This window comes from Rutidosis leptorrhynchoides, chromosome 3 (genome assembly GCF_046630445.1).
Source record: "Rutidosis leptorrhynchoides isolate AG116_Rl617_1_P2 chromosome 3, CSIRO_AGI_Rlap_v1, whole genome shotgun sequence".
Lineage (NCBI taxonomy): Eukaryota > Viridiplantae > Streptophyta > Magnoliopsida > Asterales > Asteraceae > Rutidosis > Rutidosis leptorrhynchoides.
In genome coordinates, this window is record NC_092335.1 from 451713112 (window position 1) to 451785200 (window position 72089).

A 72089-nucleotide genomic window follows, 5' to 3' on the forward strand; every position below is an offset into this window, starting at 1 on the left:
GCGTAAGCGCATGGTTACTTGATATCCCTCACAAATATGTGGTAGGGATGCCTCAATATGACTTTGAGATCGGACTCCGCGAGTCTGAGATGCCTTGTATACAACTACAAGCTCCGATCAGCTAGTTGTTTGAGGATGCCATTTTGACGTGGTCTTATTTATAGTTCGCCATGACATGTTTTCACATTTCATACCGAACTGGGGGGAGTGATGGTATACTATCAGTATCCCTTCAGTTTTGTTTTTGCTACATCGCTACTTTGCGCATTGCGGATGGTAGTGGAAGTTAGCATGCTCACATCGCTGCATTACGTTAAGCGCAAGGATGCATCGCGAGTGGTTGTGGTTAACATGCATGCGTCACATTTGGTCGTATCACGCATGATTGCAATGCGCGGGGCTGTGTCGCGCATAGTTATGATGTGTAGGCCGTACTGTGCAGGATTCCACCCTACAGATCCCCACTCACTTCATGACTGCATGGCATGCGAAATTATTACATCGCGTCATCACATTACTATGTCGATTCGTTATGCATTTGACTTCGTAGTCGATGCGGGTTATGTGATGAGTTATTTGCGGTGGCATATTTGTAACTTCGATATGACATTAATATGTCACACCGAACTTGGGGGACTTGATGATGTGCGGAGCCCATCGGGCCGAGTAATTGGGCTTGGTCCATGGGCCGCGGTCAAGTCTTCCTCCTAAACCCTAATTCCCTCTTATAAATAGAGGGGTCACTAATCAATTAGGACACCCAATCGGGACACATTCTCACTAGGGTTTTTACCTACCACTCTTGGTAGGGTTTTTCCCTTCGCTGCCAATCGGAGCTCCGTCCATCGGCCGGCGGTCAGCCCTTAGCCACCCTCCCGAGATCATCATCTCGGCTAGGGTTATCACGGTATCCGGACCGGAGGATAACGCCGCTGAACTAATAAAACCCTCATCTATTGCACTCAAGCGTGTTTCTATCCTAGGCGGAAATATGCTTGATCAGCAACATATATAAAAGACGGCAACGTATATAAAAGTATTCACAACTCCCAACAAACAAATAGTGTAAAAGGAAGAGATAAACATACCTTTAGTTTTAATTAGAATACGAAACATAGCCAACTTTGTATAAATTCAGATACACATAAAAAGGTGTGTGATATAAAAAGGTATGTGATATAAGGTATGTGATTTAAGCTGCTCGTGCGTTTGTTTGACCCTTTAAAAAGGTATGTGATGTAAGCTACATAAAAAATTTGAGAACTATATGCATTAAAACAAATCACTTTTACAAATGAATATCACAATTGCATACAATCACTTTCGGATTCATCACACACAACGTGTACAATAACTCAATTAGAACAACCTCTACATGGCTATATCAATATATTTAAAGCATACTGACCATTAAAGAATATAAACCCTGACCTCTTTAACGACAACAAATTCTGAGTGGGTCCAGCACCGCTTAGACCAATGACAGTGGCAGCAGCGTCGGCGACGATGATGATGATGGTCGGAGCTTGAGCAAGGGTGTCGTGAGGCCTGGTTCTTCACTACACACATAAGCTAACAATTCAGTAATAATTGCTTTACAATATCTATATGAGATTCTCATAGACACAAAAACACTGTGATTCATGTGCGGGTTTGGGTCATTCTATCCGTGTTTAAAGCCCCGCCCGGTCAGACTAATTAGAACCCAGAAACACTTTTTATTTCCTTGTTAATTGTATACAACCATCTGTTGTATATGATCATAAAACTATTTGTATATAATACAAATAATAATCGAAACTTATTAACCTCATATTTTTGCTTCACCAATTGACCCGTTAAAAATAAAACATACCTCTTTCAAAATGAGCTCGTTATCAAGTATACATTTCTAATCAAATTCAACACACTATCTAATTATCTAACTATGAGTGATCATAAACTTGATACGTTAATTCATATTTGCCTTGTCAGGAGTAGTTCAATAATATGTGGAGTACTATCTCCACAAACCAATCTTCAATTTCAACCCACTTATTTTAAGAAGTCACCTACATAATAACATAAAGCTATTACCAAATACATTCCCAAGATAATGAAAAGCTTAAAGTGTGAATGCCGTTACAAAGAACTTACCGACTACTTACCTATAGATTCTGCTCACCATAGAAACTAATGTCTATCGATTATCACAAACCTTCTTTATAGGCTCGTCTAAATCGGGTGCTTGTTAAGTTCCATTTCTTTAATCTGATTAACCCCTCAATCGGCATTCACATCTTCTTTTATTGCATCATTAGACCTATGTAAAAAAAAAAACTATACTATAGTAGCAAATATATAAAGAAACACTTCATTTTCTCCATAACTTTTGCTGTAAAAAACCCTAATAAGAAATACAAACAAACCTTCGCTATTATATGCTCTACTAAATCTGTTAGAAATAGGAGGTTATGTGTATATTATTTATGGAAGAGAGGATTGATAATTTAGAAGTTTGATTGATCTTGAAAACTCTTCTTTTATTGCTTATTGAATTGCTTTGTTACTTGATTACAAATGAGGGGTGAAGCCCTCTATTTATACTACTCAATGGAGTAGTCTAGATCACTCCATCATCTACTACTATCTAGATATTTCCTAGTATTTCTAGACCTAGATATTTTACAAGATTATTCTACACACATTCTACACACTTTCACTACTACATATTACAAGAAGTTTCTACATAATGGGCTATAATCTTGATCCAAAATAGTTGTATACTTGCAAGCCCAAATCCAAAACAAATAGCCCACAATCAAGTTTAGTTTCCAACAGCCCCCCTTAAACTTGATTTCGTTACTCCGAGCATATTCCGTAATCTCTGAAACGTCTCGTGTTTTAGAGGCTTTGTGAAAATATCAGCAACTTGGTCAAGTGACTTCGCGTACTTTATCTGCACCTCTTTATTTGTAACACACTCCCTGATGTAATGGTATTTCGTATCGATGTGCTTGCTTCGATCATGGAAGACTGGATTCTTTGCTAGAGCAATCGCAGACTTGTTATCCACATATATTTCTGTAGCTTCCTTTTGAAAAAACTTAAGCTCATTTAGTAACTTCCTGAGCCATATTGCATGACAGGTGCACGATGTTGCTGCTACAAACTCGGCTTCACATGTTGACAGAGTCACAATGGGTTGCTTCTTCGAGCTCCATGTGAACGCCGTATCTCCCATATAGAACACGAAACCACTCGTACTCTTACGATCATCTATGTCTCCAGCCCAATCACTATCACTGTATCCAACTAGCTTGAAGTGCTCAGAAGGCGAATAAAACAGGCCATAGTCAATCGTACCTTTCATGTAGCGAAGTATCCTCTTGGCCGCCTTCAAGTGATTTATTGTAGGTGCTTCCATGTATCGACTTACTAGTCCAACTCCGTAGAGAATATCTGGCCTCGTGCAGGTTAGGTACCTCAGACTTCCAACCAAACTCTTGTATTGTGTTGGATCCACCAAGTATCCTTCATCATCTTTTGACAATTTGAGATTGCAATCCACCGGTGTGTTCATTGACTTGCAGTCATTCATCTTAAACTTCTTGAGCACCTCATTCGCATAACCTTCTTGGGATATGAATATTCCTTCTTTCTTTTGTTTTACCTCGATCCCAAGATAGTAAGCCATAAGTCCAATGTCGGTCATCTCGAACTCCCGAACCATTGCTTTCTTGAACTCCTCAAACATTTTGGGATTACTACCGGTGAATATCAAGTCATCCACATATAGGCACACAATCATAACATCTCCTTCCTTGCTTACTTTGATATAGAGAGCATGCTCATGTGGGCATTTTGTAAAGCCATTATGTTGGAAATACTTGTCTATCCTGCTATTCCATGCTCGAGGCGCTTGCTTCAACCCATATAAGGCCCTTTTCAATTTCAGCACCTTATTCTCTTGGCCTTTCACGATGTATCCCAAAGGTTGTTCTATATAGACTTCTTCTTCTAAGTGGCCATTAAGGAACGCGGATTTGACATCCATTTGATAAATCTTCCAATTATGCTGAGCCGCAAGTGAGATTATTAATCTTATAGTTTCTAGACGAGCGACGGGAGCAAATACCTCGTCATAGTCTATGCCGGCTCGTTGACTATATCCCTTCGCCACTAACCTTGCCTTGTATCTTTCAACTTCACCTTTGGAATTCTTCTTGGCCTTGTACACCCACTTTACACCAATAGCCTTATGTCCCTTTGGTAGTGTGGCAAGATCCCACGTATTATTCTTCTCGATTGCTTGAATCTCCTCGTCCATGGCACGTTTCCACTTTTGGCTTTTTGCTGCGTCTTCGTAACTTATTGGCTCACAATCGGCAAGAAGGCAGAACAGTGATAGATCCTCCATAGGCTGGGTTACCTCGTACAACTCCTTAATGCTCTTTGTGTGATGTTGTAGCCTACTTGATTCTCCTCCTGATGTTGGTGTCACTTCATTAGGTGTAGTGGTTGGAGTACGTGGAGAGTGCGGAGATGGTGTAATAGAAGGTTCTTGAACTTTTAGATATTCTTCGTTCCTTGTAGTACTCTCGAATGGATAAGGGAGAAAGTCGTAGTTCTCCTCTTCGGGAACATTCCAATCCCATGTTGCTTCTTCATCGAACACCACATCTCGACTTGAGATTACTTTACCGGTCTTGGGATTGTATAACTTGTAACCCTTCGAACTTGAGTCATAGCCCACGAATATGAGTTTTTCGCTTTTATCATCGAGCTTCGTCCTCTTCTGATTTGGCACATGAGCATATGCCACACTTCCGAACACTCGAAGGTGTAAGATGCCGGGCTTCCTTCCACTCCAAGCTTCAATGGGCGTTTTGTTCTTGACGCTTCTAGTGGGCGAGCGATTTGCTAGATAGATCGCACAGTCCACTGCCTCAGCCCAAAACTCCTTAGGCATCCTTTTGCTCTTTAACATACTCCGGGCCATATCAAGAATGGTCCTATTTTTTCTTTCCGTAACACCATTTTGTTGAGGTGAATACGGAAGAGTTAGAGGACGTCGTAAGCCATTGTTGTCGCAAAATTCCTTGAATTCCTTGGATGTGAACTCTCCTCCACGATCGGATCTCAACGCCTTTATGGTGAGACCACTTTGATTCTCCACAAATGCTTTAAACTTCTTGAACATTCCAAAAGCTTCCGACTTCTCTTTTAGAAAATAGACCCATGTTTTTCGACTAAAATCATCAATGAATAGAAGAAAATATCTATTTTTACCAAAAGACGGTGGGCTGATGGGTCCACACACATCCGTGTGAATAAGTTCTAGAGGTTTCTTCGCTCTACTAGAAGCTTCTGTTGGAAAACTGTTTCGAAAGTGCTTTCCTAGAAGGCATCCCTCACATATTTGATCCGGATGATTAATTGGAGGCAAACCCTTCACCATTCCTTTATTTGATAATAATTTTAAGCCTCCAAAATTTAAGTGCCCGTATCTCATGTGCCAAAGCCAAGAATTATCTTTGAAACATGCTTTTAAACATCTTGGAATGTCATGTTGAATATTTAGCATGAACATCCTATTCGTTGACATTGGCACCTTAACAATCAAACCTCCTTTTTGGTCTCTTAAAGAAAGGGTACGATTTATCATGTGAATATCATAGCCTTTCTCCAAGAGTTGTCCAATACTCAGTATATTCGTCTTCATATTGGGCACATAATACACGTTAGAGATAAATTGATGCCTTCCATTTTTCAAGCGGATGAGAATCTTACCTTTGCCTTTAACCGGGACTTTAGAGGAATCTCCGAAGGTGATATTTCCACTAATTACCTCGTCTAACTCCACAAACATGTTTTTGTCACCGCACATATGGTTGCTTGCACCCGTGTCGAGATACCACAAATTTGATTCTCCGTTATCTTCACCTTTGCATGCTAGTAACAAAGTGTTTTCCACGGCTTCAGTATCTTCTTGTGCAAAATTTGCTCTTTCTTGCACGTAATTGTTTGACTTCTCGCATTCCGAAGCATAGTGGCCAAATTTATGACAATTATAGCATTTGGTTTGAGAATTGTCATACCTTGGCTTTCTACTTGTGTAGCCTCTCCCGCGACCTTTTGTCGGGTGAAAATCTTGACTTCTTTCTTCATTTTTGTAAGAACTATAACCTCCACGTTTGATATATCCTTGCCCTCGTCCTCGGCCACGTACTTGACCACGACCTCGTTGACTCGTTTGATGAGTCTTTTCACTGTTCTCTTCCTTGAAAGAGAGTTTTGCTTGTAAAGCTTGCTCCAAAGGCTCCTTATTTTTCTTATTGAACCTCTCTTCATGGGCTTGTAGTGAACCCATGAGTTCATCGATAGTCATTGATTCTAGATCTTTAGATTCTTCAATGGCTACGACTATATAGTCGAATTTTGAATCTAATGATCTAAGAATTTTCTCAATGACCCTCACATCACTTAAAGTTTCGCCATTCCTCTTTAATTGATTGACAACCGCCAAGACTCTTGTAAAATAATCAGAAATTGATTCTGAGTCTTTCTTATTTAAGGATTCGAACTCACCTCGTAGTGTTTGTAGTCGAACCTTTTTCACCTTATCAACTCCCTTATAAGAATTCTCCAAGATCTCCCATGCTTTCTTGGCAGTGGTTGCACTTGCAATTTTCTCAAAAGCTCCATCATCTACACTTTGTTGGATGATGGAAAGAGCCTTTTGATCGTTCGTCTTCATTAATTTTTTCTCCTTGCCGAGAGGACCTTTTTTTGCAGGTTCCTCATAGCCTTCCTCCACAATCTCCCATAAGTCTTGTCCACCTAGGAAGGTCTTCATTTGGATGCTCCATCGATCATAATTATCCTTTGTGAGGCGAGGAAACGTGATGACATTGTTGGCCATCATCTTGTCGAACCAAGCTCTTGATACCAATTTGTTAGAAATAGGAGGTTATGTGTATATTATTTATGGAAGAGAGGATTGATAATTTAGAAGTTTGATTGATCTTGAAAACTCTTCTTTTATTGCTTATTGAATTGCTTTGTTACTTGATTACAAATGAGGGGTGAAGCCCTCTATTTATACTACTCAATGGAGTAGTCTAGATCACTCCATCATCTACTACTATCTAGATATTTCCTAGTATTTCTAGACCTAGATATTTTACAAGATTATTCTACACACATTCTACACACTTTCACTACTACATATTACAAGAAGTTTCTACATAATGGGCTATAATCTTGATCCAAAATAGTTGTATACTTGTAAGCCCAAATCCAAAACAAATAGCCCACAATCAAGTTTAGTTTCCAACAAAATCGAGGTGCTTGTTAAGTATCATTTCTTTATAGTGACTAACCCCTCAATCAGCATTCACATCTTTTATTGCTGCATAAGACCCATGTAAAGTGCAAAAAAGAAAAATAATAAATAAAATACCATAGTAGCAAATATATAACGAAACACTTCATTTTTATCCATACATTTTGCTGTAAAGCTATCACCCTATCATAAATACTACTTTATTGTTAAATTCTACAGTGTTGGTTTAAGGAAAGAATACTGGTATGAGCAAACGGACATAGAAATATCGATAGATGTCAATAGCATTAACCGTTTTTGGATATCCCTAAGTATTTACTTATAGAAAGATAAGTAAATACCAATTTTATATTTACTTTTAAATAACAATAAAAAAAGAAGCCAAAAGTAGATAGCAATTGATCACTAAACCAAGTGTTTTATTTTATCATGCATGCCCTAATATGTATGCTGACCCGATTCCACTGCGACCAACATTGAGATTGTCAATCCGCCTTGCCCATTTTGTCACCTGTTAAGCAAATAAGAATCAATTGAGACGAGTTAATATCATATTACTGCCATGGAAAACAATGAATATGACAGTATGAGACCCTGTTACCTTTAAACACGTTATGATCTCCAAAATAGCTTTCAATTTGATCAAAATTGCAGCCTATATCATGTTTAGAGACCTCAAAGCCGCATTACCACATCAATTTTTTAAATTATACAATTTCATCCAACATTATAAAAAGTAATAATGTATCCAAAATGTTGGTAAAGCTAAACATACCAACCCCACAAGCTTCTTTAACTTATATGATATCAAGATCTTCTGAAGCGATAACCACCGCAAGAATTTCAAATACCCACTGCAAACACATCCATCAGTCACAACTACCTGCAAATAATCATATATAATTTGCATGGAACAAATCGTTAAAAATAAAAAATAGGGCTTACAATTTCATACTCGGCCTGGTGCACCAATTTCATACTCCATTGACACATACTCATTTTCAATCTGTTACATATACATTTCTTAAAACATAATTTATGGTGACCGAATTTTGACCGTTGACTGTCATATTAGACGGTTTTCTTCGAGACGGGACGGGCTAGTCACCAAACCGTCGAGACGGGCGTCGCAACGGCTCGAGACGGGGTGTTTTGCAACAGTGATATATACCACCATTATCGGTGTTCAATTTTTTAAAAAAAAATCATGTCATCCTAAGGATCGAACTCATGACATCTCCCTATCCCATGACACAAAATACATTGAAAGTAAAACGCAATAATCTGACAACCACATTTTGATATAGCAAGGGATGACTTATTTTTCATTTTCATGATTTGAGACTCTCAAATCTCAAATAATTGATTTTTTATTTAACTTACCCACCATTAAAAACTGAATATTTAAGATTTGTAAACGTAATAATCAAATAATCAACTTCTAAACGCAAAGACAAACAGCCCCTTAACCCTTAACGCAATGCCCCATCAAACACCACAATCATAAAAAGCACTTGAACCGAGACCTAAAGTTGAACTACTGAAGAAACCTGTTTCCGTTTTTAAAGCAAGTACTCTAGGGAGATTCTCGAACTAGAGCTGAATTGAATATTCGAATTCTTTTAAAACTTTTATGATTTTTCTCTTTCTGATGATCTATGTTTAAAATGTCTTGCAGATCTCTACTCTAGAACTTCAGGCTTTTAACTATTTACATAATAGTTTAATAAATGAAAACAATAGATTGATAAAGTTAAAAACATTACATTAATTTAAATAGAGATTACATCAATACGATAACATTCTTTAATAAGAAAAACATATTTTAAATAACACCATCTAAATTAAAATACAATGAATTAAACATTGCGACCGCGAAAAATTATCTGAAATATTTCATGTGTTCGATTAAATTGTTGCAAAATGAATGATTTACGGTTCGATCTCGCAACTCTCTTGCCATGTGTTCTTATAATACAACCCTTTCCCTCAAGTAACGTACGCCGCGATATGTTTGTCATGTTTACGAGATACTCTTCTTTAAGCTCGCATATATTGCGTCTGTTGTCTTCAATTATCATATGGTATAGTATAACACAAGTGTACATGATTCTTCGTACTTTATTAATGAAATAAGGTCTTGCATGGTTATTTACTATTCTCCAACGGCATTGAAGAACTCGGAATACACTCTCCACATGTAACCTCTCGTCTCTTGAAGTCGAGCTCCATATTGTTTGCCTACACAACAAAAGAAAAAGTAGAAGGTTTTCACTATTCGGGCTACCCGGGAAGGCGAGTAATCCGACTCCATACTCTGATGTATGCAACCCAGCATGATTACTCCATGTTGCTTCCAACCCATCCCTGGCCACCACTAAATATTCGTCTCATACGGGATTCAAACCTAAGATCTCTTGCAAGGAACTCAGTGCTTCAACCACTGCGCTATCTTGCAAACACTCCTGACAAAAATGGGTATGGAGCATTGATTCGGACAAAGTGCGCTCGGTCTGTAATACACGACATCACCTTGACTATAATGATGCCTTCTTCTACATGCTCGACATATTGGAATAAGGTATGTACCAACAAGGTCAATATCTTCTTATGGCGGCTCTTGACGATCTTCCTCATCGGCTTAATATGTTATTTTGTGGAATGAATATCTCCATTCTTTGCCCTTTATGCAATATTAGAGGTGAATCTTGTGATCTCTTCCTTACGTGTAGCCTAGTAGCTTCTATATGGTCGTGTATTAGAACTTGAGATTGCATGGCCTTATTTTCTACCATTGATGATGTATTCGAAAAGATTAGATCTATGTCTATTTCGAGGGATAAGATCAGCCGCCTCTCTCCTGCATCATTGGTTCAACGCTCTGGTTGATTCGGAGTTTCGTAATGACACAATCTCCTGCTCATCCAACGATATTGTGAAGTGTATTGATAATATATATCTTCATTAATCTTGTTAGGTAAAAATCTAAAAGCTACAATACAAGAAGGCAACATCACCCAAAAACGCACAATGTTAACTAATAAGATGTTGAGTAAACAATTACAAAACTACACTTTTCGGATTATGAAGCCACTTATGTCGATGGATCCGTTTGGTTTTACACTTTTTCTCAATCCACTCGAATGGCTTCTTGTATTTGTTTCTCAATGTAGCCCCTTGTAATTTGTTTCTCAATGATATCTTTTTTTTATTTTTTATTTTTTTGTGTGTTTAGCGTCTAGACTTGGCAGACACGTAATAAAATCTTTTGCTGTTAAAAATAAAATATAAAAAAAATAGTCATTTTGATACATATAAAAAAAAAAAAAAAAGGATAATTTGTGGAGTATTAATCTGCTCAAAAATTAAAAGTTACTTTATGTTAACACTTGCACATTTTTAAGGAAGTTGTCCTTTAAATATAAATTCATCACCAATAACAATTGTAAAAAACTAAATAATACAGATTTAAAGTATTAGAACGTTGCAAATCAAAAAGTTGGCCTTTGCCATAGCCAGCAGATTAATCTATCCGGAGATTGCTTTGACTACACACCACCACATCAATAATAGTCTCTTCCAGTATATCTGTCGTTTTCGTTCGTCCTATATTTTGAGTGTCGCCACCAATCATCCCGGCTGCATAAAGAAAGTATGCACTAATGAGCCCACCAATAACAATCAATCTTTAATCATTCATAAAACCCCATGGGTACACAATGTTCAATTCAAAACACATGATGGGAAATAATGTTGTGCAATGAATTATGAACATTCCATGCCAATGCGTAATTAAACGAAGTATTATTCTTTGTTGTTATTGAAGAATTAGAATAACAGATATCTTCTTTTAGCATGTCATGGTAATATTTTATGCAAAGATAATAACCAGGAATTAAGAGTAGAATGAACACCTGATAATAGTTGTTAAGAAGGGTGATTTAATAAGATTTAGCGAAAATTGCGACTTCGTCTGCTGGCCCATCAGTCATCAGGCACTTCTTTGGCCCCCCTTGAGGTTGATCAAAAGGAAAACATCTAAGAGTTGCCCCTGTTTCTTCTTTGACCTTCAATTCGTCTTCATCACTGTTAAATAAAGAGGTCAAAAGTTACATAGAGCCAGGAACAATGTACTATTAATATGTGACGAACTGAGCTGTAAATGAAGATAATGAACACTATTGTTGCACCATGTCACCTTGTACTGTACAACAAACTGGTCACTATTGTTGTCATTGACAGGTTGTCTATATTTTCTGGTGGAAGATTATAAATTTTGACAGTGGAGTTGCCTAGACTATTTGTAAACATAATTATCACAACAAAACACAAATACTAAAAATTGCAAGTAAAGAACAACATTTATATAAACTTGGTATACTGAAAGAGAGATTCAAAACGTATATCTGGAGTTTGGACCATGTATCGTGGCAATTTTCAGGGTTGTAGAATTCGTGATGTAGGGCTAATGCAACTCAACTAGCCTTGTTTCAGCTTAAAAGTCAGCCAACGATGGTCAACGGGTCAAAGTCAGGATTATTCAATCAAAGTTGGGATCAACATTTTATTCTTGGAAAATTGAATGATTTATGTTTACGTTTATGTTTCTAGACACTTATGTTTATGTTTAGACAATTATATTTATGTTTATGGTTCTATGTATAAATACACAAAAATTTTGAAAACTTTATTATATAAATGTAAAAAAGGTCTAATCTGATTAGTCCCCGAATTGGCCGATGAAAGTGGTCCCCGCCTAGGTATTTTACAACCTTGTCAATTTCACAATAAAAAGCTAACATACCTTCCGACCCATGGACCTCGAGCCCATTTCCCCTGCAATATTGCCTCTTTGAGTTCGTCATATGAGTTCACATCCACAATGTTACTGCACAGAAATCAAATACTCGTTACCATTATTACCCCTTAAAAAGGTGCATCTCTACGACTATTTCTTAGATATTATTACTCAACAAATAGAAGAAAAAAAAAGAATGCAAAACAGATCAGAATATTTGTCACAATCTTATCATTTGCACTGCAAATTTGGTTGCATGGGGAACGGTGCAAGATACAAAACCTAATTATATCAAGTAACAATGGTAGTAAAAAAACATTAGATTCTTCATCTCCTGTATACCTGCTTCGAAACAACATGAATTGGACAGTATACCTGTTTCCAAACAACATGAATTGAACTGTATACCTGTTTCGAAAAGACGTAGCCTTTTCCAATAAGGACAATTGGATCTCATCCAGCTTTTCTTTGACATATGGTACGAGAACCGACGGTTCCATCGAGATTCCAAAAACCTTCCCCGGTTTTCCAGGAATATCTCTTCTAGATATAACCACACTATTACTTGAAACATCACGTGGGCCGATTTCAATTCTTATAGGAACTCCCTGCAAGAGATATACATATAAATAAATTAAAACAAAAATTATAATTAAAAAAATAATAATAAAAACAAAAAGAAAATCATGCTCACCTTCATTTCCCAAAAATTGAATTTCCATCCTGGTGTTCTTTGATCGGAATCATCCAGCTTTACTTTGATCCCGGCACTATGAAGAACGTCTTTGATAGACAATGCAGCACCAAGAACTTCGTTCTTCTCATTAGCTTTCTTCCAAATTGGTACGATCACCACCTTGTTGAAATCATAAAAGAGACTTTTAACATGCTATAACTCATGTAACTGGTCATGAAACTAAATTCAAAAATAGACGTGCATACTATTTATAAAACTACACTAAAAGTTTACGTCAAAGTCCCTACCACAACTAAAGCATATTGTAAACTTGTACAAAATTATGGATAAAAGCTTCAGGTTGAAGAACAACACCTGCACAGATGCCAACCTCGGAGGAAGCATTAATCCAGTATCATCTCCATGGGTCATGATTATACCACCAACAAATCGAGTGCTTATAGCCCATGAGGTTTGCCATACATGTTGCCTTTGACCATTTTCATCAGCAAACTATATAAAAAAAGATTTATGCTTCAGGGTCAATGGTTGTTGAGTAGTAAAAAGGTTGAAAAATCGCAACTCGAAAGTACTAGGCAAGTTACTCGAGGAGTACTCAGATGTTGACCAAGTTTGACTTTGACCAATTTTGACCAATTTTGACGGATTTTCCAAGTTTACCCCCAAGTCAAATACAAAATTAGTTTCCTTTTACCTCCACCTGTACATATTACCTAAACTTGGCACCAAGTAAGACCTTATAGCATTAATTAGACTTGAAAAGGTAACCTGTGTATTAAAAGCACGAGAAAAGTTTTGTCCCAGATTGTGGCTAGTTCCAGCCTGCAAGGCCTTACGATCACCCATCATAGCTTCAATTGTATAAGTTCTATCGGCTCCAGCAAATGTCTCTACCCTTGATTTTCGACCTGGAATTACAGGTATTGCAGCTTCCTCATAAGAAAACTTTGTATAGACATTAATCATTTGCATCGCCTGCAGTTTTAACAACATATACATTTTAGATGATACAAAAGTTAGTGTACTATACACAAAAAACAGATAAAAAAAACCTCCTTTTCGGCTTCCTCTGGAGTAGCATGTGCAGTATGCCCTTCTTGCCAGAGAAATTCAAGAGTCCTAATAAAGGGTTTGGTGCGCATCTCCCATCTTGTCACATTTGCCCACTAGTATTAACAAATAAATAATAATAAATAAACAAGAAAATGAATAAGTCAATGAACCAGACAAAAAATTGACAAAAGATGACACATAAGTAAGAAAAACCTGGTTAATCATGAGAGGAAGATCACGATAACTATGAATCCACTGTGTAAACATGTGATTCACGATTGTTTCACTAGTAGGTCGAACCTGAAAGAGCCTCACAAGTTGCAATAATCAGAGCCCCTTCAACATCCATACATACATCTCTGGCTCAAATTCCAAAAAAAAAAAAAAAAAAAAAAAAAAATTATCAAATAAAACTGAGTAACGAAAATAATACCACAAGTTTTTCTTCAAGTTCTTTCCCTCCACCAACAGTCACAAGAGCTAATTCAGGACTAAAACCCTCAACATGACTAGCTTCCTTCTCTATAAACGAATATGGTATAAACTGCATCCATAAAACAATCAAACTCTCTTCATCAAACTATATAAATAACCAACAAACTTCCATTATTACAAAAAAAAAAAAAAAAAAAAAAAATGATTAAAAAAGCCTACCTGTGGAAAATACATGTTACTATGTCCAGTCTCCTTAAATTTAAGATTCAAATAATCCTGCCATACAAAAAAAATAAACTTATGTAATTTATACTATAACCTTCTAAAAACAAGTATTATGATAATACAGGTTAAATAACTAAACTAAAAGAATATACCTGAATAGCTTCCCAAATGGCATAACCGTAGGGTCGAATAACCATAGTACCACGAACAGGACCGTAATCAGCAAGTTCAGCCATCGAAATAACATCGAGATACCACGCATTGAAATCTTGAGAACGAGGTGTTATGCCTTGTTCCTGAATAGAAGATTGTTTTTGGTTTGATTCAGGTGGAGGAGCAACTTCTGTGACTGGACTACTATTGGCGAAAACTTTAGTCGTAGACGTAAGTTTTCGAACATGTAGGTGATTACTACGACGGAGAAGCAGGGATGAGCGGGCAGAAGAAGCGGAAAAAACGGATGTCAGTGAAGGAAGCCGCAAAGCCCCCATTAAGGATGAAGGGGTGTTTGGTTTGGGGATTTGAAATTTCGGGACTTACAGTATTGAACGATTTGAAATTCTATTTTGCGAGTGGTAGACAGATTTGGTTCAACGTATTTAGAACGGATTTGTCAATTAACGACTAAATGCGTTATTCATACAATTCACAACTGCAGCAGGAGAAGATAACAATAACCTCCATTAAATATTAAATAAATAAATGAATAAAAACAAAAAATAAATGCATTATTCATTTATTTATTGATAATTGATAATGTCACTATGTAATAACACTAAGGAATGCTACTTTTACCTTGTTCCTAGCTGTAGATTATACATAATCAGCAATTTGTAACCTACAGTTCAATTATAATCTAATGGAAACGAAATGAATTTATAATAAAATCCTTCACTTAAATTATCATAATTACATCATCAGTAAATAGGAGGTGGTTACAGAATCAAACATTTTATAAATATATAACATAGCTACTGTAATCAACCTCAATAAAAATACAACTTAGTTCAGAACTAAAGGATTTTTCATGTAATTATAACATCAAATTCATTATAATTGTAGTTGTAATACCACAGTATGATATGAATTTAAAATGATCACGTGACCTGCACGAGTTATCTTTAGTACCAGAAGCATGTGAGTAGCACGTGGGATGGAATAAGCTCAAGGAAGACGATGTTGACTTTTGTAACGGTTTGGTTGACTTGTGCAATTACGGTTAGTTTGTTAGAGTTTGTTGTGTTGGAGCTAGCTATTAGTAGAGTCTGTAATTCCGTTTCACATTAGTTAATCAATTTCTGTTGTAATTCATTCATCTTCCCCAATTTCTGTAAAACGACAATTAGTCAATAAAAGTCAATAGTTCAATTCCAATCTTTGTTCTTGATAATCAGAGATTATGTTGAACTATATATTCATTTTCGAATCATTTGTGTTCCTAATTGGATCATATCAATTGGTATCAGAGCGATTTCCTGTGGAATCGATCGAATTTGAAGAAATTCATAATAACGGTGACGTCTACAAGAAGTTCAGCCGTAGATGAATAAATGAAAGAAAGCATCACTGAGATTGTGAATTCATCCATGGCAGGATTGCAGAATACCATCACAGAGTTGACTAATGTAACATCCCGCGTTTTTCCGTCAAATTTATTTTTAACACCGTCTTTTTTTTTTTTAGATAATATCTTTTGTTATCTAAATTCGTGTCTTTCGTTAACTAACGTTCTTAATATTTCCGTTATTTGATTATAGCATCTCTCGGTTACTCTAGCGTTTTAAAATATTCGTTTGGTTAATTCACTCACCCGTTTTTAAACTCGAGGGACTAAACTTGCCAAGAGATCAAACTAGTTGACTAGGTCAACTAGTCAATCCCACCACCACCACTCATTCAATCACCCTTCTCTTTCTCTCTTTCTTTTCTTCCATTTTTGCTCTCAACTTCCAAATTCATTAAATCATCATCCAAATTCGATCTAGGGAGCTTACAACAAAACAAATTATATATTTGGAATCCTCTCTTCATCCTCTACAATTTGATACCAATTTCATCTCGTTTGGGTAACATTTCTAAAACTCTAGATTTCTCTAATTCGTGTTTTTGACTTGAAATGGTGTTAGTTAGTGTCTATGGCTCGTGTCTAGCATGAATATATGATTTATTTGCTCGATCTTGTTGTTTTGCATAAACTAGCATGAACTTGAAATGGGTTTGTTTAATCTTGAGTTTTGGTTGATTAAATGTTGTTTAAATGTTAAAGTTAATGTATTAAATGTGTTACTAGCATCATTAGTTTCATTTTGATGTGTAGGTTGATTTAGAAAAGCTTTATTTACAAAATTGATGAATTCATGATTTTGGTTAGGGTTTGATGAACTTTAAAATGAATTTTTGATGCATTGAATGCTATGAAATGTTGTTAGTAAGTGTTTAGTTGTATTGTATGTTTCATTACCTTCAAAACGGCGTATCGTATGTTTAAATTGGATTCCCGAGTCAAGAAATGCGTTTTATGAACTTGAAACTTTGATTATGAACATTTAACGATCATTTATTGAGGTTTTCATTGTTGTTAATGATGGATTTGATTTATGAAATATGTTTAGTTGTATTCCTTGTCAAAATACCTTTTCAACGATATAAGATACGTGTTTTGAATGTTTACGGTTCATAAGTTATGATTGTTTGAAGTTGAATTCGTGCTTGAGTGTTCAAAAGCTGCCAGACTTGCTGAACAGCTATACTGAGCGCCGCTCAGGGTCCTGGAGCGCCACTCCGGGCCCCTGATGTCCAAAAATACACATTTTCAATTAATTCTAACTATGCTACGCACCCCCGATCAACATGAAACTTGGCCAACATGCTTGTACATGATTAAAAACCCCAGAAAAATAGTTCGGGACCCGACCCGACCCGACCCCGTTGACTTTTTCGTTGACTTTGACCAAGTTTGACTTTTAGTCAAACTTAACCAAGCACTTTTGCAATCGTTCTAACGTGCTTTTATACTTGATTTTTGCATGAAACTTGACAACGTGATTCACATGCTATATATTCGAGTCGTAACGAGCCATAAGACTAATTGAACACATTTCGCCCGATCATGTGTCGTAACCGGTTAATTGATACAAGTTACTTGTTTAGGTCAAGACTAAACAACTTTCATGCACACATTTACTTTGTGAAGTACATTTATACTCGTGCACTCGAGGTGAGATCATAGTCCCACCTTTTCAATAACTTTTATACTTTTAAATCGTGGGCTGAGAAACATATACTTTGTATACATTTTATACGGATGATACTTTATACTTTGAACACAAGTACGAAAACAAACATTCCACGTGCGAGTTAGAACAAAAAGCCTCAATTCAATTATCATTAGTTACACTTGCAGGGTGTAAATGTGAACTTATATTATGTGATCACATGGGCTTGACGAGCCTCATTCGGACGGTTCGCTACCGTTAGCGGATGAAATATATTTTCGAGTATAGTGTATGTTCTAACACTACGTAACAGGGTACAAAACAGTTAAGTTTGATAATTGGGTGCTCGCGATACAAACAACAACTTTTGGAATGCAAACGATTTGGATAATCAACTATACAAAATCTTGTGGTTCAAAAACAACGTTTACAAACACCTATGATTTCACCAAAGTTTTTCGTTGACAGTTTTCTATATGTTTCTCAGGTTCATACTTGACTACTTGATACATGCTTCGGCACACTTTGATTACTTGCTTGGAGTCAAGCATACATGCATACGCTAGCGATAGCACTTTTGGATTTAACTTAAGCATACATACTTACCTATTTATAGCAAACCGTGATTTTAAACTAATTATGTCGCAAGTTATTTCATTTATACTTTATAACTTTTGTAAACTTAACTTGTTGTCGAACCGTTTAGTAAACTAAACTTTGTAAGTCTTGTACGTTTCAAATGAACACAACATAATTTTGGTCAAAAGCGTCTCATATAGGGACTATGACCACGTAATGGGACCTAAGTTAACGGCGCCGTCAATGACGATTTTGTCGGGTCACTACAACTAATCAACTCAAGAGCGTTCTAGTGCAGCAAAATTACCTGACAACTGAGATGCAGAAAATGAAGACTGGTGAAGGTGGTAGTAATCTGCACAGAAGAGGTGGAATGTAGTTGACAAGAATAACCAAATTAGACTTCCCTAAATTTGAAGGAGAATATGTCAAGGGTTGGATCTATCGCTGTAATCAATTCTTTTTTGTGGATGGAGTAGAAGAAGAGAACAAAGTCAAAATTGCTTCCATTCATCTCTATCATAAAGCATTAAATTGGCATCAACAATACATCAAGATCTATGGTGAACATGTGGATTGGAACACATATGCTGAAGCAATCCAGAAGAGGTTTGGATCAAGTGTGGAAGATCCAATGTCAGAGCTTAAGAATCTAAGACAAACAACAATTGTGCAAGCATATCAGGATGAGTTTGAAGTGCTTTTAAACAAGGTAGAGATTAGTGAAAAACAAGCTATTAGCCTATTCTTGGGAGGGTTGCAGAAGGAGATAGAGTTGCTTGTGAGAATGTTTAAGCCAAAATCATTAAAAGATACATATTGTCTAGCCAAATTGCAAGAAGATACTATTGCAGCTGCTAAAAAGAGGTATACACCTCAAGTATCTACCACTAGGACCAATCAAACCTATCAAGCAAGAAGTGTAACCCCTGTTTAAATAAATAGAGATACATACATAAATAAAAAGAATAAAGTAGATACATACATGATAAAAAGTAATAAAATTGGGACGCCATGAAAATGGTAGAAGCAAATTTTCATGGGTTTTAAATCAAGCCTGGAGTTCAATTTAGCCTCTAAACGGTAGTCAAGTCGCCAATAAATCGATGCTTGATGTTGCCTCTTATAATAGGCCGTATATATATATATATATATATATATATATATGTATTTTTTTTAGTATTATGATATATATATATATATATATATATATATATATATATATATATATATATATATATATATATATATATATATATATATATATTAATAATAATGATAAGTCATAATACTAAAAAAAAAAAAAATGTGTGTGTATATATATATATATATATATATATATATATATACACACACACACACATATATGGAAACGTACCTTAGACTGCTGTGCGGAGTTCAACACACACACACACACACATACGTACGTACCTAAACAATACATAAAACATATATACATGAAACATACATGCGTACATATATACATACCCACATATACGAATACCAACATACACACTAACAAACCTACATCCATAAACATACAAAACATAGAAACAAACATAAGCATACTTACATACGCATACATACATACATACATACATACATACATACATACATACATACATACAAAAAGATACAAACATCCATAAACATACACAAAGCAAACATATATGCACACATATAAAACAATCATAAACATACATACCAAAAAACAACCGTACCTAAACATGCATGCATCCATACCCTAAATCCTAAACATGCGTACATAAATACACGTACCTCCATACAAACGCAAACATACCTGCATACACATACATACCCAATTACCAAGACGGGGTCCTGGTTAAATGCAAAGCACGAAATACACAATACATGAAGATACATGTGTACACAAACATTCATACGAACATCACTTTAGAGGAAGACACATTCACCCATACACAATACATGTTAGATATTTACGTGTACTCTTATTCTAGGCTATTGTATGTGTTCCTGTATATAGATGTAATGGTATATGATCATAATAATCATTTGTTTGATCTAAATTCTCGAATTAGAAAAGATTTCATTAATCGTAGGTGGCTGGGGATATATGGTGGCTCAACTACTTTCTCGCGCAGTCTTTCTTTTTGGCATGTGGAGTGCACATGCACAAACAATGCAATAATAATCTGAATCAATACTGCATTGACTGTCAAACGGCTGCATGCCAACACTGCATGTCTGAAGGCACTCATTCTGATCACAGGGCAATAACTATCTACAGGCATGTCCGAAAAGACGTAGTTGCCCTCGATCAGATGACCAGACATATTGATACCTTAAGAATACAGGTAGTTTCAGTTTCTTATAAATTAAACACCTTTTTCTATGCTTTAGCAGTAATTCCATATTCCATATTTAGACAAAAGCTTCAGTCAACAGAATAATGTAACAAACAGTAATATCACTTAAACCTAAGCAGGTGTTGTAAACAGCGGCCAAGACGGCCTACTAGTCGGTTTGATGACTAGCATGTTCCGTTTAGCCCAAAAATGTCTAATTGGTCGGTCAACGCTAAAAAGTCAAGTCAAAGTTGGTCTGTGTCTTTCCGAGTTTCCGGGTCGGGTCGGAGTCAGTCAAAGTCAAGGTTGGTCAAAATTTGTTATTTTTTGTACTCGGATTTTGTGCCTTATACATATGTTTGAAATATATACATTTGAAATATTTATGTCTGATATATTTATGCATAATATATGTATGTTAAATATATAAATTACTAAAAGTCAACGTCCGACTAGTCCCTACTCGGCCGACTAGTCATTTCAAAGTCCAGGCTGGCTCGTCTTCATCTCGCAACTTTTCCAACCTTGAACCTAAGATAGAACCCTAGATGACAGATTTTTATCCCTTATACATGTTATAAGGCGCTAACGAAATGTAAAGTTATAATGTTCATAAATATATACTTTGTGTAGTGATATTAGTCTTGTTTTTTTTTTTTTTTTTTTTTAATTGCAGCCATATATGTCTAACGGAAGGTTAACGTTGGCCCTTCATCCCTACCCCACACCAGATCAGCCCAAATCGAACCAAATATCTGTTGACGTACCTGCACCAGGAAACTCATATCACCTAAGCACTACCATTACTGCTCTATTGCTTGCAAGGTACTTATTCTTTAAAAAAGGACAACTACTACTAATGTTACACTCAAAATTATCATAACTTATCGCTCTATATAATTACTCATCTTCAGGTTCTTTCTTTTTTACACCAATTTAATGTAGCTAATCAATTTTCCAAAGAACAGTTTCAGATGGATAATGGAAAAAAGAAAACCAACAAACCAACAGTTAAACCTACTCCACCTGACAATGGTGCATATGGTAATGGTGAAAATGGTACTGGCAAGAATTATAAGAGGCCACGTGGGCCAAGTAGACGCAAGGGGGTCCCAGTGAGGTCTCCATTATTCTAAAGCTTGAGTCGGATAAAATAGTTTCTCCTTTAATTAGAATGGCTATGGCTATAGGGACCATTTGGATTCACATTTATTTTTGTAAGCTATGAACTTTTGTATGCATCTGCCCAACAATTTGGGACATGTTCTTAGATGGATTAGATTTTTGTTGGAAGTTTTAAAACATTTTGTAAGATGGTTGCGGAGACCATTTTTAAGTCAGATTTGCTTTTGAATATTTCAGTTCCAGATTCGATTCGGTCAGAATAAATTATAGATATGTCAGGTTGTAAATCAAGAACCAGGATGAACAACACTGAATAACCTAAATATAGGATGAATAATTGCATACCGATATATATACCAATACGATTACAATCATATATCTAGACATATCAGGATACTTGAAATTAAACCTATACCACTATTGATGTGCTAGGAAACAAAAGAGTATAGCAAACTGAGCTCTATTATTATTATTATATTTAAATATAATCATACTATTTTATAAAGTTTTTGACTAAATTTTACAACAAAAAAAAAATTATATATACTTAAAATGATATTTTATTGATTTTTCTTTAAAATCCACATTATGTAAGTTTGAAAAAACAAATTATTATTAATAAAAATTCAAGATTTTGGAACCAAGCCTGAACCCTCCTGAATTTTATTTTAGTCGAGCTCAAGCATGCTTTGAGTTGAGCTAACGAGTTGAACACGAGTTGATCCTAAATGATCATTGTAAGGACCCGTCCTAATCCATCCGGACGAAGTCCATATCGATTATAAACGATTCACAACAGTTGTTTACATTGCGAGGTACTTGACCTCTATATGATACATTTTACAAACATTGCATTCGTTTTTGAAAAGACAATCTTTCATTATATCGAAGGTTGACGTCATGCATACCATTTTATAATATATCTAACTATAATTAACTTAATAATAATCTTGATAAACTTGACGACTCGAATGCAACGTCTTTTGAATTATGTCATGAATGACTACAAGTAATATCTTTAAAATGAGCAAATGCACAGCGGAAGATTTCTTTCGTACCTGAGAATAAACATGCTTTCAAGTGTCAACCAAAAGGTTGGTGAGTTCATTAGTTTAACATAAATAATCATTTCCATCATTTTAATAGACCACAAGATTTCCATTTCTCATAAATAAGCGTCCCATACATAGAGACAAAATATCATTCATATGGATTGAACACCTGGTAACCGACATTCACAATATGTAAATAAGAATATCCCCCATCATTCCGGGATCCTCCTTCGGACATGATATAAATTTCGAAGTACTAAAGCATCCGGTACTTTGGATGGGGCTTGTTGAGCCAGATAGATCTATCTTTAGAGTTCGCGTCAATTAGGGTGTCTGTTCCCTAATTCTTAGATTACCAGACTTAATAATAAGGGGCATATTCGGTTTACTAATCCAGCCATAGAATGTAGTTTCATTTACTCGTGTCTATTTCGTAAAACAGTTATAAAAGCAGCGCATGTATTCTCAGTCCCAAAAATATATATTGCAAAAGCATTTAAAAAGGGATTAATGAAACTCACCTAATGTATTTTGTAGTAAAAATACATATGACGACATTGAACAAGAATAGGGTTGGCCTCGGATTCACGAACCTATATCATTTGTTTATTTATATTAAAACATATAATCGTAACTGAATAAATTTATTTATTGTATCTTTAATTTATATATATTATGTATGTTTAATTTGTGTATATATTCATAATACTTAATATTTACATAGTTTATTAATATCTATTTTTATATACATACATGTCTAATGTTATATTTAAAAATTGATAGTTTGTTATTTGTAAGTATTTATATAATTGATATTAGTAGGTTTGATAAATATAGTTAAGTTTGTGTTAAATATATATTTATACAAATAGTTTTCGCTTGAGAATTTAATAATTATGATAATATTAATATTAGTACTAATAATATTGATATTATATAATAACAATAATGATAGTGATGATAATAATGTTAATAAAAATAACGATATTAATAATGATAGTAATACTAAGCTTTATAACAATAGAAACAATATTTATGATGATTGTAGTAATTCTTTTAAATCATAAATCAATTAAAATATTAATCATTTTCATAATAACACTTATACTCGGTTTTTATATTCATAAGTTTAACAATATTATTAAAACTTTTATAATCATGGTCATAGTAATCATAATTTTCGTATTTAGTTTCTAAACTAATGTTTGTAGTTTCTTGTAACTTTATTTCATAGTCAACTCATGACTTTTACATGAATTCTTATAATCATTTCCTATAATCTCTATTATGTCATCTTTTATCCTACACTTACGTTATCAACATGTTAAATATCCTTTTAGTTATAATGATGCTAGCAATACTAATAAAATTATAATAATACTAATAATAATCATTTTAGTATTGATAATACTAGTAAAAAAAATATATGATAATATCCTAAGTTATGTTAATAATAATAATAATTAATAATACAAACCTTTAGTAACCCTTTTAATATTTGTATCAAAGATATTCATAACAATAATTACTATAATACTAATAATAATAATAATAATCATAGTGATAACAATATTAATAAAAATAATAATAATGATATTAAATTATACCTTAATAGCACTAAAAAGAAGTGGACTGTCCAAGACGGGACTCGAACCCGCAACCTCCCGCTACCCCGACACACACCTAGACCATCACGCTGCTGCTATTTTCTGATTTAAATGATACCTTTAATATATTTAACCTGATTGTTTTCCTGTTTCCCTTTTCATCTTCTACCTCTTATTCAGACAACCAGAGATCGAATTTTTTTTTTTTTACAACACAAAAATATTAAGCTTTAAAACATAATCATAAACTCCTTTTAATTGATACCTCGATCGATTTTTAAAAGAAAATGAAAAAAAAACCGACTGCTGTGCAGTCGTGAATACAAAAAAATAAATAAATTGATTTTTGAATTCCGAATTGTTTCAGACAGAGATTATAAAACGAAATAGGTTGCAATTCACCTTTTGAAGCTAATGGAATCATTGATTCAACTTAATTCATCACAGGAATTTCCAATTCGATTGATGAACCCCGGTTTGACTTTTAAGAACAAAAACTTTGACTCGACAATTGATACTCGATACGAGGAATTAAGACTTGAGATTTTTGAGATACATTAATTGAAGGATTTATAAGAGAACTGCATTAAAGGATTTTCAAAAGTTAAATATAAAGTAACCGAACAGGGGAAAAGAAGAAAGAAAAGAAGAAAGAAAAAATAAATCTGTTTTCTTCTAACTCTTACAGCTATCACAATATACCTATAGGGGTTCAACTGATTGATACAGAAGTCAACAAAAAATTGATAAAAAAAGTGTGTAGGGTTCGATGCATTCACGGGTCAGAAAAAACAGAAGGAGATAGCGATTAACAGATATATACGCGTTTTGTTTATTTATTTTTTTACATATAATATATATAATAATAATAATACTATTAATAATAATAATATTAATTAATAATAATAATAGTATAGATTTCTTAATATATCAGTATCTGTTTTTTTTTATATATAAATATCTGTAACTGGATTCTATATATAAGAATTTATATATACCTGATTATTTATAGTTTGTATTAATAAATAAATAAGTATATATTAATACTATTAATAATTATATAGGTAATAATAATAAAATTAATAATAAAGATAACTATAATAAAGACAATGATTTTTAATGATAATTGTAATAATAATCTCTACAATATTAATAATACAACTAAACATATCAGGTTATATATATGTTATATATATATATATATATATATATATATATATATATATATATATATATATATATTATATTAGAAGTAATATCATTACGAATATTAATAAGAATATTAATAACAATAATGATAAAGGGAGTAATGAAAATAGTATTAATATATTAATTATATGCAAACATGTAATTTAATATAATACCATTTATAAATTATGTAATGTTATATTATGTGATGCCATCTACAGAATAGTTAATATTTTTATATTTTATGTATTTTATTTAATAGAAATCCCATATAGATTCATAATAACATATTTATATTTATTTATATATATATTTCTTTTAACAGTAACTTAAATATCCTAATTATTACATTTCAATTAATTAAAGTATCCATTGTTAAATCATAATATTATATATTCTTATATTTATATTTATATAATATATATATACATATTTATTTACAAATAATTGTTCGTGAATCGTCGGAGATGGTTAAAGTCAAATGCATTCATGGAATTAGTTCAAACATTATGAAACTCAATTTAATAGACTTTACTTATTGTGTCGAAATCATATAAAATTAAGTTTAGATTTGGTCGGAAATTCCCGGGTCATCACAATCATGTCGTGCTCGAACCCGATTGAGCTCACGCGATTACAGCCCTACTGGTATCAGGGTCAACAGTAAAGTCGTTTAAGGCTTTACCCGACTAGTTGATTTAAAACAAACTTTAATCATTTCTTAATTTTTTTCGTAATAACTATAGGTTTTGTCTATTTTTTATTTGTACGACTCGCGAGTCACCTCATTTTTAGATTTATTATTCAAAACTAGTAAGAGTAGACTTATGACAAATTGAAGACCAACAACAAAAAGTGTACCCAATCTTGCGTATGCAATAGTTTCTAAATTATATGATATCCCGATATTCATTTTCACAATATAAAATAATAATAATATATACCAGTATATCTTAGGTGGTGTGGGGCTGCAAACGAGTCGAGCTTGACCTCGGCTAAAGTCTATTAAGTTAGACAAAGCTTAATAACTCAACAAGCCTTAAAGCTTTAGACTCGAACTCGGCTCAAGAAGGGCTCATTTTGGTTAGCATAATATTTTGTTGAAGAGCTGAAATATGTCAAATGAAATTGAATATAAAAGAATAGGAACTTGCAATAATTTGTATACTTGAACTTAGATGTGTCATGCATCCGTGATTCCAGTTAATAGAAAATGAATTAACCGAGTTAGTAATATTAATCATAAATAATGTAAAAGTAGAGGTTTAAAGTGAATATGAATGAAACAATTTATTAGTATTTGATAAGCATAAATATATTACATCTGATTAGATAAAAATTTATGATTGTTACATAACATCTTTGATTATATTTATGTATTAATGATTTTGAATATTACATTACAATTATAATAATAAGAATTAAATGTAATCTAGTATATCAAATTTCAATAACAATTAATATAATAATATATTAACGTTAGCACTTTAAATATGATACAATAACACTTTAAATATAATACAATAAGGTAAAGGTGATATAATTATACATTATATTGTATAATAGTAAATAGTAATTAATTACAGGACATTATATTATAATAGATCTAATAAGATACAATGCGTAATATTTATTATAAATAAAATTATAAAAAAGTAAGTTATAGCTAACTTAAAAGAAAATAATAATTAATAAATATAATAATAACATATTACTTAATAAATATCAATATCACTATTAAAAATATAATAGAAAGCAATAATTAAAGAAATTTTTTATCGAAATTATGTATTCCAATGGAAACATTTCATACGAAATATTTGGAGTCTGTAAATCATGGAATTCGAAGGATTCGATATTCTTACATTTTGCCAAAAAGTAACATATCCTTAAAATAAATTCAAATTCCTACAAGTTTTGTGAACCAGACATAGCCTAAACATTCTATTATTTGTAACACTACTACAAATTATCATTTTCTTAATTCACAATTTGGATATCAAATAAATATTATAATTCTCAATATATTATGTTTGGCAATAATAGATATACATTTATGTATGTCACATATAGAGAAGACAAAAAACTTCATTCCGAAGAAGTAAACATAATAATATTCCTATGTGCAAGTCATTTCATAAGTTTTTTTAGCAAATATAAAGTTACATTACCATATACGCACATTCTTTACATTGAATGATAATAAAGGTATTAAGTATAATCTCTAAGGATCCTTACTTTTTAATATAAAATATGTTTTTTTTTCATATAAAATATGTTTTGAATATATTTTTTAGTCTTTATTACAGAATGTATAACTAGTCAAACAACTTTTTATACATTAATTGTGTTTAATTATGAGATTACACTTAAATATAAAAAAATCAAACAATTAAAAAGAGCCTAAATTTTATTCTTACTAAGGTATGAATACAAAAGGGGTGTACTAAGATTTCACCAATCTCTATTAGAGTGAATAAAAAAACAAGTTCAAATCATTTCTCCTCCTAACACTTACTTCATTTCAAGTGGTGTCAAGATGAATGCCAATGAGGTATGTGTTTCATCAAATGGTATTTGTTGTTTATTTAAAACAATCATAAATTTAGGTAATATGTACAAAACTCTAAACCTTTTTATCTACAACTAACATATTTGAAGTACATTTTGTATTATTGCAACAAAAATATTGTTTGTTAATTGTTGCACTTGTTACAAAACTCTTGATAAAATTTGCTACTTGAGCACCTTTTAGAATACACTTTTAATTTTAATATAGATAACAAGTGGTAATTTTAACTGAGAAACTTTAAATAACTCAATCAGAATCATATGGTTAACTTTTGTTGCATCAAATGGGTAACAAATGTTGCTCTTAACATGAAGCCCTTTAGATTATTATATGCTTGTCTAGCCGCTTTGAGGGTCTAGTTTTATATAGATATAACCATTGTTTATATAAGTCGGCCAACGCGTCGGTTTGGAGACTAACCTATCCCATTTCGCCTAAAAATGCCTAAAAAGTCGGATAAAGTCGGACTGAGTTGGTCAATGTTGGTCAAAAATTTAATATATTATAAAATTAGATTTGGTTCCCTATATTTATGTTTGATATATTTATCTGTAATATATGTGTGTATAAATATATGTTTTAACTTTATTAATTTTTAGAAATCAACGTTTGTCAACGTTATACTCGTCCCTGACTCGACCGACTATTCCCTCCAAGGTCCCGACCGACTCGTCCCCAACTCGTGACTTTTACAACATTGAATATAACTAGAAGGGACACCTTTAGCCCATTACTAAAAATTTAGGTCAATTGGTAAAACAAAATTTAGATTAAAAAAAAAAAATCAGTCAAATGGTCTGCAAAAACTCTTAAAACTACAATGGTTACCACCTACGTTACTTTGTTTTAGTTGATAAAGTTTGAAGATAGTATTTGGTGGTTTATGTAGTATTTCTACACCCTTCATGTGTTTTACATTGTGTTAACAACATTTGAAATCTTGTTCGGGACTTATTTTTAAGGTTAGTCGATATAAATTAAGTTAGAAAGTTCAACATATGTACACTTTGCTTTTTATTTTAGTGGGTTTCCAATGTTAACTTAGTAAAATAAATGTTTTCCTAATCATGAAATAGTAACTTATTTCATACACTAATGTTCATTTATTTGTGATCTGTTAATTCTGAACATAGTAAGTGATTTTGACGTTTTACTATACAATTTGGCAAATCTAGTGTCAATTCATGAAACATTTATTATAAGATAGCTACAGTATTTAGTCCTTATGTTCTAGAAACCGACATGTCTTAGTGTTGTGTCCTGAACAACAACGCTTACCTTTGTGTTGGCATCATAGTTTGCCTAACATGCCACGCTTACAAAGTTCTATAAGGTAACTTCTCAACTACTGATCTATTAATATTTTTTAGTATAATACAATTTAAGATACGTCGAGTGAGCAATTAAATAAATGATACTCTAAAATCTTATGATACATAGATTTTTATGTAACATGAGTGAGTGATAATGTGGTGTGGAGTGTGAAATTATAGATGCATAAAAACTTTAACAACTGAATACAGTTTGAGGTGACTTACGGTTGACCGTCAAGATTATGTATTTCATCACGTCAGGTAGTTTCCAATATGTGACTCTTCAAATGAACTGTAAAATTAGTAGATTAGATGTATTAAAATGCATGCAAACAATATACATATATAATTATGTACAAATAAAGACTCTACCAAAAAAAATGTAGTTGTATAGTAAGTGATAATTAAAAGGAAGATTAACAATAACAAGGAAACTAATCTACATTATTAACAAAGTGAAAATTTTCAACTACGGTAGATCATAATCATGGATATATCTGTTCCATTAGTTATTGCCATAATCCATAGGTTTATTTATGTTAAATTTTCAGCTAAAAGAGTTTTTGTTTTTTGTAGGATCCAGGGGCTATTAGGTGGATATTTCTGTTTCTGGCGAGGACGTTTTTTGAGATTTGCAAAAATCGTAACGGATGCCAAGGTAGACAAAATTATTATTGTGTAAATTGCGATGTGGCTGCGTGCAATCATTGCCGGTCGGAACATGCTGGTCACAGGCAAATGCAAATCTACAGACTTAGCAATCAAGATGCTGCCCCCCTCACTGAAATCAGCAAATATATCGATTGCACATGTATACAGGTATTTTTCTTTCTATACTTAAATATTAATCATGTATTCATTTAGCATCAAATAAACACAGTGTTTATATTTATATTTATATTTATATTTATATTTATATTTATATTTATATTTATATTTATATTTATATCTGGCTAGCCGTCGTCTTCCTAACAACGTAACAAACACTTTCAGACTAGTAAGGTTATAAAAATCGTTGATCGGGGATTAATCGGTAGGTTACTTGAAGGAATTAATCGGCCACATTTGAATAATAAATTTTGAATTGTATGTAAAAAATATATAGAAGAAAACTATAAACATAAACTTCAACATAATTATCTAGAAAGATAAACATAATCGTTAAATTGTTCAAATACTCCAAAAAAAAAATTAATTTAGAATGGTATTAAAGTTAAATGGTGAACCAACTTTGACTTTGACCAACTAAAACCAGCTTTGGGTATCCCTCAAATCATACTATTACCCAAGACCGGTTTTCAACGATTAATTAGATGGAATTTGGAATCTAATTCGAAAAGGGAATAAAATCGGATATTTATCGGGATTTTTACAACAAAAGGTATAACTTTAGTATTTTCCTCGACTTGTATGACGTAAACTAAACTAGTCAAAATAGCTTAACCCCTATCTAAAACTAGTCTGCAGATATAAACATATTTCATTTCCAATGCATGTTATATATTATTCATAAACGAGTATATCAATCAAATATTTCAACAGAGTATGTGCAATATATAGTTTGACTGCTGCCCTATTGAATTATAAATCAAAGGTGATAATACATACAGTCACCGGACAACTATTTACTACTGTAAAAATCTGCAAAGGTCATCATTTAACGCGAAAACCAGAATAACCTTAATAATGGAAAGAAATGATAACTAATTAACGGAAGTGACTAAAATCTCATCCAACAGAGAATATGTGTAATTCAGAGGAACTTATGCTAAAACTCAAAACAAGCCTAATCAAGTCAATGCCTAAGTAAGAATAGAATCAAATATTCAACTATATATACATATATACATATATACATATATGCATATATACATATACATATACAGAAACCTAATTATTAATATACTTTCAAGCAAACAAGATCTATTAGCTTTCTAAATGAGAGTTAATAAATAATCTAAGAGAGGAATATGCGAGTAATAAGATAATTATTATAATAATATATCCAAATAGATACATACATACCTTTGAACTGATTACAAGTTTTTGAACAAACGCGAATTCTGTGGTGGTTATGATCAATGGCCGATTGGCCGTTATGGGAACCGTCTACTCAATTCGAGTTCCTTGATAGTTTTTGAGTTGCGAATAACGAGTTAACTCACGAGTGTTATTATCGGGTCGGGCGTTGTTTGATAATAAGGGCAAGGTTAGCGGGTCGGGCGTTGGTTCGATAAAAAAGGGCAAGGTTATTATTATAGGGTCGGCGTTGCAAATGACCCATTGATTGATATTTGAAATTTATCTAAATCTAAATCTAAAACTATATAAAAATCGATCAGTTTTATAAGATTGAGAATTTACGACCTAATAAAATACCCCGATATTGTTACATTTGTGTTAATACATGTGAAAAACCAAAATGCAAATTAAATTAATAGTTTAAATTATAACATTAGTTTAACGAATTTATATCGCTATAGAGTTGATTTGTTGAGCAGTTTTCTAGTGTTACTTTTATTAGTTGATTAATTTATTAGCCTATTAGCTATTTTATGTTGCAAAATTGATTTATATTTTCGTTTTTTACTCGTTAATCGTGTTCAATAGTATCATAACGGATCAAGATTCTTATAAGATCTTATGGGATCAGCATATGATCGAGATCCTGCGCAAAATTTGTGATTTTCGTATGTATTCACAATCAATGTCGTTTTCGTTCATGAAGATTGAAATCGTAAAGTATCGTATGTTAATAACATTTATTCTAAATTCATCACTGTCTTATGATTTGTCATTTTTTTTGAATGAATATTGTTAATTACATTATTAATTGTTAAGCCATAAAAGTGTGTATAGTAGATTTTATAAGAGTCGGATCCGAATTTGGGGTTACTATTACAAAACACACATTGACACATCTATAGTTTCTATTAAAATCTTATAATGATAATGTAACTATTACACTAATTCTTTTGTTAAAAAAAATCAAAAACAAAATAAAAAAATCTAAGTATAGTGGGTGATGTCATTAATATAAATAATTTTGAATTAAAATTAAATCTTATTAATTAATTATTATTATTAAATCTTATTAATAATTATTTTAATTATTAAAATTAAATAATTTTGAATTGAGTACGAGAAAGTCTAAAAGCTAGGCAAAAGGAAACTAATTTTAAATTTATATTTTAATTTACACTTTTAAAAAATGACAACAAATATTATCTCTTATGATTGGATGTGGATTGTTTAATATGCATTTTAGGTGTTTGATGAAATGTTCAGCTGACGAGTTTCTTAGTCGGACTCTGTGGTTACACGGGTCATAAAACTAAATGACTTTAGCATTTACGTTCACTTAATACCTAAAACATATCTTTAAACTGTTTCGTTTAAACAAACTCGTGGTTCCACGGATCATTTCACTAGTATATATGGAATCGTCTGTTTATATAGTTATTTTATACAGTATATGGGTAGTGACTAGTGACCACTTTTGCATAAATTCATTTGTACAATAGAATTTGTTAATGCATATTATTTATTGAAAGTTAAGATATTACTGCCCTAAATAGATGTATGGCACTTTTAAATTAACAAATTATATTGATTTACTTGTGTCTTTTATAAAATGTTACTGACTCGTATTCTTTTGGTATATGTATATTTGTTTTATTAATTTAAAAATATACAGCCATACGTTTCGAATGAGAAATGGGTATTAGCACTGCATCCCCTTCCTCATGCTGGATCTGGAAAGGAGACACCAAACAGCTCTTGTTTCACTTGTTATCGATCCCTAAAGAGACCAATTTACTACGACTATTGTTCCATTGCTTGCAAGGTAACTAACTAACTTACTTATAACCACTTTTTATCATGCTTAACTAACACTTCTTTAACATCATATTTGTTGATCTGATCATCATTTTCCATAATGTATATAGTATAAACATGATCAAGGTGAAAATTCTAATAGCAACAACACAGGCAACTCGCATCGTCAAGCTCCACCCCTTATTGATAACGAAACTAACGGTGAGACTGGTGAAAGCTCCATGCGCAGACATAGGCGCAAGCAGTCAACCCCAAAACGCGCTCCCTTCTTCTAAAACAATGCGTATTAATGAAGTCATTTCAAAACCTTAAACTTGTTTCGTGTTTTATGTTTGTTAGCCCCTGAAGACTATTTATACTCGGGCCGGATTACTTTTTTCCATGCAATTTTTTTTTTTTTTAAAAACTATGCATTTGGATCTTGAATTTTGATGGACAACCATGAATCTTTTTCTAGTAACATAGATCATTATCATCATATGAATTGCTAACTATAGGATCCTCATCCACCCGGTCCACAAAGCTCGTTCTGTCGAGCTTTGAGTACCTCTATGATCCAATTGAATCACATCATTTGTAGCACATGAAAAGTGATCCAAAATCTTTCCCGTTGATTTTCCCAATAAAAGCTAGTTACATTTTTTTGGACGGGACCGATCCTAGTAAGTAGTGGGTGGGGTTCAGTGACGCCACTAATTTGAAAATTTATATTACAAAGTATCACTTAAATTGTATAGGACATCACAAAATTTAAAGATAAAACCCTATATATTTGTAATAATTCATGTTTTTTTTTTTGGAGGTTAACAAAAATTCATTAAAAAAATGTATAGTATCACAAACCCTTTTGAGGGCTTACCCCTTAACAACATGTCCTACCAATTAGTAGTAAAAGGAGGTCTGTTGACTTATATTCACACATTTGTTTCTTTTACATCCTATGATTATGTGGGACTTTGTTTTCACCCTAACATAATTGTAAAAGTTGAAAAGAGCGGGACCTAGAGGTTGAGAACTTGGGCTTGTCTCGTGATCCTTCGTTTAACTTTTTCTGTTTGTTGATTTCTATTTAGTTCGCTTGGTTTGGCTCATGTACTATCGTGTTGGATCGGTTTAGTGTGTTTTTAGATTTTTTCGGGTTGTTAGGGTAGGTTCGTTTTTAGATAGTTTTTGTTCTAGTTTGTTGCTTTCTAGGCGCGAGCTTCCGAGTCCCCCGTTTCTTTTGTATTATCTGTTGAGGGCGTTTTCCTTTGGAAAACGACCTCGTTTCTATATGAATTTTCGTTATTTCGCCAAAAAAAATTTTTTTTTTGTAAAAGTTGCACAAGACTAGTAACAGTAACACGCAAAAGTCATTTAAGAGTCGAAATTCAAGCCCCCTAAGTTTTTGGGATTATAGAATCGACTTATAAGAACACAATTGTGACTCGTAAGAGTCTAAGTGAAACCGGATTAATTGAAATCAAGATTAAATTATTGTTTTTGCTAATCTGATTCAACACACGGTATAATCCAACCATGTTCATGAGTTATACCCTCATATAATGCCTCTCATATTCACATTCAAACATTTTGTACCATTACATATTTACATCCATCCATTCATCCATTTTGAATTTTAATGAACAATCAAAAATCAATTTTCTAGTAACAAAGATCACTATACACATTACTAACAACAAGAACCATCATCCAATCCACAAACCCAATCCCATCGAGCCGATTTGTACACATGTGTTCACTAATCGAATCACAACATTTGTAACACATAAAAACCGACGGGACACTTTCACCATCATCGATCCCAATGCACCTCGTATGCTGCCAAACCTCACACACATCACACGCAATCATCCTCTCACCATCATCATCTTTCGCACCACATTTACAACTCACAACCCAATTATCCTCACCACCTTCATAACCCAAATCACTAGTCAACAAGTCAACCCCGAACCCATGAATCGTAATCTCTGACCCTGACTCAACACTCCCAAACAGCACCTCATTATCATCCAAACCTTCCAATTCAACAATCCCAGTAACCTTAAGTTTCTCCATTGCACAATACGTGTCTTGCATTGCGTTTTCACAAGCTGTTTTCAATTCACTCATTGTAGCATGAAGCGGGACCACCACAATCTCGCCCACCGAGCTTTTACGTAAAGGAATCACTCGACAAATAAACCGCAAAAACTCATCTGCATCGTCGTTAAAAGGCCAAGTTTTTGTGAAGTTTTTGCAGTCTAAAATAGTCCTTACAGCAAACTCAACCATTTCATAATCTGATTCCATCAACACATGCTGATACAAATACGCGACATCTTTGTATACATCATTTTGTGTGTATCTTGTAATCACTGAGTCAACTCGGTCAACTGATTCATCATTCTGATTAACCTCTTTTAGTGAATACTCAAGAACACCTGTGCGAGAATTAACTGCACGACGCACAACATACTCACCAACAATCACATTATTCATGGATTTCAACACGTAATCAATCAAACCCGTATCACCAATGTATAAACGGGCCATATCTCGAACCTCCTGTCTACTCATCCCGCAATTTTTCGTCTTTTTCAAACCGTTCACAACCACATTCGCAACGTCTTCAAGCCTTTTAACAGACCATCTACTGTCCAATTTACTAGCCATATTCGAAAACTTTCTACACTTCACGTTTTTCTCCTTTTTACTCGTTACTTTCAGTCTCGTTTTCGTGTTGTAATCATTTTGTGGGACCCGGTATTTGAGCGACAACATGAATCTAAACAGGTCTCGAACAGTAATCAATTTGGTATCACACATATCTCTGTATCTACAAATCAGTTTCTTGATAACAGACCTTTGATGCATCTCAGAAACGATACTATCAAGTTCTAACGAGTTCAAAATTTCAAGTGCTCGATCGTATTTATCTTTCGTGATACCAAAACTGCCAAGACAAAATTCATAATCCCATCTTCCAAACCAAGTGTGCCCATAAGAAACACCGTATAAAAGGCGAAGATCCATGTTTCTTTTCCTTGATGTATCCACAACGCTTATTTTCCTTCAAATAAAGAAAAAAGTTATTAACTTTTTTATCGAATTAAACAATGTTTAATCTGAGAAATTAAGGGATGATTAAATTACCGGCAATGAAGTGTGGTGCAGATTCGGTCCCAAAGATCCATAACATCTCTACCACAAACAAACTTTGATCCACCTTCGAATCCATTGATACAGAGAAGGTGACCGAATCCATTGCTATGAATCAAACCGTGCAAAATATGAGTTTGAAGATCGAGAACACCATCCTCGATTGGTTTGTTCCAATCGTTATCAATTGGGATAATGAAATGGTATTTCCTCTTCGATACGAAATGGTGACTCCACCCTGTTTACACATAATATAAACTCATTGTTAAACCCTAAATACACACTGATTCAAATGGAATTTCACCTTAATAATAATAAACTGTTCAATTAAAGAAGATAAAGAAACAGAAACCCATTTCATAAGTATGAAGTTAAGATATTTTAAGCATGAAAACCCATATCACAACATAAAAATTGATTAAAAAACCTAATCCAGTTCACAGATACAAAATCAAGATTTGGAAAATGAGTAAGATCGATAAACACAAACCCAGATCCAAAATCAAAAACCCAATTAAGAATTTGAAAATTAGGACCATAAATCCCCAATTCCCAAAACTTAAATAAACTAGTTATACAACAAAAATCCTAATTCAGCTTATATCAGTGATCACAAAGTTGATGAAGAGACTATTTGAGATTAAGACAAATTGAAAAATACCCAATTCTAAAAATTACCCCTAATTTAGCTTACATCAGTAATAAAAAAAAAACCCACTTAATAAACTCAAAATTAAGACTATTTGAAAAATACCCAATTCTAAAAATTATAAATTTAACAAATTACCATAACACCGGCAGTGATCACAGAGTGGATGAAGAGACAAGTTGAAATTAAGACAGTTTGAAAAATACCCAATTCTAAAACTTAATCCTAATTTAGCTTACATCAGCAATCAACAACAACCCAGTTAATAAACTCAAAATTAAGACAATTTGATAAACACCCAATTCTAAAAATTAAAAATTTAATAAAATTACCAGAACACCGGCAGTGATCACAAAGTGGATGAACAGAGTTCTTAACACATTCTTCAATTGTATACAACGGAACCGCAATCCCCCGATTTTCGTGAACAAGAAACGTGCACCATATCGGCATTCCTTCAACATTATACTCCTCAAGCTGCCCACATTCTCGCAGAAACAATCGAACATTGTCACGAAACGGACCCGATAAAGATATCGGGCAACCCGGTTGCAGAAAACTCTGCAATCTATAATACTTTCCATCTTTCAGTTTCCTTTTTCTGGAATCAGGCATTTTGATTTTGATAATTTGGGTTTAGAAAGAGATTAATGATTGAATCCAGCTTTGGAATTTGTTTTTGTTATGAGTTGTGAATATGAAATGAGAGTGATGGAAGTTGTAACTGTAAGTATGAATTTTGAATGTTTGTTAGAAGGGTAATTAGCCCGCTCGATTGATGGGTTTTGATCCAACGGTGGAAAGAAGAGATTGTGTAGATGGGTTTGATGTAGGCCGTTGGATTGTTTAGTTGCCGTTACGGAGTTTGTTATTGTGCCGACTCGACGCCGTAAATACGGAGTTTGTTAACTGTTAATTAATTATTTAATTAATTACATTGTAAATCAGGATTTTTAAAAAAATACTCCGCCTACTGCACCTCCCAAATATTCAACAAGTATTGGTGCATCCCTTTTCATTTTCATTGCATGTTCTAAACTCTCCATGACCTGCACATGCATATATATATATATATATATATATATATATATATATATATATATATATATATATATATAGTGGTAGGATCAAGAGGAAAGTAACCAATCGGGGGGAAGCGGGGGGAAGCAAATTTTTTTTTTCTTTTCGTTTTTTGAAAAAACTTTGTTCACGAACATTATAGATGAGATGAAAATATGAACATTTAGTAGAGACACTTTGTGATAAATGTTTTTATTTTGGCGGGAAAACGCTCAAAGAAGTAATATATAACAATTATCGTGTTTTTCGAGCGTATTTTGAGGTTTTAGCTATTGGGGTTTAGATATTAGGGTTTAGATATTAGGGTTTATAGGGTTTAGATATTAGGGTTTAGAAATTTAGGGTTTAGGGTTTAGATTTAGGGTTTAGATTTAGGATTTAGATTGAGTTTTTAACACAAACGGTTTAGAGTTTAGGGTTTAGGGTTTAGGGTTTGGTGTTTTGGGTTTATGGAATAAACCCAAAACCCCAAACCCTAAACCCTAAACCCTAAACCCTAAACTCTAAATCGGGCTAAATTTTATTTCACAAAACATGAAGAAAAAAAAACGTTCATATTCTTCACGAACAATATTATCTTGAATGTTATTTTTGTCGATCGTTTTCCCTCCTAAATAATAACATTCATCACGAAGTGTCTCTTCTAAATGTTCATATTTTCGTGTGATCTTGATGCCGGAAAAAAAAATTTCAAAAAAAAAAAAATTTGCTTCCCCCCGATTGGTTATTTCTCCATTGATCCTGCCCCTATATATATATATATATATATATATATATATATATATATATATATATATATATATATATATATATATATATATATATATATATATATATATATATATATATATATATAAGGATCAATGGAGAAGTAACCAATCGGGGGAAAGCGGTGGGAAGCAAATTTTTTTTCGTTTTTTTTGGAATTTTTTTTCCGGCATCAAGATCACACGAAAATTTGAACATTTAGAAGAGACACTTCGTGATGAATGTTATTATTTAGGCGGGAAAACGATCGACAAAAATAACATTCAAGATAATATTGTTCGTGAAGAATATGAACTTTTTTTTTTCCATGTTTTGTGAAGTAAAATTTAGCCCGATTTAGAGTTTAGGGTTTAGGGTTTGGTGTTTTGGGTTTATTCTATAAACCCAAAACACCAAACCCTAAACCCTAAACTCTAAACCGTTCGTGTTAAAAACTCAATCTAAACCCTAAATCTAAACCCTAAATCTAAACCCTAAACCCTAAATTTCTAAACCCTAATATCTAAACCCTAAAAACCCTAATATCTAAACCCTAATATATAAACCCCAATAGCTAAAACCTCAACATAAGCTCGAAAAACATGATAATTGTTATATATTACTTCTTCGAGTATTTTCCCGCCAAAATAAAAACATTTATCACAAAGTGTCTCTACTAAATGTTCATATTTTCATCCCATCTATAATGTTCGTGAACAAGGTTTTTTCAAATAACGAAAAAAAAAAAAGTTTTTGCTTCCCCCCGCTTCCCCACGATTGGTTACTTCCCTCTTGATCCAACCACTATATATATATATATATATATATATATATATATATATATATATATATATATATATATATATATATATATATAGGGAAGCGGGGGGAAGCAAAAACTTTTTTTTTCTTTTTTTTTGAAAAAACATTGTTCACGAACATTATAGATGGGATGAAAATATGAACATTTAGTAGAGACACTGTGTGATAAATGTTTTTATTTTGGCGGGAAAACGCTCGAAGAAGTAATATATAACAATTATCGTATTTTTCGAGCGTATGTTGAGGTTTTAGCTATTGGGGTTTAGATTTTAGGGTTTAGATATTAGGGTTTTTAGGGTTTAGATATTAGGGTTTTAAAATTTAGGGTTTAGGGTTTAGATTTAGGATTTAGATTGAGTTTTTTAACACGAACGGTTTAGAGTTTAGGGTTTAGGGTTTAGGGTTTAGGTTTAGGGTTTGGTGTTTTGGGTTTATGGAATAAACCCAAAATACCAAACCCTAAACCCTAAACCCTAAACTCTAAATCGGGCTAAATTTTACTTCACAAAACATGAAAAAGCGTTCATATTCTTCACGAACAATATTATCTTGAATGTTATTTTTGTCGATCGTTTTCCCGCCTATATAATAACATTCATCATGAAGTGTCTCTTCTAAATGTTCATATTTTCGTGTGACTTTGATGCCGGAAAAAAAATTCCAAAAAAAAACGAAAAAAATAAATAATTTTGCTTCCCCCCGCTTCCCCCCGATTGGTTACTTCCCCATTGATCCTGCCTTATATATATATATATATATATATATATATATATATATATATATATATATATATATATATATATATATATATATATATATATATATATATATATATATATATATATATATATATATATATATATATATATATATATATATATATATATATATATAGTGAAATGATCCCCGAAGAATTCTCCTATGGAGAGAACCCATCGAACCACGATGTGATTTTACCAAACATCAAAATCAATAAAATTGAAAGTTAAAATCGATTGAAACAAGATCCTAAGGCAGCGATTATCAACTTCCTTGAAAGATTATACTCCAAATCATCATCGAATTCCTCAATTTCATGATGAACAGTGTCGAATGATGAAGATGAACTGCAACTTTGATTTTTACGATTCAGTTGTTTTCAGACCTTGAATCCTTCACAAAATCTTCTAGTCGCTGCTAATGGAACAAGGTAACATCAATTTCAAACATTAATTCGATTGATTTAAGAATATGCACATTCGATTGAGTAGGTAAATTTTGTAGATGAACTCAATCTCTGTGCAGATTGAACTCAATCTGTGTGCAGATTGAGTTCAATCTGTACGAAGATTGAGTTCAATCTGCATAGAGGTTGAAGATCAACGTGCAACCGATTGAATGTCATATGTTGATTTCATCTGTTCGATCAATCTGCACATAAAATAAGCTCAATCTGTGTGATGCCCCGTACAAAACCATCGTGTACGAATCATCAACAACAGGATCATTACAAGGTTAAGTACTATATGCTTTAATAAAAGAAGTTGCATTCACGATAAAAAGGTGACGTCATAATCGACATCAAATGTTTTACACCAACAGTATGCTTCTACGAATAGCAAGCATGAATAAATGTATGTGACCCTTAGGTCGTTACAAAACATAGTTTCAAGTGTATTAAAGTTTGAATGCAAGATAAAGTAGTTTATGCGGTGATAACACTAGAGCAGCGAGTGTCTACGGTAAGACTAGTACACAGCGGAAGCAGCTAACCTTAAGCACCCGAGAAAAACATGCTTAAAACGTCAACACAAAGGTTGGTGAGCTATAGTTTAAGTATAACAGTATGTAAGGTAGGCCACGAGATTTCAGTGCTACAAAGAGCATTTCAAAACAGTAAGATAAAGTATATGTTAACCGTGGGCACTTGGTAACTAACTTAACGTTTATACCCCCTGAAAGTACACTTGGTAAGTGCGTATGTTTACGAAGTATTAAACACTCGTTAAATGCTAGCGTGACTAGCCCGAGTGGGGATGTCAAACCCTATGGATCCATATCTAAGATTCGCGTTCACCGGTTCAAAAACCAATGACTAAACGTTACCGAGCTAAAGAGAATGTTTATGCCGTTGTATAACCCACACATATATAAGTTTAAGTACTCGTGCCTAGTATGTAAAACGTAAAATGCGCATGTATTCTCAGTTCCCAAAATAGTTAAAGTAAAAAGGGAATGCTATAACTCACAATGATAAAGTAGCGGTAAAGTATGACTCGGGAAATAAGCAAGTGTGTAGGTCCGGAAAGTCCTCAACCTAAGTCAAATAGTACTAAGTCAGTAAATCATCCCAAAATGTTTAAATGTATGTAAATAAGGTCTTAAAGGTCATCATCATTCATCATCAAACAAAAGGTGTAAAGCAAGTTTCGTTCATGAAAGAGTTTAAAACAAAGGCTGAGTTCGATCAGTCACCACGGCCTCTACACCTACTGAAATAAGGTGAGACCAGTGGCCATGGCTCCGTATATGAGTCCTTTAGTTGTGGTAAAAATTCCAGAAGCAAACTCGTCTTCGTTTGACTGTGGCGACGGTCGAAGTGCGAGTAGGTCAGAATTTTCAGCACAACGTTAAAAGGACATAGGGACGATCGGAGGGCCATAAATCCTAAACCGTAACTCGGATTAAGACGAGTCCTAAATGAAAAATTATCTACTCGAACAGAGCTATCAGAAAATCATCTTGACAGTAGCCCAGGTCATACGGGTCAGACACATAAATAGTAAAACAGTAGGTTCCGGGAGTTCTTGGTACTCGATGCTAATCACGGTTCTCATCCTTGATGCATATAGCTTCAAGTGTACAACTTGTTGATGTGTTTGCATTATCTTGACCAAGGTTTCACCATAATAACACTTGTATAAGTCCAAGACATGTAGCACAACTCATTTAAGTGTTGCAAGTGTTTTGATGAACCAAAGTTACATCAAAGTCTTAGATCCGACATATACATGAACTATAAAAGTAATATTAACCAAGTTTTGACTATTATGACACAAGTGTAAGTCTAAGACATGTAGCACAACTCACTTAAGAGTTGTATGAAGTTTGATGAACCAAAGTTACATCAAGGTCTTAGATCTAACACATACATGAACTTTAAAACTAATAATAAGTTGCAAACTTGAAAGTAAACTTATGAAATCAAGATCTTAAGTTGTAGAACATAGTTCTTAGTTAGATCTTGAAGATCCTAGACCCAAAAGTCTAGATCTAACATAAGTGTACAAAGTTATAGTTAAAGAAAGCTTACTTACATGTTCTTGAACTTTCAAAGTTAACTTTAGTTCAAGAAAGTATGAGATCAAGACTAACTTGTAATACTTGACCATTTAAACCAACAAACATGAAATTAAAGTGCAAGTAAATGAAGTATTAAACTAAATAAACAAGTTAATAAGTTCATGGGTTTCATACTTTAAAGATTCAAGCCTAAGTCTTGATCTTTAAGGAAGTAAACTTTAAAGTTTACCTCATGAATCACAAATATGCTTTCAACACATGAACTTTGATCTTTTAAAACTTTAAATGTAGAGCATAAACTAGAAAGTTTAAGCTCTCTTATGTTCTTGTAAATACAAGATAAATGAAGAACAAACTAGCAAGTTTGATTCTTGATAATTAGTAAGTAACAAACAACAAGTAAGTAATTAAACAACAAGGAACAAGTAGACAACAAACAAATGATGATGATATTGAGGGTTATTGTTACGGTTTTTAGAAGGAAAGAAAGAGAAGAAAAGCTTCAAGTTACTTACAATATTTAGAGAGAATAAGAGAAAGAAATGAGAGAAAATGCAAGTATTGTGTGTGTGAGAAAATGAGAGTAAAATGCTAGTGAAGTAATAAGAAAAATTGGAACAAAAACACCCTTGTTCTACTACCTAGGCCGACAGCTAAACAAGGAATCAAGGGGAAGAAATTGGTCCACTAGTCACTAGTATGTAAGGCTTAAAAGGTTGGTTAATAAGGGTGCATGCATGGGGATTATGTTGTAACTAGATTCTTTACAAAGTTAAACTAACTAGTTGATCCATAAAGTGATACTTACAAGTAAGAATGGGCTAGTTAGTTCATTAAGATGTAGGGTGTGCTTATAAGTCTACATTCAAGAGTCCATTAACATTAATCAAGCCCAAGTTCAAGTAATTAATAAGTAAAAGTCCAATAACACTAATAAAGGCCCAAGTAATCAACTAATAACCTTAGTTAATCAAAATGATTAATAAAACTTAATCATGAATGTAAATAATACTCGAAAATATTATTCGTGAAAGTTTCGTGTGTCACAAAGACGTTTCGGGCATTTAAAGTCAAGTACGGGCAATCATGGTAACAAGTAAATGTATATAAACAATACATTCATTTAATCACAAGTATTAATAATAAACATTATTAATAAATAAACGTTGGAAAATCCAGGGTCGTTACATTACCCACCTGTTAAAGAAAATTTCGTCCCGAAATTTAAGCTGAGGTAGATGGAGGAGTTGGGAAAAGGTGAGGATACTTTTGCATCATTTGATCCTCTCGCTCCCAGGTAAACTCAGGTCCTCATTTGGCATTCCATCGTACTCGGACGATCGGAATCTTGTTGCTTTTCAAAGTTTTGATCTCACGATCGATAATTTCAACAGGTTCTTCCACAAAGTGAAGTTTGTCATCAATTGTAAGTTCCTCAAGTGGTATGATAAGTTCAGGTGCAGCAAGACACTTCTTTAAGTTTGACACGTGAAAGGTAGGATGAACTGAGTTCAATTGTGCTGGTAGATCCAAACGGTAAGTAACGGGTCCAACACGTTCCAAGATTTCAAAATGACCAATGTATCGTGGGTTCAACTTTCCACGTTTTCCAAAACGAATCACACCTTTCCAAGGTGCAACCTTCAACATTACACAGTCACCGACGTTGATTTCAAAGTCTTTACGTTTAAGATCGGCATAACTCTTTTGACGGTCACGAGCAGTCTTAAGTCTAGCTTGAATCTGAGCAATCTTCTCCGTTGTTTCATGGACTACCTCGGGTCCGGTGATTTGCTTTTCGCCTACTTCGGCCCAACAAATAGGAGATCGGCACGTGCGGCCATACAATACTTCAAAAGGTGCGGCATTAATTCTCGAGTGGTAACTGTTGTTGTACGAGAATTCGGCTAACGGAAAATACCTTTCCCAGGCCTTTCCGAAATCAATGACACATGCACGCAACATGTCTTCCAAGGTCTGAATCGTTCGTTCACTTTGCCCGTCGGTCTGTGGGTGATAAGCAGTACTCATGTCGAGATGGGTTCCCATGGCTTCTTGTAAAGAACGCCAAAATCTAGAAGCAAAATGGGGATCGCGATCTGAGATGATCGATAAAGGTACACCATGACGAGATACAACCTCTTTGATGTATAGTTGAGCAAGTCTCTCCATCGTATCCGTTTCCTTCATAGCCAAGAAGTGTGCAGATTTAGTAAGTCGGTCAACAATAACCCAAATCGTATCGTATCCGCCTACCGTCTTTGGTAGCTTGGTGATGAAATCCATTATTATCCTTTCCCACTTCCATTGTGGGATTTCCAGTTGTTGAAGCAATCCAGAGGGCCTCTGATGCCTGGCTTTAACTTTCGAACAAGTCAAACACTTACCAACATAAGTCGCAACGTCCTTCTTAAGATTCGGCCACCAATACTGTTTTTTAAGGTCGTGGTACATTTTGCCCGCCCCGGGATGAATCGAATATCTCGATTTGTGGGCTTCATCAAGTATAAGGTTCCGTAGATCTCCATAAAGAGGTACCCAAATTTTTCCGGCATAACATCGGAGTCCAGTCTCCCTAACCTCGAATCAAGAGACAAGTATGTTCAAATGTTCGTGAGATATGTTCTCATTCTTGAGAGCCTCATCTTGGGCTACTCGGATCTGGCTGTTGAGATTTGAATGGATGGTGATGTTCAGAGCCCTAACACGAAGAAGTGCCGTCCTCTCCTTTCGGCTTAAAGCGTCAGCTACAACATTGGCCTTGCCAGGATGATAACGGAGTTCACAATCATAGTCGTTCAGTGTCTCGATCCATCGTCGCTGTCGCATGTTCAGTTGCTTATGATCAAAGATGTGTTGGAGACTCTTGTGATCAGTGAAGATAGTACTCTTAGTTCCATAAAGATAGTGTCTCCACAATTTGAGCGCAAAGACAGCGGCTCCGAGTTCGAGATCGTGAGTAGTGTAGTTCCGTTCGTGAATCTTCAGTTGACGAGAAGCGTAAGTGATAACCTTTGATCTTTGCATCAGTACACAACTAAAACCACTTTTCGATGCATCACAATAAACAACAAAGTCGTCACTGCCCTCAGGAAGTGATAAGATAGGTGCGGTGGTTAACTTCTTCTTCAAAGTTTGGAATGCTGATTCGTGTGTGGGTTCCCATATGAACTTCTTCCCTTTGTGAGTCAGCGCGGTCAAAGGACGCGCAATCAGAGAGAAACCTTCAATAAACCTTCGGTAGTAACCGGCGAGACCTAGGAATTGGCGAATATGCGTCGGAGTAGTGGGGGTCTCCCACTTGCTGATAGCTTCAATCTTGGCGGGATCAACTTTGATACCCTGGTCGCTCAAAACATGACCCAGAAATTGGACTTCCTTCAGCCAAAATTCACACTTGGAGAATTTGGCGTAAAGTTGCTCTTGTCTCAAGAGTTCAAGTACTAGTCGGAGGTGTTGCTCATGCTCTTCTTCGCTCTTAGAGTAGATGAGGATATCATCTATGAAGACGATAACAAACTTATCCAGGTATGGCTTGCAGACACGATTCATGTGGTCCATAAATATGGCAGGTGCATTGGTCAATCCGAACGGCATTACGACAAACTCATAATGACCATAACGAGTTCTGAATGCAGTTTTCATCACGTCACTTTCCTTCACCCTCTACTGGTGATAACCGGATCACAAATCGATCTTTGAGTAAACGCTCGATCTTTGTAGTTAATCAAAAAGATCGTCAATGTGGGGAAGAGGATACCGATTCTTGATCGTCAATTTGTTGAGTTCACGGTAGTCGATACACATACGAAAGGATCCATCCTTCTTCTTCACAAACAACACAGGTGCGCCCCAAGGCGAGAAACTTGGTTGGATAAATCCACGGTCAAGTAGCTCTTGTAGTTGACTCTGTAATTCTTGCATCTCGGAAGGTGCGAGTCTATAAGGTGCGCGAGCTACAGGTGCAGCTCCTGGCACTAAGTCAATCTGAAACTCTACTGCTCTCGGCGGCGGTAATCCAGGCAATTCCTCTGAGAAGACATCGGAAAATTCGTTCACAATTCGAACGTCGTTCACGTTCTTCACCTCGGTTTCTACCACTTTCACGTGTGCTAAGACAGCAAAACTGTGATGACCCGTCCTAATCCTCCTGAACGAAGTCTTCAATATTTGGTTCCATTGCGAGGTACTGACTTAAGTATGCCATAAACAACTCCATGTAATATGAGCAAATACACAACGGAAGATTTCTTTCATACCTGAGAATAAACATGCTTAAAAGTGTCTACCAAAAGGTTGGTGAGTTCATAGATTTATCATAACAATCAGTTTAATATATTAATAGACCACAAGATTTTCGTTTATAAATATATGTACACTCGCAAGTGTATAAAAGTATTCTATGAGCTGTAGGCACCCGGTAACAAGCCTTAACATTCATGTTTTACCCTCTGAAGTACACCAGACCAGGTGTGTTTAATATAACTTCGAAGTACTAAAGCATCCCATAGTCAGGATGGGGTTTGTCAGGCCCAATAGATCTCTCTTTAGGATTCGCGCCTACCGTACATAGACAAGTAGTTTAATGTTACCAAGCTAAGGATATATTTCTAGTTTAAACCCACGTAGAATTTGTTTTAGTACTTGTGCCTATTTCGTAAAACATTTATAAAACAGCGCATGTATTCTCAGCCCAAAAATATATATTGCAAAAGCAATTAAAAAGGGAGCAAATGAAACTCACCTACTGTATTTTGTAGTAAAAGTACATAGAACGACATTGAACAAGTATAGGGTTGGCCTCGGATTCACGAACCTATATCATTTGTGTGTATATTAAAACATATAATGGAAATCACATAATTTTATTTATTAATATATGTTATTTATATATATTTGTAGTTATATATGATTTATATAAAACTCCATTTAAAACATATACTTATATTATATCTTAAATTATATGTTATATATATTTATTTTGTTTATGTATATTTTAAAAGATTAATATCTATTCATTTAGTTATATTAATATATATATCCATATATATACATGTATGTATATATACATATTTATTATTATGTTTGAAAATCAATAGTTTGTTACATGTAATTATTTATCTAGATAATGTTAATATATAGTTATATGAAATATTAATATAGTTATAAAAATAATAATTTTTAATAATAACAATACTAATAATGATAATAATAATAAGTATAATAATAATAATAATAATAATAATAATAATAATAATAATAATAATAATAATAATAATAATAATAATAATAATAATAATAATAATAATAATAATAATAATAATAATAATAATAATAGAATAACTACCTCAAAGGTGAAAAAGGAAAATATTTGCCCAAGCCCGGGCTCGAACCCGCGACCTCTTGATTAAACACAAACAACACTCAACTATCTGCTCTGCATCTCCTTTTCGTTTTTAATTATAATTATAATTTCTTTTAACTAAATTTCTATTTTCATCTTCATTATATTATCACCATCATTCTCATGTATCATGATAATCGTACCATCATATAACATCATTCATTTTAAAATCATGCACCCATCATCATAATCATAATAACATATGATCATCTTCTTCATTCCATCATCAATATCATACCATGATTATTATCTTCATCATCATACCACGATCATCATCATACATACTATACGCATCATCATCATCAACCATCATAATCATCATTACTAATATCATAATTTACATAAAATTACCACCATCATATCTTCATTATCTCAATAACGTTGTCATCACCATCATCATCATCTTTACTAACCTCATTCTTGGTTCCGTAAAAATAGAAAAAAAAACTGCAGTTGCAGTCAATTAATGGAGAAACCACACAAGTGGTGGTAAGGCCCAACGATATAGATAATCCTACGGCCCAATTCTATTGAGCAGACTCAATTTTTCACAAGCCCAATATGATCAACAACTTTTGTGGTTCGTTATGTTAGGGATTTATTTTAAACTATAATCAATTAGCAGCTCCTGTTATGGTGGGTTCCTTCGTCAGGGAAAAAGGGAAACAGAAACAATAATACAACATCATCATGCTTTATCTATCACACATAGTGTACTTGTCATCATCATTCTTCATCGATTTAATATAAACATAAAATGGTAGCGGGTAGGAGCAACAGTTCATCCCCATACTATTCCATCGTCTTCTTGAAACATCGTCACCATTTTCACATAATTTCTTCTTCTTCCATCATTAACACAGACGTCATCATCTTCTTTATCACTTTCGCGTTTAATAGAAACATATATAGATTGTATTGCAACAGCAAAAAAAAAAGAAACTGCAGTTGAATTCATGATGAGGTCCGACAAACAAAAGAAAACGAAAGGAAAAAAAATAATGGAAAACAGAAACCCTTTTTACAGCGAGCAACAATTTTCGATGGGTTGATCCCAGTGTTTGTCTTGGTGGTTTTTTTTTCCGAAGGTCTTTGGGTGCCTGGTCAGGTACGAGAACTTAACAGTAACGAGCAAGTAATGGGTGGTGGTGACCGTTGAGTTTAAGTGGTGGGTTACAATGGTTTTCGATGGTGGTCATAATCACGTTGGTGGTGGCGTATCCATGGAGTGATACGGTGGTGATGGGGTGTGATTCAAGGTGGTGATTATGGAGATAGAAGGGTGACGTTAGTGATGATAACAAAAGTGGTGGTGGTGAGGTAGGGAATGGTTGGTGACGGTTGGTGGTTGTGGACGGTGGCTCACGGTGGTGTTTTATCTTCGATTCTTGGCTACCATAACAAACTAACAGTAGTGGTTAACAAACGTAGTAGTGAAACTTGAACAACATCCGTAGCTAAAGTTCGTGTGATGTTTTGGTGGTGAAGTTGTCTAAACATGAGCATAAAATAAAGGAAGGTCGTGTTTTAATGGAGGTGGTGATGATACTCCGGGTGGTTAAAGAAGAAGAAGTGTGAGACTAGTGGGGGGTAATCTTATGTGTATGCACTTTTATATATATATATATATATATATATATATATATATATATATATATATATATATATATATATATATATATATATATATATATATATATATATATATATATATATATATATATATATATATATATATCTAACTTCCATGTCGGTAAATTGTTTAAGAATGAGACTGAGATAGATTGAGATATTTGTGAAAGATGTCAAAAACAAAAAGTAACACAGTATCCTAATTTTAATTCTCGTGAAGTTAAATTAGTGGAGTTGTTTTTCGTCTCTATCTCTCTATCATTCAATGTCTACACATAATACAATAATTAATTATAATATTAATAATAATTAATAATAATTAATAATTATAATATAATTATAATATTAAATATTGATTTGAAATTGAAAGATAACTAAAGTTAGATAATACAGTAAGCAGCGAATTCATTTGGTTTAATCTACCGACACCTTTCTCACACAGTGTATATTGTACTTCGTTGTTAATTAGTGGCGGATAAAAATTCTTCAGAAAAATCCCAAATTTTTACAGTAATTATATTTATTTATTTTAGTCAATATTGAATAAAAATTTGGTCATTAATTGTTTAAAATTATTAAATAATAATTAACTCAACTGTCCGCGCTCCTTCCAGGTAAAATATAAAAAAAATGTTAAAGCTTAATAATTAGATCCTAGATTTACTTTTGATAAGCCTATAATTTAGTTTACTCATTTTCGGATCACCGTTTAATTTAAAATCACATAAGTTCGAATTTAACTTGCTTAATATCAATCGAAACATCAATCGAGTATTACAATCATTTAATATTTATTTTTAATATACATTATTTATATATAGGTATGTTTTAAATAATAATTATTATAAAATCATATTTTTATTTTATTTTACAGAATTAATTTTAATAACAATAACATATAATATTTCAAATTATATTTCCAATTGTTATATATATATATATATATATATATATATATATATATATATATATATATATATATATATACACACACATATCTATTTACAATTAATTGTTTGTGAATCGTCGAAAATGGTCGAAGTCTAATGAATGTACGAAAATAGTTCAAAAATTTTGAGACGCAACATTACGGACTTTGCTTATCATATCAGAATTATGAAATCGTATCGTGAGTTTGGTTCAAAATTAGTCGAAATTTTTCGGGTCGTGACAGTACCTACCCGTTAAAGAAATTTCGTCCCGAAATTTGAGTGGGATGGTCATGGTTGACAATAAGTATGTTCTCATGACACATACGAGTTAGAAATTGGACTTTTATTATCAGTGAGTAATATGAACAAGACAATTAGAATTTTGAGAAGAGTACGAGTGAAGCTATCACAAAAGTGTAAAATGAGTAAATGTAGGTTTGTTTTAACCGATGACGTAGTCGCGGTTGATTTCCGGGATTCAAGGAATAGAAAATCTTCGTAATCTAAATGAGATTTGATTCTTTGGTAATTAAGGAAATTAAGATCTCTATAATTAAATACGGTGATCTGCTTCGATTACTCTGTCGGTTATTTCACTATAAATGAACTTCTTCCTTCCCATTATTTCCACAACTCTCATCTTTTATACTTCAATTCATATTTCCAAAACATTTGCCAAATTATTAGTATTCACTGGAAAAGATAGAATTATCAAGAAAATATATTCTTAATTTTGTTTAGAGATTTAGTAGAATGTAAGAGTCGTGTAACATGGCACATGATGATGTTATGATCTGTGAATCATCACGTTCCATTAGAAACTCAGCATGACTTACTGTAATATAATCACGTTGATCAAGTGTCATTATATTATACTAACTCATGTATCAATTTCCAACACTACTTCAAAATCATTCATAGTTCAACTCGAATTTTTTTTAGAATTTTAGAAACTAAAACAGTTTCTTTTATGATATAACGCGGATAGAGCGGAGAGATAATTAATATCGGACAAGAATATTTATGAAGATATCTTTATAAATATTGAGGATATTAATAAAGAAAGATACAATGATATCTTAGAATTTCAGAATCAAATTGTGATGAAGAAATTCATTCACGATGATTTAGAGCGGTTAAGGAGTAAGGTATTCGCTAAAGATTTCATCAGATCCAGAATTACCTGGATTCTTTGAATATAGGATTTGGTCCTTGTATTTGTTCTTGGTTTCCTTTACGGTTAGCTCAATTCGTTTTTCAGTACCAAATTTTCTATCGAACGTTCCCAACATTCTATTCTTTATCATCAAACTTTTGGCCGTTTAAACCATCTACCATTTTTCTGTTTCCTCTGCAATTAATGCTACGATATCTGAATCATCGGTTATCAATTCGAGGTGGTTTCAAGGGAATTGTGTTTTTAAATGATTAAACGCTGATGGTAATATGGTGGAATATAAAAGGTTCTCTGGTAACAATAAAAGAGTACACATATATATATCAAGGTTATAATAAGGTTGTTTCGAATGAAAAGTCGAAGTTGTCTTGTTGGAGCTGTGACAAAATTTGCTACTTTGAAAGGAATCACCAAGTTATTTTGGGTGATAATAACACTAAACTAATTAGCACAACTACGTGTTAAAAGTTTACTCGGTTGCCGAGGGTTTCTCAGGTGCATAACTATATGCATAAATCTTTCCTTCCGAAGATGAAGTGCGGTTGGTTCATCCTCTCGATTGAGGTGTTTTCAAGAATCATAAATGATTTGTACGCAGATTGGAATCGTCAAGATACAAATGAGGTTTAGAATGAAATCAAGTGGCAAACTTGAAGAATTGTTTAGTTTCATATGTTATAATCAATATTTTAATTCAATTTGATTGTCCAATGTTTTTAGTCCACAGTCGATAGTCCACAATAACAATCCAATAATTCATATATAGTTTAACATATAATATTCGAATTAATTAATACGTATCGTGACCCGTGTACATGTCTCAGACTCGATCACAACTCAAACTATATTTATTATTGTAGAATCAACCTCAACCCTGTATAGCGAACTCGATCATTACAGCATATAGAGTGTCTATGGTTATTCCAAATAATATATATAGATGTGTCGATATGATATGTCAAAACCTTGTATACGTGTCCCGATATTTAAAGTGCGTAAAAATAAATAACAGAAATTAAATGACAATAAATAAAGTGCGAGAATGTAAATTGCGAGAATGTAAATTGCGAGAATGTAAATTGCGATAATTAAATTGCGATAAGTAAAATGTAATCAGTTAGCTATGAGCAGTTAGCTAGGAACAGTTAGCATGGATTCTTAACAACATTTCAATTAGTTAATTCGTTTGTTTCTAACAAATTTTATTTTGTTCAATTTTTTCTTCATTATGCCACTTGTTGGATTCTGAGAAGTTAAAATCCAAATATGAAATTGAATAAAAATAGTTATTTTGTGATGAACGGATTCGTATATCGATGAATGTAGATAGGATAGTAAATGACTATTGAATCAGATTCGAAGAATGTACAGTGTAACTTATTAATGTGAAATCTAAATATTCCTGGGTATTACCTACCCGTTAAAATATTTTCACTATTAACAGTTTGTACGAAAGAATTTTTAATTACAATCTTTATGAAAACATATATACATATATATTTTCTTCAGATGTAATCATGGATTTAATGAATTAATATGATATTAAACTCATTTAATTTACCGTTAGAACATGAATATTTAATCTCTAAAACATTAGAGATTACATAATCGCCATGTCAAATGAAGATAAATGATGTAGAACGTCATGTAGAATGAAGATTATACCCGAGGTACAAAATGAGATGTTGAGACACGTGGTGTTGAAACTTGGGTTGTTGGTGGTACTAATGAAGTTGCTGAAGCTGGTAAGTTTTGCACCATATTCTTCAAATTGATTACTCGAGCGCGAAGTTCGTTGACTTCTTGTATTACTCGTGGATGATTGTCGGATTGGACGAGCAGATGAATAAGATTCAAAATTTTGAGATAGTATATAATCGTGGCGAGATATTCAGGAAATGAGGATAAAAATGGTGTTGCGGATAGGTTCGCCGGTAAGTGCTTCAGGTTCTTCACCAAGAGGTGAATTCAGTTGATGGAAAAGATCGGCTTCTTCTCGTCTCCATTGTTTAAGTCGACTACGAACTCATAAGATGAATTGGGGATGGATGATTGGTTGATTCATTCTGATGACACTGCTTTCGGGGCTTAGGTGAAAATCCATATCAGAATAGCTCTCGGAATCTGAGGAATTCGAACTGGATGAGGGATTCATCTCATACGATCAGATGAAGGATTTTAGATAAGAAATAGATTATAGGATGTAGATTAGTACCCTGCAATACATAATTTACATATGCATATAAAATACTAAAATCCCATAAGTTACGGAGGAATCCACGGAATATGTCAGGCAAGGTTTACAGTAACAGATATGCTAAGATACGAATTTATCTATACACTATCTATGCAATAGAGGCAGTAAGATGTTTCTAGACTTTAAGGATGATAAGCAAGGAATTTTCCGACACTGAATGATAAGCAAAACTTTTGACATGCAGGCACGGTCGAAGTCCAGACTCATTAATGCATCTAAATATCTATCAGTTAGACACACCAATGCAAGACCTGGTTCGCTAAGACCACCGCTCTGATACCACCTGTGATGACCCGTCCTAATCCTCCTGGACAAAGTCTTCAACATTTGGTTCCATTGCGAGGTACTGACTTAAGTATGCCATAAACGACTCCATGTAATATGAGCAAATGCACAGCGGAAGATTTCTTTCATACCTGAGAATAAACATGCTTAAAAGTGTCAACTAAAAGGTTGGTGAGTTCATAGATTTATCATAACAATCAGTTTAATATATTAATAGACCACAAGATTTTCGTTTATAAATATATGTACACTCGCAAGTGTATAAAAGTATTCTATGAGCTGTAGGCACCCGGTAACAAGCCTTAACATTCATGTTTTACCCTCTGAAGTACACCAGACCAGGTGTGTTTAATATAACTTCGAAGTACTAAAGCATCCCATAGTCAGGATGGGATTTGTCTGGCCCAATAGATCTCTCTTTAGGATTCGCGCCTACTGTACATAGACAAGTAGTTTAATGTTACCAAGCTAAGGGTATATTTCTAGTTTAAACCCACGTAGAATTTGTTTTAGTACTTGTGCCTATTTCGTAAAACATTTATAAAACAGCGCATGTATTCTCAGCCCAAAAATATATATTGCAAAAGCAATTAAAAAGGGAGCAAATGAAACTCACCTACTGTATTTTGTAGTAAAAATACATAGAACGACATTGAACAAGTATAGGGTTGGCCTCGGATTCACGAACCTATATCATTTGTGTGTATATTAAAACATATAATGGAAATCACATAATTTTATTTATTAATATATGTTATTTATATATATTTGTAGTTATATATGATTTATATAAAACTCCATTTAAAACATATACTTATATTATATCTTAAATTATATGTTATATATATTTATTTTGTTTATGTATATTTTAAAAGATTAATATCTATTCATTTAGTTATATTAATATATATATCCATATATATACATGTATGTATATATACATATTTATTATTATGTTTGAAAATCAATAGTTTGTTACATGTAATTATTTATCTAGATAATGTTAATATATAGTTATATGAAATATTAATATAGTTATAAAAATAATAATTTTTAATAATAACAATACTAATAATGATAATAATAATAAGTATAATAATAATAATAATAATAATAATAATAATAATAATAATAATAATAATAATAATAATAATAATAATAATAATAATAATAATAATTATAATTATAATAATAGAATAACTACCTCAAAGGTGAAAAAGGAAAATATTTGCCCAAGCCCGGGCTCGAACCCGCGACCTCTTGATTAAACACAAACAACACTCAACTATCTGCTCTGCATCTCCTTTTCGTTTTTAATTATAATTATAATTTCTTTTAACTAAATTTCTATTTTCATCTTCATTATATTATCACCGTCATTCTCATGTATCATGATAATCGTACCATCATATAACATCATTCATTTTAAAATCATGCACCCATCATCATAATCATAATAACATATGATCATCTTCTTCATTCCATCATCAATATCATACCATGATTATTATCTTCATCATCATACCACGATCATCATCATACATACTATACGCATCATCATCATCAACCATCATAATTATCATTACTAATATCATATTTTACATAAAATTACCACCATCATATCTTCATTATCTCAATAACGTTGTCATCACCATCATCATCATCTTTACTCACCTCATTCTTGGTTCCGTAAAAATAGAAGAAAAAAAAACTGCAGTTGCAGTCAATTAATGGAGAAACCACACAAGTGGTGGTAAGGCCCAACGATATAGATAATCCTACGGCCCAATTCTATTGAGCAGACTCAATTTTTCACAAGCCCAATATGATCAACAACTTTTGTGGTTCGTTATGTTAGGGATTTATTTTAAACTATAATCAATTAGCAGCTCCTGTTATGGTGGGTTCCTTCGTCAGGGAAAAAGGGAAACAGAAACAATAATACAACATCATCATGCTTTATCTATCACACATAGTGTACTTGTCATCATCATTCTTCATCGATTTAATATAAACAGAAAATGGTAGCGGGTAGGAGCAACAGTTCATCCCCATACTATTCCATCGTCTTCTTGAAACATCGTCACCATTTTCACATAATTTCTTCTTCTTCTTCCATCATTAACACAGACGTCATCATCTTCTTTATCACTTTCGTGTTTAATAGAAACATATATAGATTGTATTGCAACAGCAAAAAAAAGAAACTGCAGTTGAATTCATGATGACGTCCGACAAACAAAAGAAAACGAAAGGAAAAAAAATAATGGAAAACAGAAACCCTTTTTACATCGAGCAACAATTTTCGATGGGTTGATCCAAGTGTTTGTCTTGGTGGTTTTTTTTCGAAGGTCTTTGGGTGCCTGGTCAGGCACGAGAACTTAATAGTAACGAGCAAGTAATGGGTGGTGGTGACCGTTGAGTTTAAGTGGTGGGTTACAATGGTTTTCGATATTGGTCATAATCACGTTGGTGGTGGCGTATCCATGGAGTGATACGGTGGTGATGGGGTGTGATTCAAGGTGGTGATTATGGAGATAGAAGGGTGACATTAGTGATGATAACAAAAGTGGTGGTGGTGAGGTAGGGAATGGTTGGTGACGGTTGGTGGTTGTGGACGGTGGCTCACGGTGGTGTTTTATCTTCGATTCTTGGCTACCATAACAAACTAATAGTAGTGGTTAACAAACGTAGTAGTGAAACTTGAACAATATCCGTAGCTAAAGTTCGTGTGATGTTTTGGTGGTGAAGGTGTCTAAACATGAGCATAAAATAAAGGAAGGTCGTGTTTTAATAGAGGTGGTGATGATACTCCGGGTGGTCAAAGAAGAAGAAGTGTGAGACTAGTGGGTGGTAATCTTATGTGTATGCACTTATATATATATATATATATATATATATATATATATATATATATATATATATATATATATATATATATATATATATATATATATATATATATATATATATATATATATATATATATATATATCTAACTTCCATGTCGGTAAATTGTTTAAGAATGAGATTGAGATAGATTGAGATATTTGTGAAAGATGTCAAAAACAAAAAGTAACACAGTATCCTAATTTTAATTCCCGTGAAGTTAAATTAGTGGAGTTGTTTTCCGTCTCTATCTCTCTATCATTCAATGTCTACACATAATACAATAATTAATTATAATATTAATAATAATTAATAATTATAATATAATTATAATATTAAATATTGATTTGAAATTGAAAGATAACTAAAGTTAGATAATACAGTAAGCAGCGAATTCATTTGGTTTAATCTACCGACACCTTTCTCACACAGTGTATATTGTACTCCGTTGTTAATTAGTGGCGGATAAAAATTCTTCAGAAAAATCCCAAATTTTTACAGTAATTATATTTATTTATTTTAGTCAATATTGAATAAAAATTTGGTCATTAATTGTTTAAAATTATTAAATAATAATTAACTCAATTGTTCACGATCCTTCCAGGTAAAATATAAAAAAAATGTTAAAGTTTAATAATTAGATCCTAGATTTACTTTTGATAAGCTTATAATTTAGTTTACTCATTTTTGGATCACCGTTTAATTTAAAATCACATAAGTTCGAATTTAACTTGCTTAATATCAATCGAAACATCAATCGAGTATTACAATCATTTAATATTTATTTTTAATATACATTATTTATATATAGGTATGTTTTAAATAATAATTATTATAAAATCATATTTTTATTTTATTTTACAGAATTAATTTTAATAACAATAACATATAATATTTCAAATTATATTTCCAATTGTTATCTATATATATATATATATATACACACACATATATATACACACATATCTATTTACAATTAATTGTTCGTGAATCGTCGAAAATGGTCGAAGTCTAATGAATGTACGAAAATAGTTCAAAAATTTTGAGACGCAACATTACGGACTTTGCTTATCATATCAGAATTATGAAATCGTATCGTGAGTTTGGTTCAAAAATAGTCGAAATTTTCCGGGTCGTGACAAAAACGTCCCTTTTTCATAATCTTTTGCGCTTTCACGCAACTAATGAGGTTCAGCTGCGAGGTACATCTCTCTCCATAGATGATCAGTGGCTCACCATTGCCTTGTGGTATACGAAGAGCTTTATCTCCACATATAATGTCGGCCCTTACTTTCGTCAGCCAATCCATACCAACGATCACGTCAAAACTTCCCAGTTTGATAGGTATCAAATCAATTTCGAAATCTGCACCAGCTATGTTGATAATAGCTCCTCGACTAATGTGGTCAACTTTTTCAAGTTTACCGTTGGTGACCTCGACAAGCATACTCTCTTTTAACGGGACTAACGACCAATTAATCTTATCGCAAAAATGTCTACATACATAACTTCTATGCGCACCAGTATCAAACAAGACAGAAGCTAAAAGATTGTTGATTTTAAATATACCTGTCACCAAGTCGGGGTTTTCGCGTGCGTCCCTTGCATTAACATTGAAAGCTCTAACGCGCGGTGGTCCGCCATCTTTTCGCTTATTTGGACACACATTTCTGAAATGGCCTGTCTGCCCGCATTCATAACATTTCTTCGGCCCGTTGGTGTTTGGCTTCCCATTCAAAGTGGTGACCTTGCAGTCCTTCCCGATATGTCCAGTCCGTTGGCACTTTTCGCAAACAACATTATAATACCCAGTGTGGTGTTTGTAGCACCGTTTGCATTGTGGTAAGGTTGCCTTGTAGTTCGGGTTAGAGTTGGTGTTGTTGTTGAGGTTTCCACTGTTGTTGTTTCCCCTGAAACCCTCATGTCGTTTTGCCTGGTTCTGTTCATAGTTCCTTCCCCTGTTGTTATCCCATTTGCGTTTCTCACTAGTACCCGCTTCAGACTTAGTTTTCTCCGGTTCATCGATGGTTAGTTGATTCATTAAAGTATGCGCCATGCGCATCGCTTCGGGAACATTCGGTGGCTTGGACGAGGTGACGTTTCCCTTAATGATCTTAGGAAGTCCCCAGAAGTACCTCTCCATACACTTCAATTCTGGGGTGACCATTGTCGGACACATCAGGGCTAGTTCCAAAAATCTCCTGTTGTAACCATCAAGGTCGTTCCCAATGGCCTTTAACTGCATGAACTCCATTTCCATCTTTTGTATCTCGGTTCTCGGACAATACTCCTCAATCATGGCACACTTAAATTCTTCCCATGGCGTAGCATACGCCTCATCAATGCCTTGTGCCTGTGCCATTGTGTTCCACCACATGAGCGTGCTGTCAGACAGCGTGCAAGATGCAAATTTGGTTTTGCTGTCCTCCGAATAGTTGCTAACTCAGAATACTGATTCTGGCTTTTTGAACCATCTAGTGAGACCAACCAGTCCCTCAGTGCCACTGAAGTTATGTGGTTTACAGCTCTGGAACTCCTTGTACGTACACCCATTACGAATGGGCTGAATAACCGGTGGTGGTGACGGTGGCGGTGGCGGTGGAGCTTGGGGTTGCATTTCCGCAATGGCTGCGGCTACCCTTTCGGCAATCATCTCTTCAATTTGGACGGTGGTAGGTGTTGATCGTCTGTTGGCCATGATGTTCTAAACAAAAATTTTGACTCAAGTCAAAATCCAGTATTCAAATAGTAATAATACATTATATAGTAACCAACATGGAATCAAAACATCACATGTTATTAAATAACGCATCTAGGTACAAATACCACAGAATCATCGTACAGTAATGTAAATAGAACATCGTGCAAGAATTAAATAACGCAAAGTTCCATTCATTAATAATAATAAGTTCCATACATCTGAATAAGTCCGTACAATACATAAGTGAAATATAAAACTATAACTAGATTACATAATGAAATCTAAATACAAAAGCCCTACGATGAAGGTGGGTGTAGGATGTCCATAACATGGGCCATCTGGTCCTCTAGCTCAGCAACTCGAGCTCAGAGGATCTCCACCTCCCTTGTCAATTCCTCGACAGTGGGAGCTGGTGGGGCGGGTGGTGCTGGTGGTGCAGGTGGTGCAGAGGGTCCGGCTCCAGACGTAGAGGCTGCATGGCGGTAAGGCTTACGGATGAAGGGATCCGCAGGGTACGGCACAAGCCGCTTACGGGCAGTAACCCTACGACGCCGACCAAATGCGTCAGTGAAAGCACGACCTCCATTCACCCCTGGAATGACCGTGCCATCAAAACGGTACCGCTTCTTCGGCGGGGTGGAGGGTGCCTGTATAGGTACATCAGCAGGGTCCTCATCATCACTGGAGTCGTTTGAGGAGGTGTCGTCGGATGAAGCATCAGTGGATGACAGGTCGTCCAAATCATGTGGTGGCTGTACGGGTGGCTGAACTGGCCGTCCTTGAGCGGCCATCATCTGTCTGTACCTAGCGGGTCCGATCGAAATGAGACGTCCATCAGGGGCGTGTTGGCACCAATGGCGATACCGGTTACGGAACGGACCTTCCCCGAACTTCGCGGGAATCACAATCTCACCGGAGCGGGGCTATGATCCTGAGGGTCCGGGGGCAGATGGAGCTGGAATCTCCGAAGGTTCCTGGGCTCCGCTAGAAGTAACCACTGGGGCAGGCGCCTGGCTATTAGTCCCGAAAGATGAAGTGACGGGGTCACTCGTGGGTAGCGGGATCGGTGTGTCGGCAGCAGCAGCAGGTGGGGTGGCTGACGAGTCTGAACTGCCCAAAATGATAGCAGGTGGAGTATCCGACATCTGAACAAGGAAAAATAAATTTTTCCATGTCAGTAAGTCATAAAGCAAGCACGTATTAGGCCAACAGTTTAAATCATGTATAACAATAAGTAGCATGGCAATAACGACAAGTATCATGCAATCGAAAGCAGATAATAGCATGCAGTAGTGACATCATGTAATAGCATACGGCACATAGTAGTAAAAGTAAGCAGCAGCATGTAGTAAGTTCAGCAGAAACAAGTAAACTAGCAAGTTGTAGATTAGTCCTATTAGTGAATCCTACTCGGGTCGGTCTTGACTCACTAATGCAACCTAATTCCCTACAACCAACGCTCTGATACCAAATGTGATGCCCCATACAAAACCATCATGTACGAATCATCAACAACAGGATCATTACAAGGTTAAGTACTATATGCTGTAATAAAAGAAGTTGCATTCACGATAAAAAGGTGACGTCATAATCGACATCAAATGTTTTACACCAACAGTAAGCTTCTATGAATAGCAAGCATGAATAAATGTATGTGACCCTTAGGTCGTTACAAAACATAGTTTCAAATGTATTAAAGTTTGAATGCAAGATAAAGTAGTTTATGCGGTGATAACACTAGATCAGCGGGTGTCTACGGCAAGACTAGTACACAGCGGAAGCAGCTAACCTTAAGCACCTGAGAAAAACATGCTTAAAACGTCAACACAAAGGTTGGTGAGCTATAGTTTAAGTATAACAGTATGTAAGGTAGGCCACGAGATTTCAGTGCTACAAAGAGCGTTTCAAAACAGTAAGATAAAGTATATGTTAACCGTGGACACTTGGTAACTAACTTAACATTTATACCCCATGAAAGTACACTTGGCAAGTGCGTATGTTTACGAAGTATTAAACACTTGTTAAATGCTAGCACGACTAGCTCGAGTGGGGATGTCAAACCCTATGGATCCATATCTAAGATTCGCGTTCACCGGTTCAAAAACCAATGACTAAACGTTACCGAGCTAAAGGGAATGTTTATGCCGTTGTATAACCCACACATATATAAGTTTAAGTACTCGTGCCTAGTATGTAAAACGTAAAATGCACATGTATTCTCAGTTCCCAAAATAGTTAAAGTAAAAAGGGAATGCTATAACTCACAATAATAAAGTAGCGGTAAAGTATGACTCGGGAAATAAGCAAGTGTGTAGGTCCGGAAAGTCCTCAACCTAAGTCAAATAGTACTAAGTTAGTAAATCGTCCCAAAAGGTTTAAATGTATGTAAATATGGTCTTAAAGGTCATCATCATTCATCATCAAACAAAAGGTGTAAAGCAAGTTTCGTTCATGAAAGAGTTTAAAACAAAGGCTGAGTTCGATCAGTCACCACGGCCTCTACACCTACTGAAATAAGGTGAGACCAGTGGCCATGGCTCCGTATATGAGTCCTTTAGTAGTGGTATAAATCCCATAAGCAAAATAGTCTTCGTTTGACCGTGGCGACGGTCTAAGTGCAAGTAGGTCAGAATTTTCAGCACAACGTTAAAAGGACATAGGGACGATCGGAGGGCCATAAATCCTAAACCGTAACTCGGATTAAGACGAGTCCTAAATGAAAAATTATCTACTGGAACATAGCTATCTGAAAATCATCTTTAAAGTAGCCCAGGTCATACGGGTCAGACACAGAAACAGTAAAACAGTAGGTTCCGGGAGTTCTTGGTACTCGATGCTAATCACGGTTCTCATCCTTGATGCATATAGCTTCAAGTGTACAACTTGTTGATGTGTTTGCATCATCTTGACCAAGGTTTCACCATAATAACACTTGTATAAGTCCAAGACATGTAGCACAACTCATTTAAGTGTTGTAAGTGTTTTGATGAACCAAAGTTACATCAAAGTCTTAGATCCGACACATACATGAACTATAAAAGTAATATTAACCAAGTTTTGACTATTATGACACAAGTGTAAGTCTAAGGCATGTAGCACAACTCACTTAAGAGTTGTATGAAGTTTGATGAACCAAAGTTACATCAAGGTCTTAGATCTAACACATACATGAACTTTAAAACTAATAATAAGTTGCAAACTTGAAAGTAAACTTATGAAATCAAGATCTTAAGTTGTAGAACATAGTTCTTAGTTAGATCTTGAAGATCCTAGACCCAAAAGTCTAGATCTAACATAAGTGTACAAAGTTATAGTTAAATAAAGCTTACTTACATGTTCTTGAACTTTCAAAGTTAACTTTAGTTCAAGAAAGTATGAGATCAAGACTAACTTGTAATACTTGACCATTTAAACCAACAAACATGAAATTAAAGTGCAAGTAAATGAAGTATTAAACTAAATAAACAAGTTAATAAGTTCATGGGTTTCATACTTTAAAGATTCAAGCCTAAGTCTTGATCTTTAAGGAAGTAAACTTTAAAGTTTACCTCATGAATCACAAGTATGCTTTCAACACATGAACTTTGATCTTTTAAAACTTTAAATGTAGAGCATAAACTAGAAAGTTTAAGCTCTCTTATGTTCTTGTAAATACAAGATAAATGAAGAACAAACTAGCAAGTTTGATTCTTGATAATTAGTAAGTAACAAACAACAAGTAAGTAATTAAACGACAAGGAACAAGTAGACAACAAACAAATGATGATGATATTGAGGGTTATTGTTACGGTTTTTAGAAGGAAAGAAAGGGAAGAAAAGCTTCAAGTTACTTACAATATTTAGAGAGAATAAGAGAAAGAAATGAGAGAAAATGCAAGTATTGTGTGTGTGAGAAAATGAGAGTAAAATGCTAGTGAAGTAATAAGAAAAATTGGAACAAAAACACCCTTGTTCTACTACCTAGGCCGACGGCTAAACAAGGAATCAAGGGGAAGAACTTGGTCCACTAGTCACTAGTATGTAAGGCTTAAAAGGTTGGTTAATAAGGGTGCATGCATGGGGATTATGTTGTAACTAGATTCTTTACAAAGTTAAACTAACTAGCTGATCCATAAAGTGATACTTACAAGTAAGAATGGGCTAGTTAGTTCATTAAGATGTAGGGTGGGCTTATAAGTCTACATTCAAGAGTCCATTAACATTAATCAAGCCCAAGTTCAAGTAATTAATAAGTAAAAGTCCAATAACACTAATAAAGGCCCAAGTAATCAACTAATAACCTTAGTTAATCAAAATGATTAATAAAACTTAATCATGAATGTAAATAATACTCGAAAATATTATTCGTGAAAGTTTCGTGTGTCACAAAGACGTTTCGGGCATTTAAAGTCAAGTACGGGCAATCATGGTAACAAGTAAATGTATATAAACAATACATTCATTTAATCACAAGTATTAATAATAAACATTATTAATAAATAAACATTGGAAAATCCAGGGTCGTTACAATCTGCAAGCAGATTGACTCAATCTGCACGCAGATTGACTCCATCTGCACGCATATTGAAGGTTAGTCTGTGCAGATTGAACTCAATCTCCGCAGGTTCTCTTGGTTCTCTACTACCTTTGGTTCTCCATGGATCCTCACCATATATATATATATATATATATATATATATATATATATATATATATATATATATATATATATATATATATATATATATATATATATATATATATATATATATATATACATATATAAATATATATAAATATTGGTAATTTTCCCAATATTTTGCTTCCTCGGCGGAAACACCATTGACCATTTTTAACTTTGGTCCATTGGTTAAGGATTTTATTTTATTTATCTGTTTTTCTACGGTTCTTAATATTTCCTTCTCTGGAACCTTTTCTTCCGGTTCCTCTTCTTCCGGTTCCTCTTCTTCCGATTCCTCTTCTTCCGATTCTTCTTCTTCTTCCGGAATTTGTGAATCTTCTCAAAATACATTCGACTCTTCATTATCATTAGGTGAGTTGATGGGATTTGTACTAGAGGTAGATATCTATCACACAATAGCAAGCACGTTAAGAGATTAATATATCACATATTATTTACATGTTAACAATATATAGTTTCCAACAAACGTGCTAAGCAATCGTTTTTAAAGAAAAACACGGTCGAAGTCCAGACTCACTAATGCATCCTAACAACCTTGATAAGACACACTAATGTAAATTTCTGGTTCTCTAAGACCAACGCTCGGATACCAACTGAAATGTCCCGTTCATATCGATTATAAACGTTTCATATTAATTTGTTTCGTTGCGAGGTTTTGACCTCTATATGAGACATTTTTCAAAGACTGCATTCGATTTTTAAAACAAACCGTAACCTTTACTTTATCGATAAAGGTTTAAAAGACATAGCGTAGATTACCAAATAATGGTAATCTAAAGTACAACGTTTACATACGACCATTACATAATGGGTTACGATAATATATTACAACAATTTATTTTCCAAATGCAGTTTTTCTTTAAACATTATCATACAAGCATGCTGACTCCAAATCTTGTCCTTAATTTAGCATGCAACAGCGGAAGTTCTTAATAATCACCTGAGAATAAACATGCTTAAAACGTCAACAAAAATGTTGGTGAGTTATAGGTTTAACCTATATATATTAAATTGTAATTAATAGGCCACAAGATTTCATTTAATAAATAATCATACACTCGCAAGTGTATAAAAATCATTCGTATGATGAACACTTGGTAACCGACATTAACAAAATGCATCTAGAATATCCCCAAATATACAGGTACACTCATCTGTTTATAAAAATCGAAGTACTAAAGCATCCATAACCTGGATGGGGTTTGTTAGGCCCATAGATCTATCTTCAGGATTTGCGTCAATTTGGGGGTCTGTTCCCAAATTCTTAGGCTACCAAGCTAAAAGGGTGATATTCGGTATAATGATTCAGTCATATAATATAGTTTCAAGTACTTGTGCCTATTTAGTAAAACATTAATAAAACTGCATGTATTCTCATCCCGAAAATATGGGACTATAACTCACTTTCACGTATTTTCACTTCGTCGAAAAAATAAGACTTGGCCACGGATCGATTCACGAACCTATAACAAATATACACATATATATCAAAATATGATCGAATTATATTCACAACATTTTTATTATGTTTTGACGTTTTAAGTTGTTAAGTTAGCAGTCCAACGTTAGTAGTTCACAATTAATAGTCCACAGTTAGTAGTACATAAATAAATCAATATATTTTCTCGAATCAATTCACGACCCAGTGTATACATGTCTCAGACTCGATCACAACTCAAAGTGTATATATTATTTTAGAATCAACCTCGACCCTGTATACGCTAACTCGAGCATTACCGCAATATAGAGTGACTTACGGTTATTCCAAATAATATATATAGATGACGTCGATATGAAATGTCAAAACATTGTATACGTGTCTATGGTCTATCAAGATTACATAATATATGTTAGATTACATGTACAATACAATAAGTTAGTTAATTTATGGTTAGTATAGATTTGTTATAAAATTTTCGTAGCTAAAACTAGTAATTTTAACCAATTTTGTTTTACCCATAATTTCTTCGTTATAAATCTATTTTGAGTGAATCAAGTTGCTATGGTTTCATAATGAACTGAAATTTATGAAAATAAACAGAAAAAGTATAAGTTTATAGTTGGAAATACAAGTTACAAGTCGTTTTTGAAAGAGGTAGTCATTTTCGTCGAAAGAACGACATCTTGATGACCATTTTGAAAAATATACTTCCACTTTGAGTTTAATCATGATTTTTGGATATACTATCATGTTCATATGAAATATCATTTTTACACAAAACAAACTTCAAATTTAAAGATTAAGATAGTTTTTATTTTTTTAACCCAAAACAGCCCCCGGTTTTACTACAACGGTGTATGTCCGGTTTTACGGTGTTCTTCGTGTTTCCAGGTTATAAATCATTAAGTTAGCATATAATATAGATATAGAACATGTGTTTAGTTGATTTTAAAAGTTAAGTTAGAAGGATTAACTTTGTTTGCAAACAAGTTTAGAATTAACTAAACTATGTTCTAGTGATTACAAGTTATAATCTTCGAATAAGATAGTTTTATATATATGAATCGAATGATGTTATGAACACCATTACTACCTCAAGTATAGTAGGTAAACCTACTTTAAATGATGAGAAAATAACTTGAGCTTCAAAGGATCTTTGATGGCTTGGAAGTTCTTGAAGTAGAATTATGACACAAAAACAAGTTCAAGTAAGATTACTACTCGAATTAAGATAGTTATATTTATAGAAATTGAATCAAAGCTTGAATATGAATATTACCTTGAATTAGAAAGATAACCTACTGTAAATAACAAAGGTTTCTTGATCTTAGATGATTGATTGGAATGGATTAGAAAGCTTGGAAGTAGACTTGCAAACTTGAAAGTGTTATTGAAGTTTTCTTGAGTAGTTGTTTTGTAAGTTGATTTATGTTTGGATTTTTGAGCTAGATTGATGTAGATTTTGATGAAGATGATGAAGAACACTTAGAACATCAAGAGAAAACTTGAGAGAGATGTGTTTGATGCATGGAAGTTGAAAAATGAAAGTGTTTGTGTGTGTGATTGAATTCGTGAATGAGGGCTTTTCATATAGGCTCCATTAGTTTGATTTTTAGTGTAATCATTCATGCTAATTTCCAAATGGTTGGTTCCATATGTTTGTTGACTATCTAAGGCTACTAAGAGCTGAATTTTTATGTGTATATACCAATAGTATATACATCTAGGAGCTGTGTATTGTACGAGTACGAATACGAGTGCATACGAGTAGAATTGTTGATGAAAATGAATGAGAATGCAATTGTAAGCATTTTTGTTAAGTAGAAGTACTTTGATATGTGTCATGAAGTCTTTAAAAAGTGTAACAATACTTCTTAGTATACTACATGTATATACATTTTAACTGAGTCGTTAAGTCATCGTTAGTCGTTACATGTAAGTGTTGTTTCGAAACTTTTAAGTTAATGATCTTGTTAAATGTAATTAATCCATTGTTATAATACTTAATGAGATGTTAAATTGTTATGTTATCATGATAACATAGTGTGTTAATATATCTTAATATGATATACAAATAGTAAGACGTTATTACAACGATATTCGTTACATATAGATATCATTTTGAATTTCTTAAGTTAGTAGTCTTGTTGTATGTATAAAGTTCATTGTTAATATACATAATGAGATACTTAAATATCATTTCATCATGTTAAACATATATATATGTTCATATATATATTATCATGTCATATACAAGTTATAACGTTCGTGAATCATCGAACAAACAGGGTGGTCAAACGTTAACACAAAATCCGTTTCAATTAATCAAGTCTTAACAAGTTTTATTGCTTAATTGGAAACATTTATTCATGTAAATATTAAACTCATATAATATATAATCATGGAAAATTTCGGGTCACTACAATGTGAAGCTATGGTGGGATGGGAGAATTCAAGTTTTTGGTGAGGAGCAATGTATGAGTCTAACTTGGGAAGAGTTCAAGGCAGAATTCTTTAGAGAGTACTGAACTCAAGCCGACCTTTATAGGCTAAGAGATGAGTTGCGTGCTTTGAGGAAATGGTCAATGGATTTGAACACTCTCAAGTCCACTTTCTTGTCAAAGACCCAATTTTGCCCGGAGTACATCGGTAATGATCGTATGTTGATGGAATATTTTTATCGAACTTTTAATGACAACTTGCAAGAGAAGATTAGTAGGGGGTCGGTGGATTCTTTTGACAGGTTGTTTGAAGTGGCAAGGGGTTTTGAGTCACTTATCCTGAAAAATAGTGATTTCGCTTTTAGAAAGATAAAGTTCGAAGCTACAAGCCATTCTAACAAGAAGAGCAAGGGTGCAACCGAGAGTGTCGGTAGTGTGAAGAAAAGTGCTTCCGGGGGTTTTGGACCCAAGTGTTATAATTGTGGGTGACAAGGGCACTTGGCTCGTGATTGTACTAACCCATCTTCTAACAAACTCACGTGTTTCAATACTCAAAAAGAAGGGCACCGAAAGTCGGAATGTCCCGATTTGTATGGAGATCAAACCAAAAATCTTGAGAAGGCGGTGGGTGTGACGACCCGAAAATTTCCGACCAAATTTAAACTTAATCTTTATATGATTTCGACACGATGAGCAAAGTCTATAATGTTGAGTCTCAAAAAGTTGTGGAACTATATTCATGTAATCAATTACCATTTGACTGTGCTCGACGATTCACGAACATTTGTGTGTATTTAGATATGTATATATTATATAGTTATATTAATTGAAAATGTTAACAAAGTATTAGATATATATAATACTTTACATGAACATATTTGTTTCATTATATTTATCGACGAAAGTAAAAGGATGATATCAAATGATTGAATTATCATATACGTTGTGTTGTATGGGTCTCTGTTGGGAGGTCCACTATAATTTAAGAAATCTGTTCTTTTTAACAATATTCGGAAAATGGTAATGTGATTTACAAGTAAGAACAAAGGTATCAATTAACGTGAGTTAGACAAAAGTTAGTGGAGATTCTTGCTTAATTTTCCAAGGTGTGTGCTTTACAATAATTTCCTAGTGTCTCTTGATGTGTTAATTATTTAGCTTTCATGATATCTAATAGTAAGAACTTGGAATCTAAATAATCTAGATACTAGATGTCAACAAGTTAAATAAGTTAACATGTTGTATTAAAATGATTTATTACACTTAACTATCTATAGTGTGACGACCCGGAGATTTCCGATTAAATTTAAACTTAATCTTTATATGTTTCCGACACGATAAGCAAAGTCTGTAATATTGGGTCTCAAAATTTTTGAACTATTTCATGAAATCATTTGACCTTTGACTATTCCCGGCGACTCACGATAAGATTATTTAAATAGATATGCATATATTAAAGTATATATATATATATATATATATATATATATATATATATATATATATATATATATATATATATATATATATATATATATATATATATATATATATATATATATATATGTATATAATAATATGAAATATTGTATATTGTAATCGTTGGAATTATTTGTGCAAAATAATAATAACATAAAAATAATTATTATCTATATATATAAATAAAATATATAGAATATATAAATAGGGTTTCGAAGTTATTTAGTAAACGAAAGTAACGCTCAATTGTCATTTGATTGACAGTAAACAAGTTAAAAAGAAACTTATGTGATTTTAAAATAAACGGTTAGCCGAAAATGAATTTTACAAATTATAGACTTATTAAAAATGTATTTAGGAACTATTTGTTGAATTTTAAAACTTCTTATATTTTACTTGGGGTTGGGAGTGAATAATTAATATAATTTTTATTTAGTAGTTAATGATCGAATTTTATACCATAATGACCAAAATAAATAAATATAGTTAATTTAAAAATATGGGATTTTTTCTGAACACTTTTATCCACCACTGATTTATTAACGGAGTACGAAATTTAGTCCGTAAATGGTGACGGCTAACATAACACACGTTTATATATTTATATTATATTATAATTATTAATATATTATTATTAATATTCGATGCACACATTTTCTCTGATCACATAACATTTACCACTTACAATCACTTTTCAATTTTGCTCTACTGTGTTTGGCTTTGCAACATGTGAGTATACAGGTTATGATGTCATGATAGTGTGCAAATTTCTCCACAACTTAAATTACATATATCTACACATGTAGATAGTTAGACACACACACTTACACATTCTAGCAACCAACTCCATTTCTCTTCCTCTTTTTCTGTACGTACGAGAATCAACCCACATCCACCACTATTATATGTATCCTACCATCACCTTCTTGTTCACCATGATCATCTTCGATTATCATCATTCTAGTATTCCAACACGCTATTTGTTCCTATTTTTTTTAACCAAACATCCACAGCCATAAACCATACACAACCTTTGAAACACTCATCACAATTGCCTTGCTCCATTCTTCTATTTTAATCACCATACCATCACTAAATTCAACCACAACAGCTGCAAAAGTACCTCGTGCAACCTGCAAAAATCCATGTACTGTTTCTGTTTTATTCAAGCTATTACTGCTACTTCTATTCTTTAAATGTTGTTCGACAACTGCAGCTTGTCTTTTGTCTGTTATGATTACGAAAACTGAAACCAAACCACCATCAATATCCATCACCCTACTCCATCTCCACACCCGCTATCACCTTTGTAGCTTTCTTTAAACAGATTAACCCACCAAACCAAACCATCACGTCACTATTATGCTGCTACTGTAGCTGTATGTATTTACAATCCATTTCTGTTTTTCCTGTTCCTATCCGACAGTTAACCACCACCATCATAAAACAAAACCCATAAAAACCATCATCACTCCTGCTGCTGGTCACGATCACTTCTGGTTCAGGTTTACAGCTATTACTATTGCTACTGACTGCTCGTTATCATCACCTTCCACCATCACCGGGAACTAATAAGCAAACACCACTATTTTTTTTATGAAACCCTTCATCTTCTTTTAACCGCCACCACCAACACCCTTTGTTGATCATCCACTTGCAAAACAACACCAGTATACTTCTAATTTCTGTTCCT

At 33.5% G+C, this 72089-nt stretch overlaps 2 protein-coding genes across 2 annotated transcripts; both read right to left on the reverse strand.

The window, feature by feature from the left end:
• Positions 1-11234: 11234 nt before the first annotated feature.
• Positions 11235-31674, reverse strand: LOC139897975 (proline--tRNA ligase, chloroplastic/mitochondrial-like). Its single transcript, XM_071880693.1, has 14 exons — positions 31539-31674; positions 29739-29805; positions 24441-24609; positions 14688-15187; positions 14530-14586; positions 14309-14419; positions 14089-14175; positions 13875-13988; positions 13591-13797; positions 13177-13314; positions 12820-12981; positions 12534-12733; positions 12132-12215; positions 11235-11413 (listed from the first exon to the last, which is right to left on the reverse strand). The coding sequence occupies exons 4-14, from the start codon at positions 15024-15026 to the stop codon at positions 11269-11271; spliced, it is 1644 nt and encodes a 547-aa protein (XP_071736794.1). The 5' UTR covers positions 15027-15187; positions 24441-24609; positions 29739-29805; positions 31539-31674; the 3' UTR covers positions 11235-11268.
• Positions 31675-34997: 3323 nt separating this feature from the next.
• Positions 34998-37761, reverse strand: LOC139901552 (PHD finger protein MALE MEIOCYTE DEATH 1-like). Its single transcript, XM_071884247.1, has 3 exons — positions 37479-37761; positions 36492-36735; positions 34998-36408 (listed from the first exon to the last, which is right to left on the reverse strand). Exons 1-3 carry the CDS (start codon positions 37759-37761, stop codon positions 34998-35000), a joined length of 1938 nt encoding a protein of 645 aa, XP_071740348.1.
• Positions 37762-72089: the final 34328 nt, after the last annotated feature.

Excerpts from the sequence above, each read along its gene's own strand:
- LOC139901552 (XM_071884247.1), bottom strand. The coding sequence starts at position 37,761 with ATGCCTGATTCCAGAAAAAGGAAACTGAAAGATGGAAAGTATTATAGA. Across the intron at positions 36,736-37,478 it reads TGATCACTGCCGGTGTTCTG|GGTGGAGTCACCATTTCGTA; the intron begins GTAATTTTATTA and ends ATGTGTAAACAG. Across the intron at positions 36,409-36,491 it reads TGCACCACACTTCATTGCCG|GAAAATAAGCGTTGTGGATA; the intron begins GTAATTTAATCA and ends CTTTATTTGAAG.
- LOC139897975 (XM_071880693.1), bottom strand. The coding sequence starts at position 15,026 with ATGGGGGCTTTGCGGCTTCCTTCACTGACATCCGTTTTTTCCGCTTCT. Across the intron at positions 14,176-14,308 it reads AACTTGAAGAAAAACTTGTG|GTTCGACCTACTAGTGAAAC; the intron begins GTATTATTTTCG and ends AGGCTCTTTCAG. Across the intron at positions 12,734-12,819 it reads TCAATTTTTGGGAAATGAAG|GGAGTTCCTATAAGAATTGA; the intron begins GTGAGCATGATT and ends TATCTCTTGCAG.